This window comes from Oxyura jamaicensis, chromosome 23 (assembly GCF_011077185.1).
Source record: "Oxyura jamaicensis isolate SHBP4307 breed ruddy duck chromosome 23, BPBGC_Ojam_1.0, whole genome shotgun sequence".
NCBI classification, from domain to species: domain Eukaryota; kingdom Metazoa; phylum Chordata; class Aves; order Anseriformes; family Anatidae; genus Oxyura; species Oxyura jamaicensis.
Window position 1 is genome coordinate 4,847,333 of NC_048915.1, and position 58,165 is coordinate 4,905,497.

General features: G+C 41.0%; 1 protein-coding gene across 7 annotated transcripts; it reads right to left on the reverse strand.

The window, feature by feature from the left end:
* Positions 1 to 5,641: 5,641 nt before the first annotated feature.
* On the reverse strand, positions 5,642 to 47,809 carry LOC118177612 (zinc finger MYM-type protein 4-like). 7 transcript variants are annotated; one of them, XM_035345463.1, is made up of 29 exons: positions 47,670 to 47,809; positions 35,650 to 35,692; positions 34,718 to 35,251; positions 33,088 to 33,155; positions 32,321 to 32,491; positions 29,356 to 29,434; positions 28,668 to 28,920; positions 26,784 to 26,958; positions 26,456 to 26,668; positions 24,588 to 24,738; positions 23,808 to 23,923; positions 23,409 to 23,681; positions 22,769 to 22,919; positions 22,345 to 22,517; positions 21,824 to 21,974; positions 20,900 to 21,040; positions 20,564 to 20,601; positions 19,254 to 19,398; positions 17,636 to 17,754; positions 17,125 to 17,296; positions 16,060 to 16,113; positions 15,774 to 15,953; positions 15,145 to 15,239; positions 14,450 to 14,621; positions 12,621 to 12,772; positions 11,184 to 11,295; positions 9,546 to 9,794; positions 8,415 to 8,544; positions 5,642 to 7,278 (listed from the first exon to the last, which is right to left on the reverse strand). In XM_035345463.1, exons 1-29 carry the CDS (start codon positions 47,709 to 47,711, stop codon positions 7,071 to 7,073), a joined length of 4,560 nt encoding a protein of 1,519 aa, XP_035201354.1. In that variant the 5' UTR covers positions 47,712 to 47,809; the 3' UTR covers positions 5,642 to 7,070. The 7 variants fall into 7 exon arrangements, 6 of the variants coding, with proteins under 6 accessions (XP_035201354.1, XP_035201353.1, XP_035201355.1 ...); XM_035345462.1 differs by having other exon boundaries at positions 17,636 to 17,757; XM_035345464.1 differs by having other exon boundaries at positions 17,636 to 17,757; positions 24,588 to 24,735; positions 47,670 to 47,808.
* Positions 47,810 to 58,165: the final 10,356 nt, after the last annotated feature.

Genomic DNA, 58,165 nt, shown 5'->3' on the forward strand with positions numbered 1-58,165 from the left:
TCTCTCAGCTGCTGTTCCACAGCAGTGTTTTTTTTCCTTTCTTAAATTTGCTCTCAAAGAGGCACCAACAACATCGCTTATTAGCCCAGCCCGGCCATCAGCGTGGCCCTTATCTACCATGGGTCATCTTCTGGATTCTTCTCACAGAAACCACTCGTATCCCCCCCCACCCCAAAAACCTTGCCACATAAACCCTCTACAGGGTGGGAGAGGGGCTCCTGTGCAGCGGGGCTGCAGCTTCCTTGGAGCTGCTCGTTTCTTCCTTCACACTCAGCTGGCGGTGACCGTAATAACGCAGGGAAAAGCGGTGTGTGGATCCTGCCCCCCCCCCCCCCCCCAAGCATGCAGCATGGCTGCCAGTTCGCGTGGTTGTGAAGGAGGAGGGTTGGGGTTTGGGGCTTCCAAATCGTGAATTCCAAAGAGCTGTAAAATGCCATTGCTGTGCTGAGACACCAGGGAGAGCCTACTTTTCCCCGTGCCTGAATTTGAGGGTTGTGTGACCTGCTGTGCCCAGGGGGGCTCTGCTTGTCTGACCTGGGAACAGCAGCAAGAACCCCACTATTGAGAGAGCACGGTACAGCTCAGGCAGAGCCTCAGAGCCTCGAGGGACCGCATTCAGAAATCCAGAAGGGCTCTCGCTACCCTTGCTGGAAGCCATATCGAGCTTTGGGGGTTTTCCAGGTCACCTGTGCTGTTTCCCTGTTAGTGCGTGCTCTCAGGCCAGTTCTGGGATTTTAGGATAGCCGAGAAGATGGGATACCCAGAGCCGAGGAGTTCTCCTGCCCGCGGATGTGTTGGGCAGCAACAGCCCTGCCCGTCTCCCTGCCGGCGCGTCCTGGCACTTGTTTTCCTTGCTGGTCAGGAGCGGGTGTCTGCTTTATTTCTCTCTCTGCTTGTATAAAAATGCATTGATAAAGAAAAGATATGTTGCAGAAGAATAAGCAATAGCATGGAAATTAACTGAAAAGCAGGGAAAGCTTGATATTTTAGCACTGAGTGGTTTCTAAGTTGGAGGACAAGCCACCACTGCCCCTGCTTATGGTTTGGGGGAAGGGGTGTGTGTGACAAATGTGGTGGTTGATCTAATTGCAGCCAATCCCAAAGGCTTCAAAAAGGAGCAAAACTCAGTGTGAGCTGCCGTGCAGCCATGCGGGAAGGACCAAGCCTTGCTGTGAAGATATTAAGCTGCTATTTCAATGCTGGCTTAAAAACAACTAAACCCTCCCCCCTTAAAACATCGGAGATTCTGCTTTTAAACTTAGATTGCAACATAATACAGGAAATGAGGATGTACTCTTTTATTAAGGTTAAAGGTTTTTAATCACTTTTCCAGAATACAGATACGATTCAAACAAAAACTATTTTTGGGGTCTCGGTAATTCACTTATTAATACCATACATTGAACTCTATAAATTCTCATATAAGAAAAAGTCTTTTTAATATAGGTTATGATGCACTGGTGACCTATTTAAATCTTTTGAAGTAACACTTTGCAGCTTATATAGCACCTTTCATCACGGGGCTGCAAAGCATCCTACAGAATTTAGCCTCATAATGCCCAAACGAGGTAGGAAAGTCTGGCCAATTTACAGATGGGTACAACCGAGGTACGGATTGGCAAGGGACCAAACATGAGGCTTCAGCTATACAACAGTAGTTACGTCTACACCGGATCCTGGGCTATAGAACGAGTCAGTGGCTCACCTGGGGATCAAGTCAAGAGCAGTCACTCACACCCTCTTCCTAGACGGAGAATCCTGGCTCCAGCCCTAAAAGACCTTTTCCAAGCGTTCTGGCTTTTAGAAATCTAGAGAGTAAAAAGGTCCAAGACCTGTAGACTGAAGGCCCTAGGTATGCTGTTCACTGGCGTATCTTAAGTGTCGAATATAAACCACAAAGTTTACCAAGCTGTACTTACTGTGGGCATTGCAGCCTGCATCAATTAAGTCTGAACACGAGGAAGCGGGACTGGATTTTTTTTAATTAAAATTGTGCACTTGGGAGGCATTTTGAGATTTGGTGTTTGATGCTTTGTTTGGCTTGACAGTTTCTTGTAATAAATTCCCTTTTTCCCTCCAAGCAAGTGATAATCTAAGATACTCCAGTTTTTGTGTCTTTATTAAAAAACAAATCTTTGCTGAAAAACCATTAGCTTAGTGACTGTTATTGTCCAAAGGAAATTTAAGTACTGTTGACTAGAAGAATCCAAGACGCCTGGGCTCCTTAAAGCCTTTACAACTTTTAAAACCATTCCACAACTTTGCAGTACTCCCTAGACCAGATCTAGCACTGGTGCAATCAGCTGAGCACTAATGACCTCAATGATGCAGCATCTATTGATGGTAAGATAAAATTTTAAAGGCTTTGCAGGTCTTGCTATTTGCAAGGTCTTGCTATATGCGGAAAAGCTCGCAGCCAGGGTGCAGAAATTTAAACACCGTTAATATCAAGTTCTCTGTTTGTCCCATCTTTGATCTGTGCCCGCATTCACATATTTTTCATAATAGCATCTAATCGAGGAGCTCTGAATATAAAACGATGCAACCCATACAGCTGAGCATCGTTTAGTTTAGTTTCTGGCCACACACAACCACCCACCTGAGCAAACCAGCGCAGTAAATAGGGCAGCTGCACCCCACTGCACAGACCCGTTATTACTCTATCTTCCTGGCAAGTCCAAACCAGTTTCCTCATAAAGCACAACATAAAAGTTACTGAATGCTTCGTGGAAACGGAGAGGAAAAAAACTGAAGATAAAAAGGCAAGGTCTTATAGCTCGGCCAAGTGGTGTGGGCTTGCCATGGAAGCCCCTGGACAAAGGCAGAAGAGATACCTTTGTGCCAGAGGACAGATTAAATGAACAATTTCCCTCTTTTCTAGAACTTCTAGACTTTTTTGTCCACGGCCCATGATTTTTACACATTGTGGTGCTCATCCTCGGTTAGAAATCAGCATCTTCAGAACTGGGTAGTTTGTTATGCAAAAGAAAGGGAAAAAAAAAAAAAAAAAAAAAAAAAAAAAGCAGGGAAATATGCAATAGATTTCCATCATCGTAACTGGGCATTACGGATTACTGCCCTGCAGAACACTGCAGCCTCTGCAGCGACTGGTGGAAAACATCCTTGCAGAAACAGGGAATCTAAGTTGGTTGCAAAAACTTATTTCTTCAAATCTTGTAAGGCAAATCTTGCAAATCTTGTCCCTTCTACCTGGGGCATATTGTGGATTAGCAGCAATTTCATACAAAAGAGCAAATCTTTTGCCTCTGCTCTGTCTGTTAGGAGTGTTCCAAATGGATGGCTGCTGAAAGACAAAGAAGAGCAGGGGGAACACCTGTTGTGCTGATATTAGCAAAACTCAAAATTCCAATTTGCACAGAGGGCATGGCGACTGGGGGTTGTAAAGAGCACCGTAAAGACTTTATCCAATAGCATTTGTTGTTTTCTTTTCGAAGGCAGCAGCAAAACTATTGCTCGAGGGACTGAAAGGAGTTATTGAGATTGTTACCAAAACCCAAAGACTTTACTGCACATTCAGCAGCACTTCTGTAATCCCAGCACTAAAACTTCGTCGGTGGTGCCTCGCTGCTGTGTGAGCATACCCTTAGGAAGCATGAAACAAATGACTTTGCTGCCCTTTCATTTCAAGTCTCGGAGGGGACAGCACTTGGCTGGAGACTACTGCCAGAGAAGTCCAGGGTTTTCTTTCAGATCAGTCATTAATCAGGCTGACAGAATAATTCCTATGATAATTTAGCTTCTTTTTGCACCTAACTGTGACATTCAAAGTGCCTTCAGATTCCTTCTGTAGCCAGCTGAAGCCAGGAAGGTACGCACTGCGCCGAGCACCTCTCAGAATGAAAACGGCTAGGAAAATGCCAGCGCTGCGTAGGCAGCAGCTGCACTCCAGGAAGCATTTTAAATAAAAATCTCTGCAAAACCCCAAGACTTGCATTAGTGGCCAGAACTGCAATTCTCTACAGGAATATCCTCGGTAACGAGTAACACTCTCACTTCCAAACTCTCCAACTAGACAGCCTGTACGGCTGTGCTGTCATCTCTGCGCACTGAGAATTAGAGACTTAGAGAATTAGAGGTTAAACAATGTGTTTCTAGCAGTGGAAAGGCACACAGATAGGTAAGAAACCTGTCAACAGGAAGAGTTACCTTCTACTTGTCTGTCTTGCTCTCATCTTTGTTATTTCTCTGTCCACACTGAGACTAACACATGATTTTTCTCCTTAAAAGAATATTTCAAGTAACAGTGTTGCGTGGCTAGCGAGTGATTCAGCTACTTTTTATTATAAACAGCTTTGTCAGAACTTCAATACTGTGTATATAATTCACAAATATATTTCAGTCCTTCGAGATAATGAGTTGACCTTGCAAGTCAGCATGAACTCTAGCCAGACTGACTACGAATGGCTCAGGAGGCTGAGATAACCCCAGCACACCCAGGACAATTCACGCTGCTGCCAAAGGGCTCCCAGGCAGGTGGTGTCTGGCTCCAGAAATGGAAACTGAAATTATTTGTTCTGTTAAATTATATCAGCAAAAGATACTGCATTGAACCCCTTCTCATCTCAGAGCTCTGAAATACAAGGAGTTAGTACCATGTTTAACAAGCCAGTCAAGCTTAAAGGGATTTAACTCTCCTTGCTGAGAGAATGTGAGGGGTGAAAATCTTTCGTTCCAAGCACCTGGAAAAAATTAACATATGTGGAAGTGTTCACAAACAACAAAAAGTGAGGGTCTTCAGAGAAGCGAAGTGAATGCGTTACTCGTAATATACAAATATGCTACTTTATTCTATGGGAATACTTCCATCTATTACGGGAAAACTCAGCTGTGACATTACTCTGCTGACAGCCTCTGCTCCACCCAACTGAAACCTGCCCTCCCAGCACCTGTCCTGCCTGCTGCCCTTGCCCGTTTCCCAGGTAGAGATGTCAGGGGAAGGAAAGGAAAGGGCAAAGGCAACCTGATATGGACATAAACTGCTGCACTCGTACGTGAGATGCCCAGAAAATACAGTAATTCCTGGATCCTTCCTGCCTCCTACTAATATTGAGGTTCTGGGCACACCTGTGTGCAACTAACACAGTTCAGGCTATTTTTTTTTATCCCCTACACGCTAATCTCTCCAGGATGATTTTTTTTTCCCCTGAAACATTCTATGAACCATTCCAATACAAATACTGTGCCTGCTTTTAAACTATTTTAATATAGCTACGGGGAGGGACAGGTTAGTGTTCACAGAACATGAAATTAACCTACAGGATCACCACTGAACCTCCAAGTGCTGCCACGGTAGGTTACTGAAGGGTACATATTACAGCCAAAATATCTTCCCCCCCGGGAGTGCCAAGCCAGGACATGGAGAAAGCAGCATCTTTGATCAGAAAAGACAGACACAGATGGGCTTTGATCAGACAGAATCAGGGGCAGGTTTACTTTTCACATAGTTTTCTGTATTAAAAAATACATCAGTGAAATCTGTTACAGGCAGGGACAGGACTACCGAGTACACAACGTCAATAGACTACTTTCTGATTTTATTTTTGTTAAATTACTTTTGTTACTGCTAAAAAAATAATTAAAAACAAAACAAAACAAAACAAAAAAAAACAACAAACAGAACAAAACAAAAAAGAAATATAATTCAAGGCTGTTGATTTTCATCTCTTGAAATTTTAGTGACAAGATCAAATATCAGACCCCTGTTACAGAAGATGGATAACTGACCAGAACTAGATAAAACCCATACAATTCTCTTCTTTAAAAATAGTTTGGGTTTCCAATGAATTTGTGGTAACTCGTCATCAGAAACACACATCTATAGCTTGAGAAAGTGGAGGTACAGACAGTATCTGATAGTGTCCTGTCCTCTAAACACAACGTGGGAGCTTTTCTCTTCAGAAAGATGCAGTAACAGCCGAGCCTCAAAAAAGTCTCTTTTGCTTTCCAACACTATGACTAAATCTCTTTGGGTGGGGTGGGAAAAAGACACACATGGTAATTTTCTACCACAGTTCTGTTGTCAGAAGTAATACTGCATCCTTTGTACAACACTGCACGTGTTGCAAAGGTGGAAAGAGAAAGAGTGCGTGTAACTTTCATTTGAAATGACAAGGCCCTCCAGATTTGCCTTACAAAATAACCAAAAACATAGGAGTAGGGGAAAGAGGAGAAAGGAAAGCTGCCGTAAGGGAAACAAAATTTCCGCGCACCACAGTATTTGCTAGATTATAATCAACAGACTGCAGAGCTACTGGGCTAGTAAAGGGATTTTCTGCACATACCCCAGGACAGTCACTCTCCTGTACATAACCCAAAAATGTTCGTCCTGTAACATGACCACTCTGAAGTTTGACCTACAGCACCTCTTCCACATCGAAGACCAAACAGGTAGAGTTAGCTATTAGCCTGGACCGAGAGCTAGACTCTGGCATAGTGTGACCATTGAACAGCAGCCAGACAGTTGTCCGGTTAGACAGCTTCCCTGGCAGATACGCCAGCAGCTTCTGCCGTGGTAACATTTGATCCCAGTTTTAAAAAATATTATAAAAGCATATGTGTACGTGTATTTATAACGGAAGGTGTCTGTCTGTCTAAATACCACCGCTTTCCTGTCCTCGTGAAGCGCTCTCAGATCTCCACGTGTTCTTTGGCAGCAAGGACTGCCAGCCAGCAGGCTGCGAGGTCACGAGAGCCACGGTCTAGCTCTCCGTGCCCGATATTGTCATGGTAGATTTTACACAACCATTTTCCTTAAAAATAACTCACAATTTTTTAAAACCCTAAACAGATGAAGGATTTATGCACCACTCAAATAGGTTAGTTCATCTTGAATTTGTTCAGAGGATTTATCGCTGCCTGCCACAGGACGTTGTTTCTTGCAGCCTATATAGCTTGCCTCCTTCCAGTTCCAGTTTGTACATCCGCTGTGGTTCAAAATATGCCTGTAGGTGACATTATCTTGGCTTATTTAATACACATTTTCCAAAGGCTGGACGTATTCACAGTTTGGTGCTTCTGATGTGTATTCAAAGGAAAATACCCCACTTCAGTTAGTCTGATAACTCAATATCAGAGTCCTCTGATTTGACTTTGGCAAGTTCTTCGTGTACCTCCCTCACCATAAGAATACGTGTTAACATGATGTCCAAAGTTCCTGGGTCTATTGGCAATGTGGAATACCACATGGGGCTATTAGGTACACAGGAGCGCTCAGGTTGAAGGTAAAATACATCACTTCTCTGCTTCACACTTTCAGAACTGTCAACGTAAAGAAAGGAAGAACACATTACAGAAGGCGGCTTTAAAAGTCCTAGTCACAAAAACTGTGATGGAGAAACAGCAAAGGAAATCAAAGTTACATTGAGACTACAACACCATAGTTGAAGCAGTATAATTATTTTTTTTGCTTTGTGATTTGCTTTCCCCCCTTCACCTTAGTGAAGATTTAAGTTGTTTCCAGGTTCGCTAAGTTGCTTACAAAGAAACAAAGAAATTCTGCGTGACTTCTTTATAGACACGGTTCTTCAATCATATTATCATCCAATTAACACTAGTGTCTTGGTATCATTGACAGATGCATCTGACATTTAATCTCTGAATAAAACAGGTTCTAATATTCCAGAATTGCTATGTACTTTGGGGCAATGAATGTTCAAGTACTAGCAAAACTAAATCCTAGCTTGCCCGCTCATGCTGCAGAATGGTGAGCCCATCAGACTCTGAGGCAGCTTTCAGGTGCTGGTAGGAAGAGACCACGTCCTCCAGAGCAAGAATTCCTCCTGCTTGGCTTTGGAGTGTTCACATTAAAAGAGCAAAGTGAATTTTTACTGCTGATTGCACCACTGCAGGGGCTCTGCAGAAGCTATGATATATGATAAGGAGCATGGAAATGTTTTCACAGCCCAAGGACAACTAACAGCATTCTAATGATATGCAAGTGAGTACAATAAAGATAAGAAGAGGGAGACAAAGAGTCAGGACAGCTGCTCGGCATGCCTTTGCCTAAGTAATGGGACTATTTGTAGTATGCTCAATAGGTGCATTTTTGAGGGTGATTTATTTGAGTTGTAGCTGACACTAATGAGATCCTGTTTATTTTGGTGTATTTTCTTTGAAAAGAGAAGAACACCATACCTGCTCAGTGATCTACCGAAAATTTATACAAAATGGGAAAGACAAAATGATTTATATCTATGTCCTTGCTATATAGTCTCATTTGTAACTCCTAAATAAAGTTAATCTCCCATTTCAGCAGGCAAAAGCCTTCACCACTGTTCCCTAATTCACACCTTTCCTACCATCTTTCACAAGGAACATGATGTCTGTGGGGGGATACTTGCCCAAAAACCTGTTCTAGTCTACATACAGATCAAAAATCAAGTTCCATCACTTACCATTTTGACAAGTAAAATTCATAAAGTCGGACTGGACACCGCAGGGGATTATCTGTATTTTCAGCCATTTCCACTGCTGTTGAAACCTCCTCATCTTCACTGCGTTTCCTTTTGCCTACAGATAATTTATCTGGACACACAAAAATGGCACGACTGAAGTTCAGTGAAGAACAGCACTTTAAGAATAAGATCTAGTCACTTGGCCTAGCACCAGCCTGATGAAACTGTGCAACACGCAGATGCGTGCTACTTGTAGGGATTCTCTGTCGTTCAAAACCACATACAAGTCAGCTGCTTTGATCTGCTGGATGGGCGAAAGATCACATAAGCTATAGGGTGTCCATAGCCTATTCCTCTTCTAGAACTAGCATCTAGCAGAACAATACGGAGAATATTTTTTCTTAATAAAGGGCAATTAATGTAACATATTGGAACCATTAACTGAAGAAGCTAATAGTTTCATGATCCCACTTGATACCCCTCAAAGTCACTTCACAATGGCAGACAGCGTAACTTACAGGTTTTCAGTTAGAAGTTGAACACAACCATCCTTCTAATAGATCCTACCAAAATACTCTCTGCTACCCCTCTCAGGATCGAACACTTCCCTTTTCAAAAGAGCAAAAAATAACTGCAAATAACAATCAGTATTTCTTTGTATTATAAGGTCAAGAGGGTAGTCCCAACTGTCATTCAATTCCCTAGTTTCATCTAAACTGCTGCTCTCCACTTGGGCTGTCTTGTTTATCCACTTTACACATCTAGGATCCATCTGGAGTTAAAAGGACAAAATAGACCTCAAAAGTATGAAGTCTTGGGAAAAGGGTTTCAGAAAAGTAGTAGTTAAAGCTTTATGCTAGCCCAGGATGCTATAAGAAACTCTTAATTTTCCAGGCAAACACTGGCACCTATTTTGTAAGTTTTTACTAGATGCCTTTGGTCCATCAGAAGTTACCTTTAAACCATCCTAGAGTGAAAAAAAATGAAAATATGCAGGATAATAGCAGAAATCAAATTACCCACAGCTCTGCCTACTCCATAATGTTTTCCTCCCCAACCCTTTTTAAAGTAACGAGTCGACAACACAAATAGAATTGCAAAAATTCAAATGATCAGAAAGTATTCACTTACCTGATTCTACCTCTTGTTTTTGAAAGGGTGGGAAAAAACGTAAATATGTCATCTTAGTATTATACTTCAGAGTCCGGGTGCGCCTCATAACATGGGCAAAGGATAGTTTCAGGTGCTCACTGACATTCTTTAGTTGGAAGTATTTGGTGTTGAAGAATAGAAGTGTGTTCAGTAAAACTATAGGGGAATATGCACCCAGCTGTTTACATTCCCATAGGTGTTCCTCTTCAATTCGTGAGAACATATAACCTAGAGACAATGGGCAAAGAAAAAGAAGAGGGATATTTATGCAAGTTTAGGGCAGTTCCTCATATTCAGTTACAAATAAACAGCTTTTAAGGACCACTGGCAATCTAGCAGACTTTCAGAATCTTCCCAAAGGAAGTGAAAGCATCATACATGAGCAGGGTAGGAAGGCAGAAATTAGTTAAATTATATAAGCAGATTCTGTCAAAGATGCATATAAGTCCTCTTTCAGCTCACCTTGTATATGAACGACCTGCATATCAGATCAAATTCAGACCTATCATAAGCAATTGTAATATAAAATCAAGAGCACTGCATGCATGAACCTAAGAGGGAGCGTGGAGAACCAAGCTGTGCAACAGCATGATCTTCCAATACCTGAAGAACGGAGAGAAGGATATAAAGGAAGATTGCACACATCAGCAGAATCTCACTAAGTTTTAATTTCACTGTATTAAACCAGTCAGCCAACTGCAAAAACGTCTAATGCCTAAGACGTGGAACACGAATTTAAAATGTACCATCTATGTACAAATACACCATTTTGATTGTCGTAAGTTAGTTAGGAAAGGAGAAATGGAGCCTTACAAGAGATTTGTTGTGAAAGAAAACTTTGCTATATATTACACTCCACTGTCTATATTGCACTATATGCTATATGCTGTCTAATATTATATATTATACTACCTATAAGTAACTGGGCTATTTCTGTATTGATAGAAAGTTTGATTTCTAAACCAAAAGTCAATTGTTTGGAGTTGCCAACATCACTTAAGTTTCGGCGGTACTCTGAAAAAGATCTTGCATACTTATATTACCAGTGTCCAGCTTTATAAACTGCGTGATCATACCTGAAGACCAATTAAAAATACCTGCAGAATTTGGGAACTCTTAATGTGGAAGTGAGCTAGTTGAGAAGAACTTGGAATTGAGGAGTTTAGACAAGTTTAGACAATGTTTAGACAATATTTTTTAATGTGATCCTCTGATTTATCGGAAGTTTTTCCTATAGTGACATGGAACTACTAGTGCAACTCTACATGAGGTGAGTAACTCATCTCAAAAAGTACACACAGTTCTGGCTACCTGTATTCAAAAAGATTAGCTAAAACTTGAGGGAAAATAACTTGTATTTTGACCACAGGAATAGGAAGCCTTTCTTTCAAAGGAGCTGAGAGACTGATCGGAGGCAAAGACATATTTAAGTGTAATCCGTAACTGGAGACAGACACAAAAGCCATGATTCTAGTCTACTATAAACAACTGCATGGTGGAGAAAGAGGAGACTAATATGAATGTCTCAGATCACATGCTTCTTCCTGGCATTGAGAAAATATTAATTTCAAATAAGGCTTTGTCATGCAGCTACACAAAATAAAATAATTGTCCTACCATTTGGAAGAATTGTAGGTTCCCAGATTTTCAAAAGTTTTGTAAGTTCAATCATAAACCTGGAATAGGGCTCGGTAAAAATGTTATCTATTCTACCATTCTCAAACAGGTACTACGAGAGAAAAAAAGGAAGACATACAATTTATGATTACATAACATTGCAGAGAAGATACAGGACATCAGATTCTCTTCCTTTATGTCCAAGTGTCTTATGGTCCAAAATGCTTTGTTGAAACCTTCATTAGGATATTAAATCAGATTTTCTGCAGGGACTGGGACCTCCCTGGTATGAAACAAGAGATCTAAGCAAAAAAATATTGTTACTATTTCAAGCTTTAGAGCTCTTTTCTGAAAAAAATAAAAATAAAAAAAAAATCATCATCTAGGTATTAACTGTTCTTGAAAAGTCTGCATATACAAAACAGAAGAGGTACTGAGTACCCTTCTGTTGAAAAGAACTTCACATGCTAATACTTTCTGACAACAGATATAGGCCCAGTGCTAGGCTGCTGAAATAGTTCAACTTACAGCATCAACGTAAAAGTCCCTTAAACTTTTGTCGAGCAGCAAACAAACTTGAAAGTTTTCTAGAGGCCAGAAGTATGTATCAATGAATAAGTCAGAACTGGAACACAAAAAATGCTGATACTCCTAGACCTTATCAATTGTACTTTGAATTCTAACTCTTTCTATTTTTTCATGTATAGCCAGGAAACATAAAAGGTAATTCCTTGCCTAATCAAATGGTAGGTTTTACATTAGAAGTAGCATTTGATTCTTTATCTCCAAGTGACTGTTTAAGGAAAGGAACAAGCAGGCTATTCTAACAACAACAAAATGACCCTAACAGTAGTATACTGAACTGGGATATTGAGTTTTCAAGATAATATTATCCTGGATTTGTTCTGCAGCTGTTTCAAACTACCTGCGGGCAGGTAGCAAGGACTCTTTACATTGCTCTCAGGATTCATTAAGTACAATGCCATTATTCCCATTGAAGGAGCCACTGAATGAGCACAGCCTTTGCGGGGTATCTCTTCCATGTAAACCCATGTATTGAATAGCATCGTGCAAGCTATTTTAGATCTAAACCAATTAATTACATAGCCAATTCTTCTGAGGAGCCTCAGGTTTCTACAAATCTGTCCTATGAAAAGCATAAGTAAGGTACCAAACCTAAAGCTTTCTATCTAGGTAAAAACACCTAGCCCTCCACACCATACTCCCAAGTACAGAAGAGGCCTATTTACTCCGATCAAAATAAGGTCCAGACCAATTAGCCAAATAAGAGATTAAGACAAACTAAGAATGAAGCACAAAACAGATACATTCTCGACTCTACAAAAAACAAGCAGCTACTTGGGACTGTGGATACGAAGCATAAAAAAACACCAAAAGTTTCGATGTTCTCAGCAATATCCTAATTCTCTGAGTTACCTGCTGAATTCCAAGGCACAGGTATAAGATACTGTCAGGATCATATTTTTCTCCATTTGGTCTCCGCACCTCTTGAATAAACTGGCACAAGCCAAAACTCAGTTCAGCAAAAGTGCATGAGAGAATGTCCTCCTTGACTTTCACAGGACGAACTGTCGTGGAGAAAATTATTGTGAAAATTAACTTAATTCAGTTCATTAAATCTTTACATAATCTATCTCAAACACAATGTTCCCTGTCTGACTAAATGTGTCAACTATTTCCTATCTGTTTGCTAACAATTAAATGGCTATTTGGCCAATAAAAAATAAAAACCAGCAGTCTGTATAGCCAGTAACTGAGTAGTAAGACTGCAGGTATTTAAAGTTAAGACATTTAAATGTTCAGTTAAATTCACTGAACCCAAAGGTGTGGCATGGCAATGGTAACATGTACGCAGGCTGGAGATGTAGCTGATAAAATCAGCTTCACCTTTATAGCTGGACTCAGGGGAATCATGAGTGAGAAAAAGATCTTGGAGTATTTCCTAGTAGTTCTGGACATGAGTTGAAAACAGCGTATTTGAATCCTTAAAGGGAGAAGAAATGAAGAGTTTGAAGGGCCATGGGATTCAGAAAGGGAAGCAGACCCAGCAGGGAATCGAGCAAAGAATCCGCAGTGAAATTACTAGGCATGGCTGCTCCACACCTTGTGCAAGTGACTGCTTGGGACTGAACAGGGAACCTCTTCGTGGGGGTTGTTATAGCTTCCTGGAACTGTCTGTAATCTTTCTTTCATTAGCCAGGAGAAGCAGATAGTAATTCATGCAATTGCTCTTCTTCTGGGAAACAAAAACCAGCTGTTCTCATGTAATGACAACAAAAATTCCAAATAAGAGAGGAAAACGCAGAGCTCATTTCCCCTTTGGGATCCTTCTTACATAAGCTTTGCCATGCTTAGTTCTTTACATTGCAGAAGTATTTAATATTATTTGCTCTCTTCTAAACTGTCCCCAGAAAGCTCAATTACAATCCTAACTCAAATTCCCTGCTGCACTCTGAAAACTTGCCCACAAAACGCTCAGTGCAAACATGTAAGACATCTGAGACCAGGGAAAAGGGGAGTTAGACAATGCCAAACCCCAGGACTGCTGTGCTTTTGTAAAAAATATAATTAAAAAAAAAATCTGTAATTAGAAAAACAAACAAAAGAGACATTTATACTGTCATTATCTATCACTCTTGTGAGACACCAGGAACAATTAATGCCTTCTAAAGTTATTTGTAGGCAGGGTGCAACACAGAACGGGCACACTTTTGGAAGGTTTGCTTCCATCTGCAAACCTGGAAATAAGGTATTAGACTTTAAGACTGGTATACAGTTTTTTAAAGCAAACCGTTATGCTGACAAATACTTTGTGAATGTGTTAGCTACATATGAAAAAGATGGGGCCAAGTTAGTGCAGTCAGCTTAGAACTGTAATGCCTGTAACTGCCTGGTAATAGAGCAGTAAAGGCTTTGCAGCTGCATAAAACATCTGTTCTAGAAATGAGGAAAAACTGCATGCAAATGAACAGAAAGGGCAGGTTGAAAGACTAACATAATGTTGAAAAGAAATCTGATACTTTTAAAGCCTCTTTTAATAGGAAACAGAGCAATTTAGAATTTAATAGCTGAGATTTTTAAACACAAGAAAAGGCAGGCATAACATAATACGCCGTAAAATCTTTTATCCACTCATGGTCATTTTAAAACTCGCTAACTAATCCTAATTTTTTCTTGAGAAACGTACGATGCCAAGAGCTGTTCAACTAATTATTTCTGTTTCCACAGATGGAGAAAAAGTTCACCTGCGAACTTCAGGTCCCCTTGTTCCTCCTGTGCGTTTTTCCATTGGACCCAGTTCTTCCAGGCATTTACCCCGTACATATACTTTAGGGTCATCCCAGAAACAGAGCAACCTGGGTAGGAGCCCTGCATCAGATTGCGGGGCTCTACAGCAACTACAGACTTCTTCCGTCCCTACAGGAAAACAAACAAAGCAAAGCAAATAAAAGCTGAGTAAGTATTTCATCTATGCAAACTTAATCTGAAATCACATAAAAAGAGCAGTATACCGACATAATAAAATCCTGCTGACAGAACCAGAATGTAAATGTATTTTTTAATATCTGCACAAGTATTAGCAACACTGTACAGAAAAGGTGTAACAAATTATAGTAATTCTCACTGTGATAAATATGCACAGAAATACATTCCTCTACACAAGAAAAATTGCTTCTTTCCTGTAGATTATTACACTCCTGAAAAACTTTTGCAGTTTCTGAAACGATAAACTTCTTTAAATGTTCTGCACCAAAAAGAAAACAGAAAACATTTATTCTACCTAATTGTAGAGGAGAAAAGAAAACGTTATATAATGTAGCAAAACAGGAGAAAAAAATATACAGCAGTTAAATCAAATTCTCATTTTCACCCTAGAGCATATTTTTTACTTCTGAGAATAAGCATGCACATAATAAAAAGTCCGCAAGTACTTTCTTACCCGTCTTTTTGGCTGTGGGAAGCCATCTCTATGTCTCCGTCTTGCTCGTGAACGTGACTGCAAACCCAGTCCTTTACTGAGAGGGTCAAATGAGTCTGAAGTCAAATCAACACCATTAAGAATTTAATTGTATGATTTAACATGCCCAAGTAGAAGCATCACTTAAATACTACTGAATACCCTAAAGATGCCAATTACATCTATAATTCAAACAATGCTTTATGCTTGAATAATCAGGCAATAAACATACTTTCTGTGTAAATAGATTTTCATAAGCGGAAAGAAGTCCCCCCAAGTAGTGGATGTATTTATTCAGGCAAACTTATATTCTTCTGCGCCACTAATATGGATTATACCCAGGGACACAGAAGTGATAATTCAAAGAAGTCAAGCAAGACTACCTGCCAATCCTGTGGGTGGTTCTGTAGAATGCTGTCTTTAAAGATACCAGTAATATTTCAAAAACACAGTAACTTTTTGTAGAGCTGATAGATTACTGCTGCTTCAAATACCCGGTTTTACAAAATGAAAACATACGCCCTTCAGAAGCAGACTACTGCCACAATGCTTACTCAGAAAGTTGTGTGTACTTTTATACAATGATGCATTTTTCTTTACATTATACAGACCTGATGGAAAATCTGCCTCCAGGTCCTGTTCCACATCACCTTTGGAGAACTGCTTCACTTCTGGATCTGGTTCCGGCAGGGCATTCGATCGTAAGGCATAGTGATTTAACTCATCCTCCCAGCTGTGTGGAGTGGACACCGCTTCTGATTCTAGATCTCCACTGTAAGTGCTACCTTGGTCTGTAATGAGAGTGATCAGATATACCACGTGCTATAAGAAAGGACAGACAAAAAAAAGAGAAGCTATAGCAGGATCAAAGTCCTTTTGCAAAAAAATCCAACTGACCTTTCTCAAATATCTTGGGGTCCAAAAAGAGCTCATGCTCAGATGTTTGAGATCCTTTAGAAAAAGAAGGAAATACGTATCTACAAATGATCGACAGCTTACATAACTAATACAAAATTTTGAATGCCAAAAAATAAACATATTAAGTCATAGTACTTCCAAAAATGGTACACCTTCAATATAGTTCTTGTACCAGCTCCCTACCTAGGTCATGCTGTTCTAGAAAAACAGAAATGCAGAATTAACCCATGTTTGCTTTTCTAAATGCTTCCATCCCTCCACGTTTGTTATTGGAGTCATCTGTAGACAAACAGGGTATTTTGTTCATTTCTTTTTTGTCTTGCTCCACTGTTATTACACGGGATGATCACTATCCAACACATTCTAACTTGCATCACCCTCCAAGAATCCACTATAAAAAGCTTGTCAGGAAAATACTCGTGTAAAGCAGCAGCTCTGCCTTCTTGATTTTGACTCCTTCTTCTGCTAGCGCATGATGAACTGATCTGGAGATTACTACTGCTAGTAACCTGCTACTGTCAACGTAAGTCAAATCAGCACCTAGGATCCGGGAAAGGGAATGCAAAGACATTTAAAGTACTGCTCAGTGTCTAACTTGGGTTCTGTGCTAAGCATAGCTCTATTGAAAATTGAATGAGAAACCTCTGTGAAATTACAAAAGCTTCAGGAAGGTGCTAGTAATAACCAGCACTTGAGATGGGACTATGGAAGAAGAGTAAACGATTCTTAGAAGAAAAAAAGAATAGAATATTTATATAGATTATCTCCAAATTATCTCCATATATGCAGTTTAGCTTTTAAAAGAATAATAAAAATCACTGAGTCATGACATAAGTATTGACATAAGTTCTCTAGGTAGGAACTTCACCTGCATGAATAGTCATTGTGTAAATAAATGTTGGTAGGACAACAGGACCATACAACAAGGCACGAACACTTCAGAAGCAGCCAGTATAGTCTCTACATCTATTTCTCTATCTATTTTTCATGTTGTGAGAACATCCATCACACTAAATTTAGTTTCCTTTTAAAAACACCACATACCACCATGAGAGTGTGTTTTTTCTTTCTCCTCATCTTCTGCAATCATTTCTGCCATCTGAAGGAGATCAGCTTCAAATGGATTTGTGGGAATCTTTTCCTTGATATCCTGAATACTTTCAATGATTTTATCAGCATTATCCAGGGTAGTCGGGAAAAGCATTGGAACTGGTACCTACACAGACATGCAGAAATTGTTAGATCTTGTTTGGGGATGAAAGGGAACAACAAACACACAAGGGAGGTTCTTCTCATTTAATTTTACTTATGTTTTAGGACTATATATAATTTAAATAAATCCAGACTGGTAATCTTTTTCTTTTCTGCAAAAACCCTACTAATTGGTGTTTCTGTGTGACGATGCTTTATGCACGATGTGATAAGGAAAGAAATGGCTTCAAGGACTCCAAATACCACTTGAATGACTAATCACAAAATCCAACGACACTGCTCTATGCCCTGTTCAGAACCAAGACTGTAAACCAGTTCTCCAGTGAACATGAGTATAACTTACAGGTACTGGCATCCCAAGCGGAACTGGTGTGTACTGAGTGTAGAGGTGAAGGGGTACTGGCACAAACACTGGTACAGGAACAGGTACCACAATGATTTGGGGTTGAACTTCTTCTTCTTCTGTTATGTTAAAAACAAAACAAAAATGGTTTGACCATATGACCATCCAGTACACTTCAGTGTCCATTATAATTGTTTGGAGCTCCACTACTGGTGACTTCTGCTTGTAACTCAGTGGGCACAGTACCACATCTTTGTTCAGAGTCATCTTTCACTTTAGCACTGTTGTAACAAGTATTAATACTAGAATTTGGAAATAAACAGCACTGTGACCATATACATGAATGCTGGAAGGGAAGAGAGAGGAAATAAATACTAAGGTCTGCATCCAAGTAAATGGTGTGCTATTGCAATTATTGCTCAGCTACCTAGAAGACCATACAAAGGTACCATTAAAAACAAGAACAGTCTTCCCACTTAGCTTCATCTCTCCCACTGAGATGTTTACATCAAGACTCGATACTCCGAGCTCCTCTTATATTGGCAATGATGAAATAAGCACTCCTCGATAGCAGTCTTGACTACATAATAGCCTTTGGAAGTGCTTCAGTTTTCTCCTGGCCACAGAGAGATCTTAGGGTAAATGTAAATCTAATGAAATGATCTTAGAGCTAGTGAGTTAATTTCAGAAGTTCTTATTATCTGTATCTAATAATTAAAAGAAAGTGAGAATTATACCAGTCTTTGAGACATCACACACTTCATGAAAATGAGTCTGCTCTTGTGGCTTGAGCTGGAGGAGTTAAGAACTCACAAATTATCTCCCGAGAAAAACAAGTTCCCTCCATAGCCTTTTGCACATCACTTAACTGTCACCCTTCATTCTCCACAGTTGACTGCAGAATACTAAAGATGAGTTAAAGCCAATCTCAAGATTCATCACTAGAACAAATCCAGAGGAGGGCTACAAAGATGACCAAGGGGCTGGAGCGCCTCTCCTGCGAAGACAGGCAGAGGGAGTTGGGGTTGTTCAGCCTGGAGAAGAGAAGGCTCCAGGGAGACTTACAGTGGCCTTCCTAAAAGCGGATGGCCCTCCTGCAGGAAAACTGGGGAGGGACTCTTTGTCAGGGGGTGTAGTGATAGGACAAGGGGGAATGGCTTCAAATTAAAAGAGGGTAGGTTTAGATTACATTTAAGGAGGAAATTCTTCACTGTGGGGGTGATGAGGCACTGGAACAAGTTTGCTCAGAGAAGTTGTGGATGCCCCATCCCCGGAAGTGTTCAAGGCCAGGGTGGATGGAGCTTTGAGCAACCTGTTTTAGCGGGAATTGTCCCTGCCCATGGCAGTGGGGTTGGAACTAGATGATCTTTAAAGTCCCTTCTGACCCAAACCATTCTATGATTCTGTGATTCTTTGATCACACATGAAGTTTTCAGAATTTCAAAGAGCAAATATTTTACATCTGTAAGGCAAACTGCAACTTGCAAACACCATACGGTAACCTGAAAACTATTTAAAGTTTTAAAGCATATTAAAAAATATTTTTGTTACCTAAATCATTTACTCTCACAACTGCAATACAGACTTATATAAAATGGGTTGGAGATCAAATACGTACCTGTCTGGCATTCTTTGTTTTGTGTATGAGGTTTGCACGAGGTGGCCTTAGTCTGTGTGATTGGCTTGCACAACAATGCTTTGTTTTTTAGAAGCCTGGGTGGTTGTGATGATGGTAGTTTTAGGGCATCTGTCTGAGTACTGGCCTGTTTGGAAAAATATAAATGAGGGCAGAGTCAGCACTGGTTTTAGTAAGATATCATAAGATATCTTCATATTTTCATAAGTCTTCAGTATTTTCGTAAGATTAATATTTGTTCTCTACTATGAAAGGTCAGACAGTTTAAAACTCTCTTTGTTGATAAAAAAGATCATTTAAAACTATTGTAAAAAGAGCTTTTGTTGTTGTTGCTGCTAACAGTGCAGAGAAGAGATCTACAAGAATGTTTGGTTTCTGTAGTCAGATAATCTCTATAAACTTTTCATCTTAGTATCTTACTGATGGTAAAGATCTAAAAAAGTCTTAAGATAGTTTTGATGACTAAATATTTGGTGATAGAAATATGCAAAAAAAACTCTTAGTAAATCTATGCAAAACCACTGAAAAAGAATACAAATAAAAGATGAACGCAAACGCTAGCAATATCAGTGTCACCTCCTGATTATACACAGACTGACTATTCATGCTTGTACTAATTTCATGTCCTGCAAACTGTAATTCTCAGTTGTGCATTCATATAACAGGATCCGCTTCATTAGGGGAAATTCATACTCTAATCCATAAATGACTTTTCAGCTAAAAGTAAGGGTGCCCATCTCCCAGAAACAAAAAGCTATATAATAAAAATTTTATTATATATTCCAAGAGAGTTGCAAAATCTCTCAAGAATTGGAACTTTAGGAGTTATTCACAGATAAGAAGTGACAGTGGTTCCCCATAGCTCCACTACCATACTGAGAGGGAGTGGGGAAGAACAGCTAAGCTGCAAGAGCTTGGTAATGTCAGCCCCAGCAGCCCATGCTGGTTCCCTTCTTCCTGTGGCATCACATCCCACTTCTGGCCACAAAAGGTAGCCTCAAATACTGAAGCCACACACAAACTGCTCGAGAGATAGTCATCTCAAGAGCCACAATTGGACAATCCTCGTCTTAAAACATCAAATCATTCTGTCAATGGACACAAGAAGACTTTTATACCATACGAGTCTTATCCATTTTAAAAAAATACATCTGCAAATTGGATAAATTTTAAATCTCAGTCACAACGAGGAAAAGCAGTTACAAAATTAAGGTGCTAAATTATTGGATACTTTACTTGTTATTGATACAATCTGGACGAAAGTGAGAAAAAGAGTCTCTTGTAAAACTTACATCTCCTATTATTTTTGCTGTCACGGTAGGGACTGCACCTGTGAAGAAGAAAACCATACAAGATTAGCCTGTGTACTTATCGTCAAGGACCACAACCCATACTCTGCCAAGGTCAAGAAAAAGAATTCCCCTTAAGCCTTATTCCCCAGTATATGTAAATAAATTTAAGTCATTGTTTATACGTAGGGAGAGGAAGGACAAAACCACAACCTTCTGTATCAATGTGAAGCATAATGAAGAAGTGGCTGTTGTCCTCAGTGAAAAAGATCCCTGAACAACTATAAACATCCAGGAACAGAGATTTAAAAATAGAGAAATCACATTCAGTAGTCCTACCCTGTAAAACATTGTTGGAGTTAACCGTAGGCTGGGCAGCAGGGGTGCTTGCAAGGGACACCACATTTGCTATGACAGGGGTTGAGTCCTTTCTCAAAGAAGGCGGGCCTGATGAGGAAGCTGGTGCCATTGAAAGGTTTGCTGGGTAGAACGAACAGAAGAAAACAAAAATAAGCAATCACATAATTTACAAAGCAGCATTTCAGAAACAATACCCGCCCTCCATCTCCAGATGAAAAAGCCTGCTTTATGAGAAGAGTACGTAGGTGTCAAACTGCAGGTTTTCAGTTTAAATAGGACTTGGCTCCATAAGCAAACTTAAGCTGTTTTCCAGTCACTGAAACATTTCAGAAGTTCATCACAGCATGAAAGCGGTTTTGTATCTCTAATAATATGTGTATTACAGCAGCGCTCATGAGACAACAGAAGTGGATGCCTCACTGTGCTCAGCACCATACATCTGTAGTATAGGACACAGTCAAGATCCTAACACATAATGAATGAGGTGATTTTTATGAGCCTCTCAGAGGAATTCTTAGTTTCTTTCCATTTGAAAGCACCATAATCACATTTCATCAAAAATAGTGTTCTGAGGCACTTCATTATCCTGGCAGCCTCCTGTTCAGAGAGATGCCTGGAGCTCAGTTTTACAAAGGTGTTGAAAGTGATTGAAAAGTTAGTGCTTATGTTTAATCTTGAAAATCAAAGCATAGGTTTTCTTTATGGGCAATCTCACTTCAAACCCGTGGAAGTTTGAAACTACTTGAAGAAAGAGAGATATCTAAAACTGAGCCCATTCAGTGACAACAGGTATGCACCCCAGTAGAGGATATATCTTAAAAATTTCACTGAATTGAGTTTCTAAAAAAATGTTCCTATCACCATCACACACCAAGAGGTAAGACCATTCACATCCTGTTTTACCTGTGTTGTTTGGGGGTGGAGGGTCAGAAGCATTTTGTTGTTTACAGAACATCAGAATACAAAGCAAATTGCAAAAATGCTTTATCTCCCCTTGCCATTTCATGGACTCGCTGAGTTTACCTTGCCTCTTACAACCATCACACTTTGCCATCTAGGAAAACAGAGGGAGGGAGAAATCAAACACATGTAAAAAGCAACAAAGAGTATCTGCCTACAGACCTCTTCATATCCTGCTCGGCAAATAAATAGGGTAAAGAAATCTGTAAGAGTGCATCGTTTTCATAGCATAACACAAAGCAGCAGAACACTGTGTGTTTTTTTTTCCACAAACAGTATTAGGTTTTCTTTATATAGGAAACTGGTACTCAGAAGTTAAGAAAGATTTACTCATCTCTCACATGAATGTTTTATGGACATACAGGTAGGTCAACTACAGGCAGTTCATGCAGCTCCTAACGTTCAAAGATTCTTTTGCTAACAATTTTATATTCCAGAGAATGCTATGTGAGAATATTACTTACCTGGTAAAACAAAACTGTGAATTTAGACATGCACTCCTCTGAGCAAAAGTCTTCCATTTTCCCCCCAAAGTGATTCTGGACCAGTTTGGGGGAAGTCTGTAAACAGTAACTGCACATTTTACAGTGGTTTCCCCAGCGTTTCGCCAAGTCATGTTTATAGAGCAGTTTACAACCTAGAAGAAAAAACAGCACAACAACAAAAGCAGCCTTCAGTATCAAAATGATATTTGTTGGTCACTTCTAGTTCTGAAATTCAGTTATGTATGTAATAATTGGTTGAAATACACCATTAAAATGACGTCTGAATGAAGTTACAGGTTTCCAGACTTAAAACCCATTTTTTATACCTAAATGATTAGTATTTTTAGTATCACCAGACATTTTTGACTTGGTTTATCTGAGAGACAGTCTTACCCTTTCTTACCTTCACTACAGAATGTCTTATCTATGCCTGAGAATCGTACTGTCTCCTTGATAATCTTCTCAATTCTGCAGTATTCACACAATGCTATTACACTGCTCCTCTTCTTATATTCATCACAGCAGGTCTTCCCACAAAACTGAAACATTTTACCCTGCAACAGCCAGAATGTTTTGGTTTCAATGTTTCAGTGTTTCACAACCTGGATATTACGTTTAAATAGTTAATAAAAACCCAGAAGCATATTTATGCCCTTGGAAATTAACAATTGACAGCACTAGCAAGTAAGTTCATATAGCTTTTCAGCAAAGGCAGCGCCATTTTCTGTAGGAAGCCCTCACTGATGTGCTTTCTCCAGGAATTAAAAGGATCACCTCTTGGACCAGAATCAGGAATGTGCTTATCTAGCCAAGCAATGGTATGGTGGTTTTTTGTTTGTTTTGTTTCTGTTTTTTCAGATCAAAGTGTGAGTATCAGTATTGATTTTGATAATGGTTAAATGATACTAAAATCAGTACCAAATTCCTCCATAGCAGGTTATAGCAAGCAATAGAGCAGTACTGACAGACCATAGCACAAAAACTACAATTTCTCGTGTTTCTGATTGAGAAAGATGAGCTTGAAAAGCCCTAGTCTTTATTACCTTGTAGTCAAGCAGTTCTGGTTTGGTTGCAAACAATCTGTTACAGTGCTGACACCTGAGTTTTACAACAGTGCGGGCAAAAGTGACTTGCTGGGACTGGGCAGCCAGCCTCTGTAGACCAGCTGCAGCTGAACTGCTCACGGAGCTGGGAGACACAGTTGAGGTGGTGCCACCTGCTGATACTGTTGCCCCCGACGGAATGCTTACAATGACTTGACCTTGCGATAGGGGTACGACTGAGGAGTTCATTCCTGCAGGCTTGTTGAACAAATTCTGCAGGAAAGCAAATTGAGAAAGAGGCCTTATTTTACAATATTACATGTTTTACCCGACATCCCAGATACTTATACCACCAATTTATAATTCTATTAAGCTAAGAAGAAATCCTAGATGTCACACCTGAAAAGCTACTACACAACTGTAGCTGCAAAAATTGCGTATGCTCCCATCTGACATAGCCAAGTGATACTGAGGGTTTGCTGAAGTTTTACAGCTGTTGCACTGAACTTGAACACCTGAGAGTGAAACAGAGAAGAAAAAGTGATTTATGCAACACTGAGTCATATTGCAGATAATTTTGCACTGTGCATACAAAAACAGATTCTGAATGACAAGTCCAGGTACACACAGAAGCACAAGACAACGTTTCTTCAGATTCAGAAGCAGACACTGCAACTGCAGTGCCTGTTGCTTACCAGATCCTTTAATTAATCTCCCAGTATCCCCTAGGATGTCAGTATGCATTTTTCTATTTTACAAGAAAAATAGCTGAGAATATGTTTGCCTAGCTCAAAGCAAAATTAGGCAGAGATGGCTAAGCTAATCACCCTGGAGAACGGGGGCAGAAGATTCACAGAGTGATGGTATGGCTTATGCCCACACAAGTGGATTTGTCTAGCTGGTAAAACCCCCAGCTTCACTTACAAGAGAAGAAAATAGATTAAGGTTTATTATCATGTTTATGTGATATAAAAACAAAAGTAAAATGGCTACGTTGTCACTGTTAGGTTTATCTATGTTAGCAAGTCTTTATGTTCTCATCTCAACACATTCCCTTATAAAAAAAAAATCACTTTCTGTATCCCCCCAAAAAATATAAGCCTTACTTTCAAGACAAATTAAGTTTGGATATAAGCTATGGGACATTATGCTTCTAACAGAGTAAAAGAATAAAGTTACCTGCAGAAGTAACCATTTTTACTCTGTATGCTGACAAGCAGTTAACAGAGCAAAACAGTTCAGTTTTTCCTAAGTTATTTGTGCTCTCTATCATCTCGGCCGAAGATCTCAGAGATTTACACAGTGTGCAAGGTGTAATTTTAGCCGACTTCTGTGGAAACAGTAAAGTTGGTCATTCATTTGAAGTTTCTTAAACAGGAAATTCATCATGAACACATAAAATGTCTATAAAAATGAGAGCTAGCATACTTGCAACAGCACTTAAGTTACAGCTGTATTATTTTTGATGCATATTGCACTTATTTGAGTTCTGTTTGTTGTATTTACACTTCGATCATCTGAGATGTGGACACTGTCATTCAGGGTAAGCACTACTTTTGCAGGCCAGTTTGAGCAGTACCGAGGCTGTTAGGAGAAAGGCCTCCAAGTACAAAATACAATGCGTGTTGTAAGAGCAAGTATCAACCTTCAACATTTTCACTGAAAAGCAACATTTTGCTTGTGACTTAATACATCAGCTACATATGTAAACGATATTACTACTGAGCAGATGAGAAAACAAAAAACACATAAGTAGGTTCCTTGAAGACACATTTGGTGGCAGAATGGGGAACAGATCTATCTCCTAATAATAATCACAGTTTTCAATCTATAGTCTATGGAGTACTTTTAAAAAGAGACAAAAAGCAGCTTACCTTTCACAAACATTTTTTCTGTGTTTACACCACTGAAAGGTTTTTAATATCTTTAAGTGTGGAAAAAGCTTTGAGATCTATTGCACCAGATTGGTTCTCTATTACAGCCTTAAAAATGCACTTTGTTCTATAAACAGCTATTGCAGTTCTTCACAGAAGGATAGAACAGAGTATACATTTCTAAGGATTTTAAAAAACACAAAAGTTTTCTGGATAGTTTTAGGTAGTTTTCTGGATGATTTTTTTTTATCTTTTTAAAAAATATATATATTATTTTTTTAATTCACTATGCCCTTCTTGGCCTAAGTGCCCTGAATAACGGGGCAGCAGAGTCAAGTCACAAAATGGACAGTTCCACTATCTTATCAAAAGGCATTTTTTTCCTAATGTAATTGCATTAAAACAAGTCAGTCAAAAATAAATGAGCTATTATAATAAAGGTTCTCTCACCTGCTCAGTTCTTCAAGAGACACCATTAAAATCGGAATTAAAATATTAAAAATTTTAAAACAAACATCAAAATGATCAACTAATTATTACTTTTCCTATCCACTTAGTTCAAATGCCACACTTTTAATAGCTGAAATGAGTCAAAAATGAAGTGTCCTCTCATGTCTTACTATTATTTGACGTACCCACATAAGGTTGTGGAGCATGTCTGAGACAATATATTTAGAAAGCTGGAATTTTTGGAAATAATCTCTTTTTCAGCAGCAAGAGGGATCTGTCATAGTGTGAGATACCCTACAGTTAAATTACTCTTAGTTTTTAAGGATCCTCAGGCAGCTCATGAGAAACTACACTACTGTTGTCACAGCACAGAGAATACTCAGAGAGCATCTCAAAGAGCATCACAAAAGAGCTTTGCTCATGAGGTTTGTGTGCTTTTTCAGACAATGGTCATCTCCTGAGAGGCTGGCCCAAATGTGTCACAGTCAACTGTTGCTGAGTGGTCTCACTATATCTTTTCTCACACAGGAGTATTCTGGTAGCCTTTTCAGCGATAAGGGAAACAGAGCAATGTATCCAGGCAAAAATTAAGCAGCAAATGGCAAAACGAGTATCTTAGACCAAGATAGCAACTGAAATAATCACCTAATAAAACAAAACCTATTTCTTAAAACACACAAAATCTAACCAAAGATGTACTTTTATTATAGTGTCAAAACATACCTGCTTGTACGCTGTCACACACGTTGAGCTGCAGAACTTTTTTGACTGTCCCTCTATTTGAAGCACGTGACATTGGCCAGACCCACTATAGCAGTAGCCTCCACAATTCTCACAACAGTTCATGGTCAAGTTATTAGCTGAGCGGAACTTGGAGAAACAGGCATCACTGCAGAGCTTGTGTACGACATTCTGGTAATTCACTTCATGTCTAATCTGGAAAAAAAGAATGAAAATATAACAGGAATAGAAACATTATCTAAGTTCATCTCTAAGATAGCAAGTTCCCTGATTTAAAGGGAATTTAAATGAAAAATAAGTTTGCAATTACCACTGCATTCTTCTGGCACATGCTGCACTTGGTTGAAATGCTGTTAGTGTGAATAGTAACAACAGGTTTCCTTTTCAGTTCGTATGTCGAAAGACACGACTGGCTGCAGAAATCCTTACTGGAATTTGTACTGTCGAACTGGGCAGTGATCACATCCTTTGGATTTAGAATGTCTCTACAGAAAAAAGAAAAACAAGCATACAAAGAGATAAACATTGGTTTCATGTCAACTTGTTCTCCTTTCTATTTTTGCAAACTAAACATTCTCTGGAAGAGGGTGGATTTATTTATTTAATTTAAAGCTTTTATTTTTGCCGATCCAAGTACTTGTCTTTTCTTTTCCTGTAAGGAAAGTAGTTAAGAAGTACATTTCTCAAGTAGATATATTGTGAAACATTTTCTACCTGGAATTAGGAGTGGACTATAAGCACATCAGGTTGTATCATTTAATCCTTTTAAAAGACATTGGTAAAAGGTAACCATTTTGTACAGTACTTACTAAAGAAATTAGAAAGCAGGATATGTAGATTAATTCCTTTTAACAATGAAACTATCAGTAATAATGGGATAGGGAAAAAAGGGAAAAAATGAAAGGTCAGGATTTCTAATTACCACGTAGTTCAGCCCTAAATAGTCTGACTTGTATTGCACCTTTCCTCTTTTTATCTCTCATCTACCATTGTGTCTACTGCTGGATTCGATAAACTGAACTTCTCCCTTACTTCACTCTTTTGAAACAGTCATTCACATAAAATTTTCAAAGACCTTATGTCAAAAAATTAGGAGCAAATCTTTGTATCACTTCCTTGGATGGAAGGATACCTCCTTCTTTCTTGTCTTGTCACAAATAGATAGCTTTTCAACTTAATAAAAACAAATTACAGCCAAGACTGCTAAATTTTATTACAAGGTCTTTTCACGCTGAGACTGCAAGTAAAAAGAATAATTAATTGAAGTCTCAAGTTTAAGTTCAGTTGACCTTGTAAAACTGAAAGTAATAAATCTATTGTTGAAGAAACGATGCATGAACAAAGCAGCATTCACTTTGCAAAGTAACTTCCATTACTAAAATAATGCATAAGAATAACTGTCCTCTCTAAACAGACCCCAGCACAATCAGTCTGTGAGGTTATTTATTCGCCTCAAGTTCTGGTATGTATCTTCTTAAGATTTTTTTCAAAGTAGGCTCAGAAAAGCAAACCTTGCCCTTCCACTCTAGGCCTAGGTAGAAAGTAACTGACTTGGGTACCAAAATCCCAACTACTTAAACACTCAATTCTTACTATATTTAATCTCTGTACATATTATGAAGGTTTAACCATGACTAAATCATAGCAGCAGTAACATATTTTGAAGAGCTAAAACCTACAGAAGTCTGAGCTCACAGAAGGGAGTCAGACTGGAAAGCTATTTTTTGTGTAGAATCTAAGGAAATATCTTGCCTGGAATACATTAATTCCCCCATGCTCTATTTCATTTTATGGATTTGGTAAATCTATTTTCATCTAGAAGAAATAATACATGAAATATTTTTTGAAAATGTACTTGTTTAGCGAGTGCAATGACATTTTAAATCAGGAAGGAAGTGGAGTACCTTTTGAAATACATGTAATATTTGGCTCTTTTAAATTAAAAAAAGACAAAGTGTGCACTTCACAGCAGAGGCTTTTAAATCTATCTGTATGCAAAACACAACTAACTAAATGGAATTGAAAGCAGACAGACCAATTAACAAATAACAGTATCAGCCACAATTTATTGAAGGGAAACATAACAGAAGTGGGCATTAGAGAAACAGCATGTCGTATAAGAAGTGAACTGAAGCCTTTTCATTATCTGCTTGAATATCAATTATTACTCAAACAAATTAAAACGCTGTCCTACTTTGAGCAGCTCGAGCAGGTTTTCTTGGTAGAAGCTGGTGGGCGAGAAGCTGGAACAGTGTATCCAGTGAGGCACAGTGTGGAGCAGAAGAGCTGGGTAGAGCCTTTCCTCTGGTATGCGGTTTGCCCCTTCTGCAGGATTTTTTTACAGCCAGAACAGGAAACCCGAACAGCTGTGGTTGGAACTGAAGGAAGCATTTTACTCATGCCAGAGGATGCCACAGCAGGCTGGAAACCTGATGACAGCTGTGGAGCTAAAAAAAAAAAAAAAAACAGAGAAAACAGAGTAACTGTTATATATGTATTACACATAATTCACTTCTGTGCAGGGGGCAAGAGCAAAGCTTATGACTTCACTGGGATTGTCAAGGTCTAAGGGAGAATTAAATAGCAGATGAACTCTCTAAAAATACATGCCCTGCACTGGTTTTCTGCAGAGTAGATTGTTTCAACTGCTCTTAAGATCGAGAATGCACTTTTAACATCCCTTTCACATTCAATTCTCCTTTGCCTCAAAAATACAATTATTTTTCAAAACCTCTGATTTTGATCGTCTTCAAAACAAAACCAGTTCTTTTTTCCTACTGGGGTTAGACCTAGCAATTGAAAGGCAGCATAAAGTGCAACACCATTTGGGAAGGTGATGTATTGTATAGGTTTAAATAAAGTTAGTCTTGCCTATTCCTTACCAAGAGGACTGCCACTGACTGAAAATACAGCACTGATTTTCAGCTCCCCTTCCTGAGTTTTTGGCTGTTGGCCGTACTCCTAAAACAAAGGGAAAGGAAAAGGAGAACAAATACACACATGTAATAACAGGTTACACGATTTCCATTCTTTCATAATGCCGTATTGAATTGTAAGGCCCAGGAATGAAAGAGAGAATCTCCCAAGCCTGTTCCAAAGGCTAGGCTCACAGATGGTGCAGTACAAGCACCACACGCAGAACCTGCTCAGAGGTTCACAGCGAAGTGTACAACGAGAGCGTCATGTAGAAATGGGAAAGTGACTGCTTGGTGCCTTCCCTTTTCCAGCTGTATTCTCAGACACCTTAGAATTTAGCATCAACAAAGCTTAAGAGAAATCTCCACTTTCCAGTTACACGGACTGTCCATCTAGAAGCATTCTGCAGTCCTTACCCTTACTCTTGGAAACAAGCTCTATTTTCAAATTCACAGATAACAGTAACAGAATACAGACTGACACCTAGACGGCGAGAAGCATTCTGTATTTAACTGGGAGGTTAAGGACCTTGGAGGAGCCCAAGGTGAAACTTCACAGCACATTAATTTTAAACTGGGACAATCTCGTTCGGCCCCACCTCCCATCCTGGACCAGGATGCAGAACTGACTGAGAGATGCTGAGTCAAAAATTAACTACTAATTGTAGTGCTTTTTTTTTTTGTCCGCTTAGCTCCACAAACCAGCTGTGTGAAGCTGGCAGCACTACAGGCAGACCATCTCAATCCCTACTTAGACCGGCTTCGGTGAAAGGGGAATAACCTCACATTTTCTCCAGGATGAGAAAATCCCTGCGGACAGTTGCTTGTGGAGTAGCTGACATAGTATAAATTACTAGCTTACCTCACAGCAGCTATTCATACTTTGACACCATGTCTCCTGCCCGTGCTCTAACTAGAAATTTGAACCGTAAAGCAGCTCGTAACACTCTGCATAGAAATCTTAATAGGCTGAAAAGAATAATCTCTTGGAACTACAGAGATGATAAGATTTAGCCTACTTACAGTCATTTGAGAATAGCGAGGCCATGATGTCATATTATGACTGAGCTAAATTAACAGTTGCTGTCTGACTGCAAGGTAAGCCAATCCAAAATCACTGGGCAAAAATAAGCTCTCAGTTTTCAGTGGCAGTGAAGCACTCCCTCAGCTTAATCCACCTCCTAAAAATCACACCCTAGCATCCACATAATGTTCGTTAAAACTTAACACTTCTCTTACATGTGGGAAAATTGTGAGTTTCTAGACTAAGACAACCAAACTATTTCTCACCAGGTTTCCCAGGAGAATATTCAGCAGCATTAGTTTATCAGATCAGTTCATTTATCAGACTGAAACATTCAAATCCACACCGTGTTTTTTTTTTCAATATTACAGTTTAAAAGCTGGTTATTTATAGAAATGCATTTTTTAAAGCATTTTAACTGCAGTTTTATCCTTAGTTGATACTACTAAAAGAAACAGAAGCAAACCCTAGCATCAACTGTACATGATCAAGAATAGTTTCACAGCAGTTTAACTGTTGGAAGCCAAGAACCTTCAGCTCCAACTATCGGTTACAGCAAGAAACACTCTTCTCTTTCAGGATGCATGGAAAAAAAATTTAAAGCATATTATTTTTGATCTAAAGCAAAACATAAAACTGTCATCAGTTGTCATACTTTTCCAGTATGAGGCAAAGGATTTTACTCCAGGAATTAGTATTTTGATCAGTAAGATAGTTCAAATTCTTCACATCTTCACTTCTGCTCATTAATTTGACCTTTGATAACCACGGACATCTCGCACTACATTCCACACAAATCCACACAGCAGCTGCCATCTTGGGAGGACAAAGGAATAGACAGATTCAACTAATCTACACATGGTTTGACGTTAGTTATGCTTAAGGGAAAATAAAAATGAACAATCTCAGACACTGAACAAATCAGAAGGGCAGTGAAATCTGAAGAGGTTCAAGTGCAGTTTACTTCTTTACTTTATTCAGCCAAGAGTAGCATGGGAAGAGAAGAAAAAACGTTGGGAAGACAGGCCCAGAAATAAGATGAGGTATAGCAGAAGTACACAGAATGATACTAGAAAAACTAATGCCTGAACAGGAACACCAGAACTACCATCAGTGCAAGTGGGATGAATCACCCTGGGAAGTTTTGCGCGCTTATGCATGTTAAGTTTTATGCATGTAAAGTTTGGCATGTAACCCAAATATCAGCAGTGAGGAGACAAGAATTGCAACATGGATCATTTCCTTGGTGTCACATTGCAAACCAGTGGCAAAGAGACAGGTGAGAGCTCAGCAATCCTTGCCCCAGCACCGCACAATCCATAGGTCAGACTTTCTCCATTTTGCAATTATTGAACTCTTACCTATATCATCATAAAAGATGTCAGTCTCAAACGAGAAAATCACTTGACTTCACTGACCTGTATGTATTCAAATATTTTTGTAAGGTAAGACCTCTAAGTATTAATATTAAACAAAAACAAACACAGAACCATTGTGCTCGCAAAGACAACCGTTAAGAGGGAAGTAGCAGGAATAGCACTATTTAAACTACACAGCTCCAACTCTGACAATTCACAAAATATTCAATCAAACATGATCTGTATTTTATTTTCTAGGGAGATCAAGTTGAGCTGAAGTGTCTATATTGCCACAGATTTCACCACAGAAGTTTTACAGCACTTTGCTTTGTCTCTAACCGACAAGCATCACATTTTCAGCGACATGGTAACATGACATCAAAAAGTTGGGGGGTTGGGTTTCATGGTGCTATAAGAGGGAAAAATCCTTCTACTAAACTATGTTCTTCAAGTTAAATTTCGGTCAACAAACCAAATAAAACGCTGAACTTATGTCCAGCTTATGCGGTCAGTTGTCAGACCAAAATGAGAAATGCAATGGGAAACTTACCTCAGAATTATCAGGTTCATCTTTAATTTTGTCTAATAGTCCCTGCTGTGGGGCCATAGCTTTATCATATTCGTCATCCAAAGGCTCCTCCTTAATTCTAATATTTGGTGCAAAGGAATTCCCCAGCTCTTGTCCAATAGATTCCTTACTAGAAAATAGGTAGCTAGACTCCTGAAACAATAATATGAAAAAGAATTCACCCTCCTGCATCTGCCATGAGGAGTTGGGCTGCTGCCAAGGGGAGTTTCTGTTGCAGACCAAGAGAAATGGGTCCTGCCACTGGAAGGTGGGAGAAATGAAGGGCAGCAGCTGCTGCCTCTACCTCCCTGCAGCACCCTCTGTCATCCCACCCCCAATTCTTTTCACTCCTCTGGACAAAGCAGAAGCCACCCAGCTCTCTAAGTTGGTTGTCAGTAAGGGCATTTCGTTGTTTGGGCAGTGTCTCGTGTTGATAGAGCTGTTCCCTGTCTCATCTGGAAAAAAGGCAGCAGGTCAGATGGATGCATCCAGGTCTAGAATCGGCTCACCAGTCACAGTCCGACCATGCTGAACATCAAAGTGGCTATCAAAAGAATCCTCACTTCAAAGAGAGGGTCAGCAAAATTTTACAAAATTATATGCAGACTTTTTAAGTAGCAAAGATGTCTACGAGTCAGAAGGTCAGTTTTCTTGATACTCAAATTTACACTCAAATATAAAATAAGTACTTCGAATTATTCCAGTATATTGCTGCACTTGCAAAAGTGTTTGAAAGATCTATAGCTTACCCTGAAGTTAGTTTCTGGAGTTTGTGGCGCTAACTGCGTCCGTAATGTTTCTTCTACTTGATTATGAACTGAGGAAAACATATACATTAAATATAAATGAATACAGATTCCAATGCATTTCCTTTAAAACTATCTAGAGTCTCATACTGATCCCCAACCCCATAGTCTGACAGCACCTCAGAAGCATTAAACTACTCCCTCGCTCTTCCCTGCAAATAAGACGGTGATCTTTAAAGAGAATTGACATTTTTTATTATTCTAATGGGTCATTATTTTCCCATTCCAGCAGAATAGTTGAAAAATTCTGATGCAGAATTGTTCATTCAGATCTTCTACACCCCAGTGACTTCTGAATTCTGCCACGTTTCTACTTTTAAATCAGAAAATAGTTTTTCAGAGCAACAACTTCCATCTTTTTCTTTGCAGGTCTTTTGCCTCTTCCCCTTTTCTCAGGAAACAGCAGCTTATACATTTTTAGCAAGAATCTTTTTAAAAATACTGGATTTGCCTGGATACTGGATGCTGCCTTTGAGCATTTACTAAAGCTGTTCCAATTACTGGCTACTCTACCTGAGGCTGCACAGCTTTCAGCCACAATCTTTTAACAGTAGGTATTTACAATGTTCTGAAATATGTCTTTTGCACAGAAATATTCTTTACTTGATTTCTACCTGAAGGCAAGAGTAAAAAGACAACTTTAACTCTTCTTTATTTTTTTAAAAAATGTATTGTTTCTCTGTCATTTGTGGAACCTGGAAGCACTGATTTTAAGACACTGTTATTATGCGTACAAAGTTTAAATATGAGAATTGTAAGCTGTAAATCTCAACAAGTAGTCAGGAGGCTCTCACTTGTTGGCCAACCCTCTCTCCACACAGTCTTCTGAATGAAATTAAACCCCATGTTCCAGCCCAGTTATTCTTAACTCCTTCATTCACTGTTCTAACGTAACTTTCAGAGCTTGGGAAATCAAAGCCAGGTGTGTGGGCAGCAAGACTACTGGTGACTTTCAGGCTCCCTCAAATGAGAAATGGATTACAGACGTCTTTGGTTCTCTCCATGTTGGCTGGACAAAGTCCAAGACATAAGTATCTGAAGAAAAAGGAGAGCAGTCTCCCAGGAAAAGCAGATCTCAAGTTACTCCCTGGCTGACTTCCTGCAGGCACTAATATATTTCTAGCAATCTTTCTGTGATGTTACTATGAAAAGCATGCTGCTTTAAGCATATGCACTAATGAAGAACTGGCACTTTGCACAAAAATATCTTTCCAGCTTAACCTAAATTTCATCATCTATTCGGTAAAGGAGTTCCAAGGGCTAGAGATGACAGAAAAACAAGAGGAAGCTTAAGGTGTCACCCAGCTTGGTTTAGTAAACCATAACAACAAAGGATATGATGAGGCTTCAAAACAAGCTGTGGATGATGAGATGCCCCCTAATGCTGCCAGGCCCCTAGTCCTAACACAGAGTTCATTATATTGCAGGGTTCTTTATAATATGCTTCCCTCCAAATAGCTACGCATGTTATCTTCACCAAGGTGATGTTTTAATAACTAGTCCTAGTGCTAATCTCTGTCTAGTTCTTTCTTCCTCCTTGCTGGGTAGCCAGGTCTACGATGCCAACAGTTACCTGCTTTGTCAAGAAAACTGCTTTTCAATCTAGAATCCATATCTTTAGGGATTTTTTCCAACCGTTTTTCACGTTCTTGGAAATGTCCTTCTCTATTCTTGTCCTTTGTTGAAAAAGTCTCTTTGCCATTATCTCTTGTTATGCTAAAATCTTTTCGAATTGATTTAAATACAGGGCCCTGCTCAAATGGTGAAGTGAGATCCTTTTGGATTGCATTTTGAATCTGAATATCTTTTTCACTGTCCAGCTCATGTTCTGTAACCCTCTTGCCCTCTTCTAGATGGTCTTCAGCATGAATTGTGGAAGGGAGAGTGTCTTTTGGAGTGAAATTTTGATCATCTTCGTTGTCACTCCCAACAACAGGTATGCCTGCCAGATCCCCCGAGTTCAGAAAATAATCATCATCATCATCATCATCCAGCAGTGAGTTTTCAGATCCTGTTTGATTCTGTATTCCATACGATACGCTGTCAAGGGCAGTTGTTAAGTTGTGGTCAGTGTCCTCAGACATTTCTGCATCCAGGATTTCACCACCTAGGGAGAAGAAAATAAAGAACAGTCAGAAAATTCATCAACTTTACATGTAACAACGGATGACTCTAAGTGTCCCTTGCTAATCTAATGTTGCAATTTCTTGAATCCATTAAGTATTCTTGGGCTAACATTACTGATAAAACACTGCTGACAAAGAAACAATTCTGTCCCACTCACTACACGGTGAAACACTAACTGAACTGCGTAACACTAATCAAAGAAAGAAAAAACATTTACTTTAATTCATATTTTGTAGCATTTGTGCAGAAGGCAGCGCAGGGAGGGAACAAGTAGCAAGGGCTAAGAGGAGGGTGAGACAGCTTTTTTTGACAGCAGCAACACTTCTAAGAAGCATTTGGTTGAACTACGGCCTTATGTAAATAAATAAAAATACTTACATTTTTCTGTAATATCAAATACCGCATCAGATTTATCTTCAAACTGTGAAAAGGAAAGCACTATATCATTATCTCGGTCAACCTGGATGCACTTTGCTAAAACGTACCCAATCAAAAACCACACCAACATGAAGAATCACAACTCCTTCCCCTTCCTTTCTTGCCCCAAGCAAAGTTTGACTTAAAACTGTTGCATTACCACGAAGTCACAGTTACCAGAAGTTCAGAAGCACACAGAAAAAATGACAGAAGAAAAATTAAGCATTAGCGTTGCTCGCCTGAGGAGGTGCAGGGGAGACGGGAGGGAAGGGAATGTCAGAATTTTCACTCCTACATGAGATATTTGCATCAGGACAAGGCAATGGATTATGTCCTCTGACACTCTACAAGCCTTTGTTTCAAATAAATGTTATTAACAAAAAAATAGCAGCATATACAGCTTTCACCTATGGGGGTGCACGGTTCAGTCCTTCTAACAGGGACCGTCCCCCTTCCAGGAACTGGGAAGCCTAACGCTTACTTCCTAACAGTAATGCGACGACGAGTATCAGTAGGAGCATAACTGACGAAGAACCAGATGATGACTGAGCACTGCACACAACATCTGCTTTCGTTAAACATTCTCTGACAGATGTTAAAGTTGACAGCATGTCTGGAGAAGCATGAGCACTGAGAATAATTAAAGGTCTCTTTCGGATGTCCAACTCTTATTAGCGTTCCTCATTTCTGCCTAAACGGTAACGGCGATTAAGTCAGCTCTCCTTTCTCTGCATCTCCGGCTCTGCGCTTTCTTTCCTGGTAGATCCCACTCACACTTCAGTCCTTAAGCCACCTTAAGTAATGGGATTTGTTAGCAGAGGGATGAGCTCCAATTTCACTGAACTCAAGTTGATAAACTGGAGATTCCACAGGGCCGTGGTGGGAAACTATCAGCTTGGCAGCAGTCAGCTCCAGGAAAGGATGACAACATATTGTCACTGGATCCATCTGATGGCAAGGAGTCCATCAGCCTCCTTCCGATATTGCCTGCAGTCTACAAAGAAGAGTTAGCTCCTTCAACTCAGTTTGACTCACAGGGAGTAGCAAGGATGTGTCCAGCTCAGGGAATACCAAGACAATTTGAGACTGCACCAAAACTTTTCAGCTCCTCTGAGCAGAGACAGTTGAGGCTGGAAAAGTGAAATATGGAAACAAAAGAGAAAATAATGTTATACTCGACCTCAAGACTGATGCAAGTCTGGTCATTGCAATTACCTACAAGAATAAAAAAGCAAACACCTTCCAGGAAGGTTTGCAAGGCCTGAGTTACTGCTAAAATGATCCCACGAGTGTATAAGGAGATGCAGGTTTAACACTGACTGATCTGTGAGTCCACTTGTAGTCCACTAAGTTTACACTAGTGCAATATTTATGGGGATTAATTTTACATCTACTTAGTTCTAATAGCAGATGCTGAGGACAAAAAGAGTGGTGGTGTACTGTGTTTACAGAACAGAAAAGGGAACTTGTTGCCATTCGGTAATAACATCAGAGCATGAAGCCTTGGGACACAAAGCAGTTCAGCGCAGGTCCTTTTCTCCACGCTGATCCTCCTTGATCCGTTTCTTGCTTCCCAGCAGTAACACCGTTCTGTCTTCAGAAGTCTCAGACAATTTGCTGGTGGGATGAGAAAAGTTCTCAGTTGAGATGAAGCACTAGATCATCCTTTTCTTGGAGCAGACTTATATCAAAGTAGCTCCTTGCCTCTTTTGAGATCCCAAGTACCTGTGGGAAAGTATTCCAAGCTCTACCACAGTCTCATTCGCTTTGTACGTGCAACAGTCTGGGCCTCTCTAATTATCGATTTAATTCAAAGAAACAACAAGGTACAACTTAGCACATGCAGGCCATCTGCAAGCGCACATTAGATGCTACCATAAATATTTTGAACAAGTTTGACAACATTTACAATCTATTTGGAAAGAGTCCAAGACATTTCCCAACCACAAGGTCATCCTACAAAAAACCCACGCTATGTTGGATGTCTTTCCTCTTCCTTCAGTGGGGCTGTCAAAGTAAGAGGTGATCTCAAAGATCGTCTTCTTTAAGATGCTTTAGGATACAGAGGAAGGTTTGTGTTTGTGGTCGGAAGCTAACATTAGAAGTATTTATAAAACTGAATTGCAGCACCTGGTAACACCAGCCATCTCATTAAGCCACCATCTCACTTCTGATGGTAACAGCATCAGCACTCTCGCTTGGTGTAAATCCAAAGACCGGGAAGCAGAGCAAGAGTTTGTATGCCTGTGTGTGGACACTTATAATACATAATACACTACACATACATACATATATTTATATCCCATTTATATATTATATCCCCAATAAATGACTTATTCCATAACTGGACTATGCCCTGAAATGGGCTTGTATTTTTTCTGAATTACTGCAGGGTATTCTCTCAATTACATACACTTCTACTCCAACCCTGAATCCTCTTACAATCTTAACGCCGTATCAGAAGGAAATTTTGTACATCAACAAAGAGGTACCTAAAAATATAAATGTCACCTTGTATCAGTTTTAAATAAATTGCCTTTCATTGGATTATGCTCTTGCATTACACAGAAATACAAATAATAGTGCCCAACTTACCACTACCACATTTTCCGTTACCTCTCTGCCAGACAATTCCCCTCTCCACTCCTCACACTTCCTCCTTCGATGGCTGCCATTCACTCCTAATTCCCTTTATTTCTTCTGCTCAGATTTTTTTAAGATTCAGTGAATAAAATGGAACAAAAGGACTCCAGAGATAAACACGAAACTGATTCATCAGATGGCATTTCCTACGAGTCATCTGAGCCAGACCTAAGAAGAGGCACCCCGATATCCCACATTAAGTCTTAGATAACTGCAGAATGGAAAGTATCCAGAGCAGAAAGGTTTCGGTTACTACACGCTAGGCTTCAAGTTCCCAACACAGCCCTCACGACTCGCTTCCAGTTTAAAACTAAACTCAAGACTATCGTACTTTAGAACTCCTCCATTTAATCACTGCAGATAATATTTTGCCAGGGAGTAACTTAGTGATACTTCGTGCTTTTAAGAGAGTGAGCACTCCCTAAGACGTTAAAACAGAATAGTTGAAGCATGCTAGAAGGAAAATTAAATGTTTTAAGATATTTATATATCCTTTTTAGTGAGTCTGCCTCACTTGCTAGCATTGTACACAAAGCAATGCACTGCCTAGGCAGGCTGTAATAAATAAATAATACACAAAAGGATGACAAAACAATTAGGTATTCCTGGAAGCTGTGTGTTTTTGTTCAATTAACTATTCTTCACAGCCAGCAAACACCCTGCTTTTACAAAGAGATGTTCCACTAGGTATATCGTTCTATTCCTTTTTAATTGTGTACCAGACTCAGTATTAACCCCTTCCTTGCTTTGAGCGGGTGACAGAAGGACACTGCTTACAGTTTAATACAATGTGCTCATCTGAAATAACTAAAAACCTGTTTGATTCTTTAACAGCATTCGAAGTTGCCATAGCATCCATAAATCAGACAATTAATAGATGGCTTTTGCGTGCATGTGTGCAATGTAAAGAGAGAAGCTGCCTATGGCTCCAGCCTTGTTTTGTATGCAAATAATGTATATAACAAATAACCCAAACCCCACAGCAACTTTACAGACATAGGCACACATCTTTCTAGCAAGCCTGCTGAAGTTTGATCTTAGGTTTTACCGCATCCCTAAGCAAATTGTGGAAAGGAAGAAGACGTTTAGAAAACTGTAATGAAAAATACTCGGAGGTTTTTCAATTCCTTGTCCTTCCAGCTGCCCTGCACTACACACTGCAGCACACCCCCCTCCCCCCCCCAGCTTCACAATTCAACAAACTGATAAGGAAGATGCAGGTTTTTCAAAGAAGTGATTTAAAATTTTCATTGCTCTTCTTGAACCGGGTGCAGGGAGCCCAGGAAGCATCCCCTGACCTTTTCCACATGACACCCTAGGAAGGATGCCGAGCAGGCTGCCAGCCACGCTGCACCTCTCCTGCAGGGAAAACCGTGCGGCACGAGAGCAGAATTCAGCAGCAGGTTTTTCCCGGAGCTGCTGTTGCCAAAACGCAGACAGACCTAGCGATTCATACCTTTGCAGCACCTAGGGAGGGAAGAGCAGAGGGTAACAAAGAGCCAGCCTGCTGCAGATACCTGCTACAGGAAAAGAACGGCTGCGGCAGGAAGAGAACCCGGCGGGGTCAGGCGAGCCATAGAGCTGGGCGCTCGGTGCGGGCCTGCAGAGCCCCCTAGCCGCCCCGGCTCCACGCCGGACACTCACCGGCCACCACCCAAGGCATCGGGGCTCCGGCACCCTGAAACCAGCCCCGTGTTGGGGTGCCAGGAGGATCGGCATGGGCTTTGCTGCAAGAGCGCGGCTCTGAGCCTGCAGTTCGGGAGCAGAGCCAGGAGGATGTGAACTTTGCAGATTTTGCAAGGTTTGTGCTCAGGGTTGAGCAGGCATTTGAGCCACACTCAAGATTTCAAAAGATTGGTTTTAGTCACTGATTTAGTGTAAGAGCAAGGAGACACATAGTGCGATAGGTATTTTAAAGGTAAAATCCAAACCAGCATCTATACATGCAAAAAGACAAAGGCAGACATATTTTTGTTTCTTGTGCCTCCTTACCTTCCTGTTCCAGAGCTGCAGTTTTACTTTGCATCCTACCTCCTTACGCATCTGAAATTTTTGCAACTTAAGTTTTATGCATCTAAACAACAAAGTTTCAGAAAACATTAAGGCGTGTGCTGCGTGCATTTCGCTTTAGTTTTTTAGAATTCTGACTGAATCACCAGGACGCATGGGGAGCCGCTCAGCACAAAAATGCATCAGCCCCTTCTATCCCCAGACTGCTGAGAATCCTGAGAGTCCTGAATATTCATCGTCTGACTCTAAACAAAGCCTCTGTCAACCTTATGGTCTGCATCTCCCCCAAACACAGGCACATGAGCTGCAAACTGTTCCCAACCTATATGGGGCCAAGCAGATGAGCCTGCCAAGTAACCGAATGTTACTTGATAATGCCTTATTTTTTCTGAATGATCTTTTCTGAATGATCAAAATTTTTATCTATACCTGCAAAGAACAGAGGGAGATTTGAGTCCTTCTCCCATTACCTTCCCCCAAAACTCCACAACTCTGAGAAGGAAACAGCTCCCCGTGGGAAGCCTTCACCTTGCAACTGTTTTTGCCGAGGCACCAGATACGACGTGCTGATCTGAAGCCCACTGGATGCTCGGGCTCTGCAAATTAGGAAACACACCACAAATCAAGCTAACAAACCAAGGCACCCACAAGAAAGGCTTTCTTTTAAAAACAAATAATTTCTCTCTTCAAACCCTCACCCCAGCTCTGTGCTGAGCTTTCCTACGGCACGTTAAGACACTCTGCAACCAACCAGTGGCACTGCGATTTGGGTTAACCTAAATCTCTAAGTGACATTAAATTAGGACAACTCCTACTTCTCACAGCATACACCAGAAAAACTAAACTGTTCAGAAAGTTGCATGGATGTAAGAATCTCCAAAACCAGACTTGGGTCTATGTTATAGCAACGCCTGTTTCTGCGCTGTGGTACTAGGCGAGTAATTCCTCCAAACCAAGTATTTCACTTCAGCCATATATTTTAGCGTCCCACAAGAAAGACAGCACTTCCCAGATGACAAGTGCATACTTACATACTTTGGCCACATCCTTCAAAAGCACAGCTATTTGGAAGATTCTGTTCTGCAAAGCACACAGCCCCCTTTATTGCATTTAACTTAGATGTTGAGTATCTCATTAATCAAGAGCCATCATCACATCTTTTAAGGGAAAGCCAGTCCTTATGCTACAGGAAGAAACACCGAGGATAGCAACCTGGGGTGTGAGGACCAGGTAACCCAGTAAAGATCCCTCTACTCAATGTCTTCCCTAAGAGGACAATTAACCTCGTTAGGAACTGTTTGTTACTGGTTATGTTAGTAATAAAAAACCACCTCCGTAAATCAAAGAAAGTGATATAAAACCCAAGTCATCTGCTTTTCATTATAATCTGCCCTCAAATAAGAAGCCTACAAGCTGGCTTTGCATGCAAATCAGGACAATTTACAAATGTAGCACCTTCTGCTTGTTGATAAACACAGCGGGGATTATCAACCCTCCTTCCCAGGATGGTTTATATGTTAATGGGCCCACACTGGTGAATCATCTCATCTACCATTAGGTACTGCAAGTCTTTTCTCTTCTTGCAAGAGTTCGGTGCCAACAACAATTGGTGGTGAACTGGAGAGCCTCTGAGTGTATGCAGTTTTCCTCTACTTCATTATTTTAGCTCTTAAAGAGAGAAAAGCAAACGTGATCTACGTTGTTCTTCCAAGTATCTTCCTAACTCAGGCTTCCTTTTCACCTGTTCCACTTCTCTTCCACGTTCCTGCACTGTGCTATGATTTTATCCTCTCCTGCTCTTATCAAAATTGGCATTTCTCTCTTTCAGATGGACAATTCCAGTCCCATTTGTAGCTGTTGCCCTGGTCGGCTTCTACTTTTTCTTTTCCTACGAAGAAGTGGCTCTTACAAAAGGCAGCACAGTTGCGTGTTCCACCTTCCTTGCAGGCATTATTACAGGTATCCAAGGCTCTTCAGAATGAAATGCCTGAACACCTCTAAAAACAGGCAGAAAGAACACCAATACTGTGTGACCAGAGCTCTCAGCGAAGCTCCTGCGACTGCTTCGTGCCGTGCTCGACAGCTGCCCCGTGACATGAACCAAGATGTCCACACGATGCCTGAGAAATGAACAGTCGTAGCGAGACACCGAGAAGAGAGACCCAGCTCTGCTCGATCCTTCTGCCCCAAAATAAGTCACGGAGGTAAAAACTTGCCTACATAATCCCACCCGCCCAACAAAACTTTCCTTAAACTTATTTAACAGATCCACTTGGTAAGTTTCTAGATCACGGAAATTTTGTGAAAAACCACAAAAGTGATGTTTTTTCATGGAACACGACGACGACTCCTACCAGGCAACACTAAACTCAGTGAAGACAAGCCTGAATTCCTGAGCACATAGCACCATTTAGAACAAAGCTGAAATCTTTTCGTTTACTTTTTAGATTGATTTAACAAATATCGATGTAGATTATCAAAGAGCAGGAAGCTATCAGAAATAATGAAAAGCACTCCAAAGTTTCTCCTGTAAGAATAACTAAGTCCAGTTGTCCTAATTCTGCCTCAGGTTCTTCTCACCTAAATTTAGACAACTAAGCATTAATTGATTAGGCTACTGGTTCAGGTTTTCTCTCCTTCCAGTGGAAATGAAGATGCAATCCAGAAGCAATTCGTCCTGTGCTGGGGCTTTCAGAGATCCCCATCTCTTTCACTGATGGCAGAAAGAGTCCAGAGAACCTTGGCAAGGCTACACAGCTAACTATGGCATGGATACAGCTTACAAACAAAGATTGCCAATGGAAAATATACTTTTTTCTACAATCTTGAGATTGCAAACACACTTTTCTACTGAAGCATTACCAAGTCAATGACAGTACTGTCAGAGGACAGAAAAGACCCACAGGCAGATCTCTTCATCTACTGCCTGGGACTATTCAACAATTTGAACCATTCCAATACGCACCAAGTACGGTTTGGTTTTGTTTTTACAAGAACACCACAGATAATTTATATAGAAATCCTCTCCGAGCTTCAAACTACTTCCAAAATTATGCACATGCATCTAAAGTAAATAGCAAACATGGTAACCAAAACTAGACATGTAGCATCGTTCCTCAGTGAGTCTTCACAGAAAGGACAGAATATAGCATGGATCAACATACAGTTGGATATACAGAATATAGTTGGGTCAATACCAGCTTGGAAAAGTAAAATTTAGTCTAGGAAAGTACAGCCTAACATTTTTATTTCCCATGACATTTCTGAGTAGCACTTCCAGAGTCAGAGTTATGGGAAAAGAGTGTGGCAGCAAAGGTCATCTACTCCAGGCCTTGAGGTTAGCACCAATCTGCAGCCTGCTTAACACCTAAATCCGTCTCCTGTTTCCCGATATGGCTAAACCACAGCTCATGATAGCAGATTTCAACTTATTTCAGACTCAGCTGTGATGTGACTTTTGCTTCAGCTTGGCACGAGCTTCTACAAATAACGTAACTGCTCCGGCAATCGGCAGCATGCAAGGATTACTTTATCATGGCCTCACACCTACAGAGTTCATGAAGCACTCTCCTGACCTTCCCAGTAACAGAGTTCTTTTTATCCCTACCTTATTTTCCCAGATTGAGTCTTGCTCAGTCTTTTTTTTTTTCTTTTCCCACTGGACAACTAATTTAAAAAACAACCTTGTGGGTGTACTGTAGCCATCTCCCTCTTCTGTCCTAGTGGAAACACTTTTTTTCTATTAAAGCGCGCAAGGCAGAACGCAGGCTAAGATGACAGACACGGAGAGCACAGAATTCTGCTGACATGCCCTTGATGAAATATGCTCTGTTGGAGAAACCTTATTTTGAGGAGTCTGGATGATCACAGAGAATAAATGTGATGAGCAAAAGCAGGAGCGAGTGCTGCTTTTAAGCAGTTACCACACCGTTACAAAATGGATGATGGAAGTCACCTGAACAGTTAGTCATTGACAGAAAGCCCTGAGGAGAATTCACTACGTGAAATTTGCTGCAAGGCATTTATGGAAAAGCCGACGTGAACAGGAATGTCTGGAAGAAATGATGGGATCCAACAGTCGGTAGATTAAAAAAAAGAGATGACCACTTTAAGAATGTTGGGAGTGATTTCATAATTAATTTCCAGTATCCTAACCATGGAAGTGGCCTTCAAGTGGGCATAAACAGCTCACTTTATTTTTCCTTATTTTATACTATGTGAAAAGCCCTAACGTAAAACACTGAGATCATTTACGCTTCTTTTACGTGGCAAGTTCAAGGATTATGATAGCAAAGCATCCTTTGAGAGCTGCACAAACCCGTTTTCATTGTCTTGGTACCATGTAAGAGTAGTCTAGTAACAAAACCTTCTAAATGAGATGACCTCCTTCAATCTTTGAATAAAGCCATGCAAAACTTAAAATCTTTTGCAAGATGTAGACATCCAGGTGTTCACCTGTTCACACCAAGGTGAATTCCAAGAGCCCGGGGGTCAGATTTCAGCAGTTTGTACTGCACACCACAAATTGTCCTGTCTTGGTCAATGCACTGACCGCGTATTGTAAATAAATGGTCATTCTATTCATCGTGCAAACTGTTCGAGACAGCGATATTACATATTAATTACAGTTGAAGTGCCACAAATGTTTTAATAAAATAAACTTATAAAGTTAATCTTGATATTATTCAGAAAGTTGTATATGTTGATATATTTTCTTTAGAATATAAGTTATATAATATAAATATATGTAATTTATTTTGAAATTAGGTTAAAGTTGAAATTAACCTTCTCTAAAATAACCATAAGTACTTTAAGGATACTATCTTACACTGGAAAAAGCCTTGTTTTTCAGTTTGTTGCTCAATGCTTTGGCTTGAGCTAAAAGATGGCACCTGCTTGTCGATGCATTCTACAAAATGCCAGGCCCAGTGCATGCACTTCTGGAATAATAACCTTTGCAAAAGATTTTAATATTGAAGGACACCAGCACTTGCAAAACTCCTCTCTGAAGAAATTATTAGATCAATCTTCATTTTTCCCATACAAAGGAACAATTTTTCTTTTTAAGAAATGCTCGTTATTCCTTGGGCACAGCATCGGAAAGAGTCTGTCATCTTCATTTCCTGTAGCATGGGAACCGGACCACTTAGGGGAAGAGAAATGGGATATGCAGGTTTTCCAAGATCTCATCACTTACTTTTTTAATGGAAGATACGTAAGCGCACTGTATGTACAGCATACTAATCTAATTCCTCGCCGTCTCCATCAGTCATTTGAGCAGCCTGGAAGGATTCACTTCTCTCCACGTTCCTAAAGAACATCTTAGTGCATAAGCTGGTTTTGAGATGGGGAGAGATGAAGAAATTCATCTCTCAAACTGAAAATTACTCACTGATAGAATGTGGTGCAGAGGTGCCACTATTTATATTAAACTCCCACAGAAGCCTTTCTGGCAGAGTTCAGATCAACCTTGCTGTCAAACTTGGGACCAGAAAGATCTCCTTCAGGCTAGATTGGCAAACTGTTCCTTACTTATTTATCTGCCTGCGGCAAGTGCCACTTTCTTCGATCATCTGTAAATTTTACCGTGCAGTCTCTGCTTTTGCAGGAACCCAGAATGTTGTCAGTGCCAACAGCACCTAAGAGTTTTTCCATAATGCCCACAGGGACACGTGGAGTAATAATGGATGGAGATACCAGGACTTACTACTTAGCAGATGATTATCTAACCAACACAAAACCAGTTTTTCCTGAGACCAATGAAGACGATACTGACTCAAAGGTGCTTTTCTTTGGTATTTCTTAGCTGACAGTTGGCAATCTTAAGAAGAAAAAAGGTAATTTATTTTTTTTCCATTGGGCAATGCCAGGTGACTTGTCAACAGGTAAGACGAGCGTATCAAGGCAATGGGGACAATGAGACCACTAGATGCTAAGATGGAGACTGCACAACCTCTCTGAGCAACCTGTTCCAATGCTTGACTGTTGTCAGGGTTTAAAAGTTTCTCTTTAGTCCACTAATATCTCAACTACTGGAAATGAAGTTTTATTTGAGATTTCTTAAGTTACTGTCTTACATCCAGCTACCTTCCTTTAAACTTCTTGCAGACAGCCAAAATCTTGATCCTCCAGTGATACATAGTTCTTGTGAGCAATCCCTCTTTGAGTTTGTTCATGAACAAGTGCAACTGGTGAAAGACATGGCTTTAAGACAGTTCAGCTGTGAAGTTCACTTCCATGACTGCAGCGTAGCCAAATGTCTGTGCAACTCCTTCAATTGTACCCTGGAAGGTCAACCGTTCTGCTTAGCAACAATTAGTTTCACTGCGATCACAAATTTCACGTTCCCTGCAATAAATTCAGTAAGCAACTCTTCTCAAGCATAGGAATGGGAAACTTTAGAAAGTGTTCTTGCCTTTTGCAAGGCTAGAGAATGGGAAGACTTCTTCATTTTTGGGAAAAGGGATCTGGACAGCTCAGAGACTTGTAGTAGCCTACAAGTCCTACAAAGACCCTTCCATACAAATTGAAATGCCCATTGGCAGTGACTTAACCTCATTTCTGTCAGAAAGTTTTCAACCAAAAGTTACAACGCGTGCCAGAAGTTGGCCTTCACTTGTTGCAAGACTACCATGAGCACTGCTTAGAAAGTTATTTTCCCTCAGTTGCTTGACGGGCTACAAGACATGGGCTAATAAGAACCTTCCACTTGTTTAAAGCATGAGGTATTTCTTCAAGAAGAGTCAGATGCTCGCTATACTTACAGACCGAAGCGTGACAATGAAGGACCAGGACTCAGAACCAGCACCAATAATGGTCCTGAGATGCTTGCCGTCCGCGTGCCTAACCACTGGATGGAACCGCCATCATGACAGCGTGCTATGGTTTGACATGGATGGGTGAAATACATCGACAAAAAGCACCAAGAACATTGTGGTTTGAAGACGTCGGATGGCCGGCTGGCGATGACAGATCCTTGTTAGCTGTTAAGTTTATGACAGATCCTCATCAGCCGTTATGTTTATTAGCTCAGCGACGCCAAGATGCTGATCGAAAAGATGCCTACATGCTCTCCTGGGGGGATAACTGCGAGAAAACTGCACAGACCTTGGGGGCAGCTGGATTGGAGGCCCGGAGGGACGAACCCCCTCACTGTGCCCACCACGACAGCCCGACCCCAGGCCGGGGGGGCCCCAAACCCCATGCCCCCACCTCCCGAGCCCTCCCGTCAGGGCGCTGGACAGCGGCGCGGTGCCCAGCGGGCTGCACCCCTCAGTCCCCCGCCCGCAGCCCCCCGCCCGTGTCCTCCCCTGACTCCCCCCACTCACCCCGGCGCAGGGGCCGGGCCCCGCCGCCTTCGCCTCCGCCATGTCGCGCCCCCCCCCTCTGTCCCGGCCCGCGGGGGGGGCCCCCCGCCCCTTTTCCCTTTGGGGGGCCCCCCCCCCCCCCTCCCCTCTTCTCAGGGGGGGAGGCTCCGCGGGGTGCCGGGGCCGGCCCCGAGCCGTTGCCGTGGGCTGGAGGGGGGGGGTCCCGGCGGCTCCCTCAGGGCGGAGGAGGAGGAGGAGGAGGAGGGGAAGGGGGGGGTCGGAGCCGCCAGGCCGCGAGCCCGCTGCCAGCTGCGCCGCCCAGCCCAGCGCGGGGCCACAACGCGCATGCGCTGCGCGCCTGCGCGCCCCCGCCCGGGCCCGCCTCCACGGGGCAGCCCCGCGCACGCGCGTTGGGGGAGCCTCAAGGATGAGGGGGGCGGGGGGGTGGGGGTGGGGATATGGGGAACTTGAGGTGGGGAAGGGGGTGGGGAAGTGAGGGCCCACCTGGGCAGTGGGCAAGTGTGGAGGGCTTCGACCGGCACCATGGTGGCCAAGTGGCCCATGAGGTTGTGTCATGGCCGCCTGGCCTCGCCTGGCCTCATGTCACCTAGATTTACCTCACCTCACTTGGTGTCACTTCACCTGGCCTTGTCTCACCCAGCTGCACCTCACCACACTTGGCCTCGCCTCACCCAACCTCACCTCACCCAGCCTCACCTCCCACCCCGCCAAAGCTCGAGGTCCCCGACATTTCCAGTCACAGCGTGTCCTTCCCACCTCAGAGCAGCGCACAGCACCCACCCACCGCCCGCCACCCAAGCCCCTGAGCACCGTGAGGCTGGAGGGATCCGTCCCGTGGTGCAGGGTGAAGCAGGATCCCCACACCTCCCGTTACGGAGCGCTCCAGAGGTTGGCGTTTTGGACCTGCGGCCTTCCTGTTGGAGAGGGTATGTATTTTATCTATTATTGTAGATAGCTAGTGATAGGACCAGAGGGAATGGCCTCAAGGTGTGCCAGGGGAGTTTCAGGATGGAAATGAGGAGACATTTCTTCTCAGAAAGAGCGGTCAGGCGTTGGGACGGGTTGCCCAGGGAGGTGGTGGAGTCACCGTCCCTGGGGGTGTTCAAGGAGAGGTTGGACGTGGTGCCTGGGGACATTGGTTTGGTGGGTGACATTGGTAGTAGGGCGATGGTTGGACCAGATGTTCCTGGAAGTGTTTTCCAACCTTACTGATTCTATTTGTTTGCTGGGCGGGATGCTCCACACGCTACAAAGCGGAATTTTACAACGGTAGCGCATCACAAGCCAACTGCAGTGGGAGGATGTAATGCGCCTCTGAACCCAGGTCGGTTCACTCTTAATTTTGTACTGCTGTGGAGTCTAGAGCTCTTCCTTCCTGTGCTGAAACGCCTGCACGGCGGTTTTGAAAACTGCATGGAGTATTTGCAGGACATTTTTTTTTTTTCACTTCATTGGAATCAGCCTACGAATATAGACAGACCCGTTTTTTATTTATTGTGCCTCTACTGTATCACTCGTGAATGAACTATTATGTAATTTTTTAGTTAATTTAACATTTGTTGGTACAACTGTAAACCAGACATGCTTTTAATGTTGGAATGGATGTTTTATATTTGACCGCATTTCTCCTCATCTGGCATCAATCAAAAGTTCATGTGAGGGTTGTTTCTACCAACTCGGAGGATGTAATCCCAGGAAGATTTGCGTATCCCTTTAACCTGAAATACCTGAGAGGTCACGTTTTGGTTTCAAAAATCAATATAACTTTTCAAGGTTAAAGCCTAAATATTTAAACCTTTGTAACATTGCCTGTTGTTTCAATGCTTTCCAATACTTAAGACACTCAAAATGTTAGCAAGACATTAGCCTATTATGAAAAAATATGAAATTACAAGTGAGATACAGATTGTTGCCATTTTTGTTGACTGTGAAGAGTCAAACATTATCAGCACCTACAAGTAGTTGATAAGAACAACGTGTTCTTTTCTCCTTACTATTTAAATAATCAAAATGCTAATTAAAACTTTGTCTTAAAGAGAAATCGCCACTTCCTAGCTTTACCTGGTTTGCACAATTAAAGGGTGGTATTAAGCAGCAGCAGCTGCATTTCAGCGGTGAATGGAATGAATCTTATGTAAACACTGTCCTTCATCTTACCTAAAATGTTGGATACATAATATTAGGATTCGTTTAGGAAATCCTGTCAAGTCTTTCTTTAGAAGTGGCAGCATTGCAGTGGCAGTGAAATAATTAATGAAAATAGTAATTTAATAAGTTGTCAGTAATGCTTTTCACATCTTCAGATAGGAAATAACTCTAGTTGATCCGTCATTTTGTGAGATTTCTTAAGGATTTTGGAATTCTGTATGTCAGAGGATGTCACTGGTAAACTGTGAGCTTTACGTGAAATTAAGTAATTGTTCATAAATTACACTGATCCTTAGATAGCTGCAGATGAAAAGTATGACTATTTTAATCAATTTAATGTGCACGAGATATAGTAGCAATCAAAGATTTTTACATGGCAATATTTACATTAGTTTTGATTCTCAAACAGCTAGAAATTCTAAGTACGGGGCTGCCACATACCAATTTTCCATCGGAGACGTATTGAACATGCACACATTTCTCAAAGCATGTGTGTAGCAGCACAGATGTGTTGTACATGTGTAGATGATCTAAACACTGAAAATGCACTGAAATCGTCTAGAATGGCAGAAAATACAAAGAAAAAAATGGAAAAAAGGCAAGAACCCAGTTAGAATATAAATATTTATAAATGATCTAAACAATTAGTAACGATGTCTAAAAATCCAAGCATTCAGAAGTCAGGAGAAAGACCTTAAAAGATGAGATTAGTTTACGAATTAAGAGTTTAAGAATAACAAACTTGTTTTTTTCTTTTTGACCTCTGATTTCTGAGACATTATAGTGCGCTGCCCACAAATTTTCAGGATTAACTTTAGGAAGTGGCAGGGGGAGGGAGGGAAGAAGTTGTATGCATGTTTATTTGTTTGTTTGTTTTAACTAAACATTTATTTTCATGTAAGCACAGCTCCAAAATCTCAGGCATTCAAAATAGCCTCAAATACCATGGGACTTCCAGTAACATCAGAAGATTTCACAAAGCTACTCTTGTAATTTCTTTGGGCTATATTTTAAATTTCTATAGTATTTTATAAAATGAAAATTTTGTATAATTTGCTCAGAGCATGCTAACGTGACCAGACATCTTTATTTCATTGCATGTTTCTCATAAGTAAATCAGGGAGCTGATGGAAATATTTTGAGTTTTCGATATTCAACTCACAATGCTTTCAGACCACTAAACAAAATATGTTGTTAAAAACAGATCCTGTCATTAACATGGAGCATAACAAAACCAGATGCTATTGAAATCTATGCCTGATGGAAGGTTTGCTTAAACTGATGCTGTGGACAGATGAGAGGGTGACAATACGCATGGAGCATTTAAAACTCTCGTCGCTGGTATGTATGCTGTGTAGGCATATCTCAGGCCTTTGAATAGGGCACTTGAACTACTGCAGCATGCTTTCCAGCTTGTTCAGACCTGACTTAATTTTGACTCTAAATGAGCTGTGTATGTATTAATGTGGCTAAAAAAGACACTGCATAATATGTAGATAATGTGGTGATGAGAACTATAGAACAGACGCAGATAAATGCCTGGATAAGACAGGGAAAAGATAAGATTTTTCCACAGTGTATTGTTTCTGAATTGCTTTTTAATTTACCCCTGGAGTGCCCATATTATAATCTGCTGTACAATTCTGCGTGAGACTATTTGTCTTTAAAACAGTGACATTTAAAAAAGAAGCCATGAAACTCCTTTCACATGCAGGCTGCAGTTCAGTGAACTGGATGAATGATCTTTCCACATACCCACGGGCACGTACAGCTGAATATAGATCACCCAGAAAACCTACCAGCCCTACATATTAAGATCGAGACACTCCCTCCATGCGAGCTCAGGTTCTATTCAGAGAATTGCAGGTGCTCCGAGTACTGCTGCATGCTTTTGGCCAGACACAAATTACTAACGATGGAAAATCTTGTTTCCTCCTCAGTCAGCTCAGTGAGTATCCTAATAGGGCAGGCTTTGTAGGGTGGGCTGAGAAACGTGGCTGGTGCACATGTTGCACCCACATTTGGGGTCAAGAGGAGACTCAAAAGCACATGTGGGATTGCTGTACAATCCTACAGTGCCAGTTTGCTGGAAACAACACAGCACTGTGTGGTTGTGGGACAGGATGACGTGAGAGCAGGGACAGCAGTGACCAGGAGACTGAGGAAGCAGAATTTGGAGAACTAAGGGAACAGGAGAGTTGAAGACAAAGAGGCCTTGGAGTTGAAACATGTTGCTTTGGGCACGTCTTTGTGCATAGCATTGGGAGGGACTGAGACCAGAGACGACGAGAGGCCAACTCTGCATCAAACGTGAAGAGAGGCAGTAGGCAGTGCTAGGACAGGGAGCAACGGCTTCCCTAAATCTCTGTCCGCAACCAGAGGAGGCTGCCTGGGGCTCCAAGGAGGCAAAGCTGGGGAACGAGGTTGAGTTGGCCCTGGGAGAGGGAACCCACGGCTGGCAGCTGTGTGTATGGCGCACTCTGCCCTCAGCCTGGAGGCACCCACCCAGCAGTGCCAGCTCTGGAGGCTGAGCTGCCAGCACCCTTTTCTGTCCCAGAGATGGGCAGAACTGCCAAAACCGCTTAGTTTTGGATGGCACCGCTGCACACACGAGCAGCTTCCAAGGCAGGGGTGCAATCACTCGAGCAAAACCAGGGGATATTGCAGAGGAAATAAATATCTAGTGGAGTCTCCTCTTGGTGCCCAAGTGGAGAGTGCTCCGGGCGGGTTTGCCTCCAAGGTGCCCTGGCTTCGTCCCCCAGCGCCCTGGTGCATGGGGCCAAGCGGGATTTGCATTTCCATGGCACTGGTGATGTCAGGGGCCTGCACAGTGAGGTCCCCCGAGGCTGTGAGGACAAAGGGGATCTAGAGGCTTGGAAACAACAAAGATCAAGGAAAGAGAGAAGGCAAGTTTTAAACAGCGACGCATTCAGAGTGCTTAGTCATAGACACACGAACACAGGAGGGGTGGCAGAGGCCTATTTTCATCCTGAAGCTCCCCCTCACGTCCCAGACTTGCTCGGCTGTGTTTGCTGTTGAGATAACATCCCCTTCCCCCACCACCCACAGATTACTGGAGGAGCAGTTAAAAAAAAAAAAAAAAAGGCAGTTGCCTTACTCTGCCTGCAGGAGAAATGTCAGGAAGTGTCTGATGGTGGGTGGGATGAAAGGAGGAAGCTGAACTCAAAAGAGAATATTCTAGCTCCACTCGTGCAAACAAATGCCCCTCTGTATTTTGCTTGATAAGAAGGTACAGTGGCAGGGTCTTCCTGTGTGCAGGCAGGACAAGCACGGAGTGGGGAGTGGTTGCTTACACATCTCCCAGGGATTTGATTTGTACATGCTGCATTATCCAAAGCACTCTGTGAACTGGAGGGTGAAAAGACGTAAACAACCCGGCAGAGAGACGAGCATCATCAATAATTAATAGTGTCTTTTTGTAATGGGAATGATCCAGTATTAATTATGAAGTTAATTTCTATTTGGATGAATTTGTGGGTGTGTATGAAATTTGGACCAGAGTTTAAGTTCAGTGCAATCATGCTTTTATTCTAATTACAATCATTGTAAATCCATTCCGCATCTTCTTTTTAAGTCTAAATAATACAGACGTCTGTTTTCAAACATGCCAGACGTCAGTTTTTGCACACCGTCTATGGCAGTTCTCAGGTCCCCTAAGTGAATCTGGTTGTAAATACAAAGGAAATTGTTTTCATTCATTGCCACTGTGCAGCCCCATAGAAATGCAGAATTACACCAAGAACATAGATAGTCATAAATACCTTGGGTTTCTAAGATCACCCAGTCAACAATGAGGAAGAAATTTAATTGCATACATCATGAAATATTTAAATAGATAGTGACCAACATGTGCAAATCTGGTAGCTAGACTTTTATAGCTATTTCTGTACTATAAACAGCTGATGCTGCTCTGTGCCAGACTCCCCATCTTTTTTACTCCGTAGCCTTAAGAATTGTCAGGATGCCATCCACTACTCACTAGTTCTTGCAGTAGTTTTTGAAGCTAATTTTTGCACTGGGTGCTCTGTTGTGAAAAAGTATGGCAGACAAAAAATGCAGAGGGAAAAGAGGACTGGGCTTCTTCTTTAACTGTATAGAACTAGGAGCTAGGTATATCCTCGAGGCGTTGATGCAGCTCATCCATAGCAGTCACAGGAGGGTAGTACAGAGAGCAAACAAAAAAATGCATCTTCGTTGCAGTAAGTATTCTTACGTGGTCATTAACTCCTTTCCAGCTACATTCAGGCCTTGTTTATGCTACCAGTGTAGATTTATGGGTAAGGTTTTACAATGAAGATTCAGTTCACAGTAGCAGAAGTTTAAATCAGGTTCATAACACATTCTTGGGTGAAGACATGAGAGGACATACCAAAATTTTCTTGGCTTTTTTGTCTTTCCTTTTGTGCCTTTGGTTTTATTTATTTTTCATCTGCTCTTCTCTCCTTGCTGAAAATGTAAACTCCCACCCCCCATACGTTTCCTTCCTGCAGCACAGCCCTGTGTTCCTGCGCTACTTTGATCAGCAGTGGATAAGTTTGTGTTGGCAACTGACCATGGTGTCCGAGCGTCCAGAGCAATAAAGGGTGAGATTAGAAAAAGCTCAATGAGATATTGTTTCAGGCTGCTCCCAGGCTCTGATAGGCATTGTGGTGTGATGATGTGTAGAGGGTACTATTTGCCTTAATAAGATGCCAAAGCTAATACTAATAAAATAAAATAAAATGTTAGATTTTTGCAAGATCTAAATGTGCTCAAGGTCACAAATTTTGCCTGGGATAGGTGTCATGTTGTCAGACCTGTAATTCTCTGGGAAGTCTTCTCTACTGTGTTGGTGTTACAGCAATATTCAAACAACATTATTAATATTAATAATTAATTATTAATATTAATATTAAACAACAGTGGATTAAAAAAATAGAAAAGACATTGCCGGTCTTTACATTTTTCAGAAAGTCATGGCAGTCAGATTAAATACCACGTGAATCTACTCACTTCTTCTGGCTCATTGATGTTCTTTGCATAGGCAAACATTAACCAAACCTGCAAGCTGGAGCTGCTGGGATTTTTGCAGACCTGATGTATGTATTTTTTCTTGAGCCCATCTCTTTGTACATGGGAATGAGGAATGGGATTATCTTTAACCTTCCATTCTTGTCACATACCTACTGTCAGCAACAAACCCTTAAATTATATTAATAGAAGACATGGAAGTTGTCTTGGCAGCAGGATAAATGTGAGTTATGCATATCTTTTGTCTCTTTGAAGCTCGAGGAGATGTATGGAGCGATTGCTGTGTCATAAAGCTCTGCTGAGTGCTTCCTGCAAGCCAGTAAGCATCCTTAACTCCAACTGACTTCACTGGAAACAGAGGGCTCTTGGAGCCTGGTGGAAGACACACTTGGCATGCTCAAGTGTGCCTTCAGCAGACATGCACAATATGTACAAACATTACTCTGTCCACTGGCAGAATAAAGCTATTGCTGAGAGAGTAGAAAACACGCAGCCAGGGGAGGGAAAGCCCAGTTGTGCCAGAGCCTGAGACCCCAGAATCCTCTTCTCACCTTCTTACGGGCTGTGTGGTCTTGGACAGGACTTCCCAGTCTTGGACCTCTCCATTTTTAAGTCAGGGAATGACATTAAAAACGTGGAAGGTAGTGAGATGGTCACATACAATGGCAGTGGGAACTGCATGATTATGAGTAATAAATAGCTGTGCTTGCTTCTTAGGTTATCACAGCAGTGTATAATGATTCCTTCTTGCGTTCAGTGATGGATTCATGGTTGATTTTTCAGGCCCTGTGCTTGTCTTACCCATCCAGTCTCACCAACCAAACCGTCCCTCACAAACACGGGAACACGCAGCACTGTTGAGGAGAGAAGGAATGTTCTTGGATCTGCTAAACACTGCAAAGTAATGGTAAACAGGCCAGAGATTCCCCTATGACCTCCCACACCGGCTACATTGCCCATCGTGGGAAGAAGAGTAGGGAGAAGAGTGAAAGGTAAAAGGAAGGGAGAGGAAAAGAGGAAAGGGAAAGGGAAAAGAGGCAAAGTTCCTCATGCACTTTCTCATCAGTGTACTGAATGTTTCTTTCACAGAAGAGCTCATTTATATGACTTTGACTTTGATGCTAGTTTGGATTTTGATAGAGGACTCGGAACTTGTGCTACTGAAGACATTTCAGGAATTTTAATTAGTTCTGAGACATTAGAAATGGAAAATCCTGAACTTTAACCCTTTCAGGTTGAGAGAACACACTCTCCAGTAGAATTGTGAACTGTGGGTGCCTGTAGAGGTCAGACAGCAGACTTCCCTGCAGATCCTGTATTATCTTTTCTGTAGACTCTTCAACCTGATTCAGATCTCATTTATTCCACTATAAATCAAGATTATATCCAATGAAATCAATGATGTTACTGTGCAAAAACAATCAACCCTTGCAGTCGTCCTCTGCATTTGCTTTACTATCACTGTAATCTCTTATTTGGCCCTGCATTACTTTCACTCATCTGGGTTAAAAAATGGCCTGCAGGCATATTTGTCATAGTGTACAGGAAAAACCTCTTGGAGAGCAGATTTAATCAGTACTCAAGCAGGGAGTGAAAACAGTGGAGGAGGGAGGGAGAGAACTCTCATCATCAAGTGCCACAGGAAAGTTGCTGAGCATTCTGCTGTGGGGCTGAATGGCTAGTGCAGCTATTAGCCACTCCTTTCATCCCTTCTCTGAGCTTTATGCACCAGAGGTTACTTTCTCCCTTATTCTTTAAAGGTGACACTGTTATTCATGAAACTGTTGAGCTCTGGAATAATGAAACCGTTCTGCAGAAATCCCTGCTGTTCCAGACAAGTTTATCAGAAAGCACCACAGACTTGACTAGCAGAGCCTTTAGCAGGCTCCAAATTTCTGGGTGTCTCACTGCTGTAATATCTCTGTCTGCTCCTGTCTTTTGCTTCATTATTTTTTTTTTTTTTAAATTGCCGAGCATCTCTAGTTCAGTGATACTACTCGAATTTTTGCAAACAGCCATTAAACTTTCCTCCTAGATCAAAAATGCCCAGGGAATGCCCAGGGAATGCAGACACAGTATTTCCTCACAACATTTAATTGCTTCTTTTGGTGGTGTGCATTACTGTGACTTGTGCAATTTTACTATTTGTAGATGGGACACAAAGCCTCATGGGGTAATTATTTTTACTTAGCAGGTTGGACACATGCAGCTCTTCCCTCCCGCAACTAGTAATATAGAGATAAAGCAGATTTCTTCATGTCAGTTTTTTGTTTATGTTTATAGGAGGAGGAAATGGTTTAGGGAAAAAATATCTAAATGAACCACCTGTGAGATCCATGCATTTCTTACCTGAAGATTACCTGAAGATTACCTTTGTCCCTTCCTTCAAATATTTCCTCCAAAGCCTGCCACAGGTCTTTTTCTCTCTTCAGCTGCAGACCACTGAAGTTGTCCTGATGAGTTTCCAGTCTCAGGCACAATGTTTATTTGGAGTGGGACATACTGCAGAGAACATCCTCAGTGTTTGTTTTGGTATTAGAACAGCAAGCTGCCTAGTGTGAATATTTACAAAATCAGGTGATTTTGTAAATAAAAAATGGCAGAAGCCATTTTCATTTTAAGTCCTGGAACCTATATTGATGTTTCTTTGATTTCAGTGCCAGGGTAAATATTCACTTTGCAGTTACAGTGTTACAAGAGCAGGTACTCATATCCTGGCTGCTACTAGACACATGGAAATTCAAAGCTACTTTGTAGACTTCAGATGAGTTGTCCATATCTATACAGGTCAAGGACTGGAACTATGCTCGCTATTTCTTTCAAAGGATGATAAAAAATGAATAGCTCCCTAAAATATATTTCACTTGTACTTAGGATGCAACAAAAAAACCAACTCTTTTATACTCAGTATTTTTGTTGCTTTCTGAACAGAAATAACCAAGTGTTGCAACAAGGCCATGCCAGTTTTTGTGCAGTAAGAGCCAGTCCCAAATTTCTTCTTCCAGCGCTTTAACCTCTGAGACACCTCGTGGTGGAAGCGTTTACTGCTCCTGCTGCGGGGCTGACATCTCAGGGAGAATCCATTTTAGAACAGAACTTGGGGCTTTCATTCTGCTGCAGTTGGAAGCGGCTGAAGTCCTAAAGCTGGTGTAATACTGATTTGGGGAAAGGATGGATCTCTAGCAAATTTTTATTTTAAAACTTTAAAGCCACGGGGAAGTTCATTTTGTTTGAAGCAATGAAGTCTGCCTTTGTCCAGGGCTTCACAAATATTTGTGAGATAACTGGATAATATTTTATCACAGCAATGCAACAGT

What these genes read in the sequence shown, in the direction of transcription:
- LOC118177612 (XM_035345462.1), bottom strand. Translation starts at nt 47,711, where the DNA reads ATGGCGGAGGCGAAGGCGGCGGGGCCCGGCCCCTGCGCCGGG. An exon ending in AAAAATGGTTACTTCTGCAG is followed by an intron (nt 23,924 to 24,587) that starts GTAACTTTATTC and finishes TTTCACTCTCAG; the next exon opens with GTGTTCAAGTTCAGTGCAAC. An exon ending in CTCCAACAATGTTTTACAGG is followed by an intron (nt 20,602 to 20,899) that starts GTAGGACTACTG and finishes TCTTCTTCACAG; the next exon opens with GTGCAGTCCCTACCGTGACA.